Source organism: Zea mays, chromosome 10 (assembly GCF_902167145.1).
Source record: "Zea mays cultivar B73 chromosome 10, Zm-B73-REFERENCE-NAM-5.0, whole genome shotgun sequence".
Lineage (NCBI taxonomy): Eukaryota > Viridiplantae > Streptophyta > Magnoliopsida > Poales > Poaceae > Zea > Zea mays.
This window is the reverse complement of record NC_050105.1, coordinates 79,786,846-79,858,617: the sequence shown is the minus strand read 5'-3', so window position 1 is coordinate 79,858,617 and position 71,772 is coordinate 79,786,846. Positions and strand designations below refer to the sequence as shown.

Below are 71,772 nucleotides of genomic sequence, written 5' to 3'. Positions count from 1 at the left end.
TCGATAGACTGTAACCTTGCTGACGGAGAGTACATCCTCGTGCCGGAGCAAGGAGCTGCTCAGGAGGTAGCCCCGGATCCAGCCCCAGAGTCTGCACCAGAGGACCTGCCTGCCACTGCTTTGGAAGGCAAGCCCCGGTTTTATGCATAACCTGTTAATTATGTTATTTTACTTCACTTAATGATTGTAGGATTGATTGTGCACATAGGTGTAGGAATTGTTTGGAACCTTAGTTGCATGATCTCAGGAACCCTGTTGAGATGAATACTAGTATGCTAGGTCGAGTAGCTGCTTTATTAAGTAGGATCTCGGTAGAAGACGAGTGATTTTTCTAACACTCGCGCGAGGTCAGGACATTGATTGTACCCACTTTCATATCGTACTGATGTTGGGTGTGGGCAACCATCCATGGGGATTGGTTGTTCACGGGATAAAAATTTGAATAAGGATTAAGGTGTGGTACCGTGAGTCAAGCGTTTGAACGTACTAAACACATACCGAGAAATATGGTAAATCGGTAAGCCTAGTACCTGAGTGAACCTGCCCGCAGACATATCCCCTCACGCGACCTGAGACGAGGTCTCCCATTCCGGTTATGGTGGGTACAAGTGCGGTCACTGCACGACGGCCAGTCGGGGTTAGTGAGGCATTGTACGCCAAGGCGGTGAGCCTTGATCTGTTGCCAGGGAATCGATGGGGACGGTTGATGTGTGTGTGGGGACAGAGTGCCCCTACATGTCGTGTGTTTAGGTTTACCTTGCAAGGATAAAAACTCGATTCGAATCGTCTGCTTCTCGCAGCTAATGAGACTGCTTGATCCATGCTGCTACATTGAATAACAAGTGGAATTGTGCTGAGATGATACAAGATGTTGATTGCTAAAAATGTTTGCTACTATGTATGAATAGATAGTACATCTTTAGCCTTAAGAGAGTCACACTTAATTTTGACAAAGTTAAAAACTTGATTTAGAAACTCAGCTAGTGCTTTTGGCAACCAAACCCCATAGCCAAACAGCTGCATGTCTAGAGGTAGAGGAGTAGACTCCTCACACCGGGTAAGTCTAGCTGAGTATTAGTATACTCAGCCTCGCTTGTGGCATAATTTTTACAGGTTCTCTGGAGGAAATGGTTGCTGGAGTGACTTGGCCATCCATCTTGCCACCGGGTTGGACTGTCGAGTGGGACCCTGCCTCGGCTGAGGAGGAGCATGAGGAGTGATGGGACAGGCTTCCCCATCTCTCTATTTATTTACCGTTAGTTTATTTCCGCTGCACTTCGAACAATGATGGTTACTTTTGCAAAAACTCCGATGATGATGATGGTGATGTAATAATTTAATACTCTGACATGTATGGTTTTATGCTTTATTGTATTTGCTCTGTGACTCACCTTCGAGTGAGATTGTGGTACTTGATCCTGTCAGTGGCCGTGTCGGACTAGATCCGAGGGATTGACGGGTTATTCCCATTTAAGTGTGGTCTAGCCTCTAAGGCGGGGCTTAGGCACTTAAGTTGGAATAATTCGGGCAGTTCCGCCACAGCTGGTATCGGAGCTTGTACCACCACAGAGGAATCAATAAAATGTAAATACCATCATTTTTCCAAGTAAAACTTGATAGAAACAATGTTGGATAGATAGTAGGACGAGCAGGATAGACCTAGGACGTGAAGCCTTAGGGTAATAGAAGGGTAGCTAGGTGGCTAAGTAACTAGGCCCTACAGGCCGCTTTTACAGGATGGGAGTCCTTCCCGATTCCTTTTATCTTGTTGTTTGGTCGTTCAGGACGAGCATGCATGCATTCTTAATTAAGCAAATGGATAACTGAGTAAAGGACTTAAAAACAAGATAACAACCAACTAGGTCCCCAGTGCCCTTTTCATTTAACTAGAGAAAGGCTGAGTTTTATTTTTCCTTGTTCTTTTATAATTCTTTTTCTTTTACTTACGCTTAACCGTACACAGATGACTCCCACGGATCATCCGATGACGGAAATGCACTGACCCACACTGACGGGCTTGCACGAGAGGGCTTTCCCCGCATTTTATGGGAGGTACTTCAGGGGGCCGGATACGCGACACCCCCTCAGTACGCGGTGCAGCAGTTCGAGAAGCACCGAGTGCCCCGCTGTAGGGTGAGGATGACCTTGGAGCCTCATCCCCTGCAGCCAGGCTGGCGCTCTTTGGACTCCGAGTCTTTCGGATACCGAGCGGAGGACACGATCGAGGCGATCGCTCCGCATGGATTGACTACTTTCTGCGGATTCCATCCTTTGGAGCTGGCTACCCACCCCATTGGCTTGTTCCCCGCTGAGAGGGAGGACGACCCAATGTGGAAGGATCGGGTGGAGCATGCCAAGGATATCTGGGCCATTTACCCCGGACAGACCGCGCACTTGACCGTGCGGTGCATGAATGCGCTGTACCGTCTGCAAGTAATGCGCGGTGAGGCGATGTCCCATCTGATGGCACTGCTGGAGGCAACAAAGATTACGTTGGACAACAGAGAGGAATTCGTGGTTGATTTGTCTCAAGAAATGGTGGAGAAGGACTTGCAGGTGGAGTAGCTATCCACGGATATCCAAGAGTTGGAGGAGCTAGTGGGCACCAGGGAGAACACCATCGAGGTTCTAGAGGATCAGCTCATTAACACTCAGCAGCAGCTTGCTGAGGCTAACGAGCACCTGGATATGCATCACCAGGAGATCCAGGACCTGGAGGCCAACGAGGACGTAGACATCGAGGGAGGGGATGAGCCTGCCTCCAGTGTGGACACTGCTGGCTCGGGAAGACCACCTTCCCCCGAGTCGAGTGTTGCTTCGTTCGCTCACTAGGTGTTCAGGATAGGATTAGAAGTTGGATGGTCGGACTCCTCGTAGCTAGCTTAGCTTTTGCACCCTTGGGGTACTAGGCTAGATAGAGTTGAGTCATTTTGGGACAATTGATGTAATCGTGCTAAACTCTCTTGAAAGTTTGTTTGATGGATGCTGTCATCAGTTTAAATTTGGAAGGAAGAATTTGTGCCTTTTAAAATCCTTTTGTTGAAGTTGGAGTCTATCATGTTGTTTTAACTTTTTCCTTCGCGATAAACTTCTTGAACTTGGGAATAAGGTGTTAAGTATGTGGTTTTTCAGATGGCTGGGAGGCAGCGTCGTGGCAAGAATGAGCACGTTCCTCCACCGCCACCGCCTCCCACTCTGCAGGAGCTCATGGCTCAGCAGAATGAGATCTTGAGACAGATGGCTCAGCGTCAGCCACCACCTCAGCACTATGGTGGTGGAGACCATCAACGTCACCCCGCGGTGGCTACCTATCAGGAGTTCCTCAGCACCCAGCCTCCATTGTTCACAAGGGCAGAGGACCCGCTTAATGCAGATGTGTGGCTGCGAGTGGTGGAATCCAAATTCCCACTGCTCCATGGAGCTTGCTCAGAGGTCACCAAAGTCAGGTTCACCACCCAGCAGCTTCGCGGACCCGCAAGGACTTGGTGGGATCATTTTCTTGCTATGCAGCCAGAGGACCGAGAGGTGGAGTGGAGGGAGTTCAAGGCAGCTTTCAGAGGACACCATATACCAGCCGGGATCATGGACCGGAAGCTCAATGAGTTTTTGGCACTCACTCAGGGCAACAGGACAGTATTGCAGTATGCCCAGGCCTTTAATGACTTGTGCCAGTATGCTGGGTATCACGCAGATACGGATGAGAAAAAGAGAGACAGGTTCAAGAGGGGGCTCAGCACTAAGCTCCGTGACCGTCTCAACACCGTCAGGGCCAACAGTTACAATGAGTTGGTCAACATGGCTATCTCCCAAGAGGACTGCATTACAGCTAGACAGACAGAGAAGAAGAGAAGACCCCTGTGGCAGGACCCTCAGCTCAGCCACAGCGCTTCAGGATTGTGTCCGACACCCAGGGCAGGGGACCCCAGCAGCAGCAAGGGCGATGGGTGATCCGACCACAGCAGCAGCAGCAGGCACCCAACCGCACCCAGTTTCCAGCTCAGAGGAACAATCAGCAGCAGCAGCAGTACCGCCAGGCAAATGACAATAGGTGCTTCACATGTGGCAACACTGGGCATTACGTCAAGAATTGCCCCAGGAATCAGCAGAGGCAGGGGCAGAATGCTAATCAGAACCAAGGCAAGAGGCTAAAGGTGCAAGTGAGGTAGGGCAGGCTAAACTTCACCACCATGGCTGATATTCCAGAGGGAGCACCCGTCATGACTGGTATCTTTACAGTTTTGAATTATCCTGCTATTATTCTTTTTGATTCTGGTGCATCGCATAGTTTTATCAGTGCCAAATTTAGTGCCAAGTGCCAATTACCTTTTCACCACACCAATGGAGGTATCACAATTTCAACCCCAGGAGGCAGGGTTGCCACCTACCAAATTAACAAGAATGTGCCTATAAAGTTTGGTAGTCTGATAATTAAAACCAACCTCCTCATTTTGGGGTTGGATAGTGTGGATATCATATTGGGAACTGACTGGTTGACCAAACATCAGGCTGTGATTGATATTGCAGCTAGGGCCATTGAGGTGCACTCACCAATTTGTGGTGAAACTACACTATATCTGCCTGACCAGGGTTGTACCCGTTCTTGTGCCTTCGTCATGATAAATTCCCCAGTGGAAAGGATCCCAGTGGTCCGTGACTACCCGGATGTTTTTCCAGAGGAATTGCCAGGGATGCCACCTGACCGAGATATTGAGTTCGCCATCGAATTGCAACCCGGGACCACTCCTATCTCCAAGAGGCCTTATAGGATGCCTCCCGCGGAATTGGCAGAATTGAAGAAGCAATTGCAAGAATTGTTGGACAAGGGGTTTATTCGCCCGAGTACTTCACCATGGGGATGTCCAGCATTATTTGTGAAGAAAAAGGATGAGAGTTTGAGGATGTGTGTTGACTACCGCCCTCTCAATGCGGTGACTATCAAGAACAAATACCCACTGCCCCGCATTGATGTTCTGTTCGATCAATTGGTAGGAGCCAAAGTGTTCTCCAAGATAGATCTTCGCTCAGGATACCATCAAATCAAGATCCGTGCCAGCGATATTCCCAAGACGGCCTTCTCAACCAGATATGGACTGTATGAGTTTCTGGTGATGTCTTTTGGGCTGACCAATGCCCCGACCTATTTTATGTACCTGATGAACTCAGTGTTCATGCCAGAGTTGGATAAGTTCGTGGTCGTTTTCATTGATGATATTCTAGTTTATTCCAAGAATGAAGCCGAGCACACCAAACATTTGCATACTGTACTTCAGAGACTGCGTGACCATCAGTTGTATGCTAAGTTGTCTAAGTGTGAGTTCTGGCTGAAGGAGATTAAATTCTTGGGTCACACAATTTCTCAGGATGGGATATCAGTTGATCCTGAGAAGGTACAAGAGGTAATGGATTGGAAACCCCCGACTACAGTGAAGCAAATTCGGAGTTTTCTGCGATTGGCAGGGTATTATCGACGATTTATTCCGGATTTCTCCAGAATTGCCAAACCAATGACTGAACTGTTGAAGAAGGGAGTCAAATTTGAGTGGAGCCAAAAGTGTGAAGATGCCTTTCATACCTTGAGGCAGCATTTGACAACAGCCCCAGTGCTGGCCCAACCTGACAACACCAAGCCATTTGAAGTTTATTGTGATGCTTCTGGTACTGGATTGGGATGTGTCTTGATGCAAGAAAACAGAGTCATTGCTTATGCTTCCCGAGCACTCAGGCCCCATGAGCAGAACTACCCTACACATGATCTAGAATTGGCAGCTGTAGTTCATGCTCTTAAGATATGGAGACACTACTTGATGGGAGCCCACTGTAACATCTACACTGATCACAAGAGTCTCAAATACATCTTCACTCAGGCAGATCTGAACATGAGGCAAAGGAGATGGTTGGAGTTAATCAAGGACTACGATTTGGAGGTGCATTACCACCCTGGTAAGGCCAATGTTATGGCAGATGCTTTGAGCAGAAAGGCCCAGTGCAATTGTATGAGCATGGATGCAAGAGTCACCACCCTGTGTGATGAGTTGTGCAGATTGAACCTGGAAGTTGTTTCTTCGGGTGACCTAAGCTATATCTCGGTAGAGCCCACATTGCAAGAACAGATAGTCAGGGCACAGGTTGAGGATAAGGGTGTTCAGGTTATCAAAGATATGATCAAGCAAAAAGGCAGAAAAATACAAGTGTTTCCGACAGGACAGAGAAATATGCAGAGATCTACATTGATCAAATAATTCGTCTGCATGGGATACCTAAGACTATAGTCTCGGACATAGGAGCACCATTCGTGGCACGATTTTGGGAACAATTGCAAGAATCACTTGGGACCCATATCATCCGAAGCTCAGCATACCACCCCCAAACAGATGGCCAGACAGAAAGGATAAATCAGATTTTGGAAGACATGTTGCGAGCATGTGCACTACACTATGGAAAGGAATGGGACAAGTGTCTATCTTTGGTAGAGTTTTCTTACAATAACAGCTATCAGTCCAGTCTGAAGATGGCACCTTTTGAGGCATTATATGGGATAAGGTGTAGGACCCCACTAAATTGGTCTCAAGCAGGAGAAAGGGAAATTTTTGGGCCAGACTTGGTACTCGAGGCAGAGGCAAAGGTCAGGGTTATTACCAAGAACTTGGAAGCTGCTCAGGCCAGGCAAAGGAGCTATCATGATAAGAGGCGGAAGCCTCTACAGTTTGAGGTGGGAGATCATGTCTATCTTAAGGTATCACCCACCAAGGGTGTCCAGAGATTCGGGATCAAGGGCAAGTTAGCTCCTCGCTACATTGGACCCTATGAGATCAAGGCAAGTTGTGGACCCGTAGCCTACCAATTGGAATTACCACCTCACATGTCAGCAGTTCATAATGTGTTCCATGTATCTCAGCTGCGGAAATGTGTTCGTCTACCCACTGAAGTGCTACCGGAACCAGACCTTGTGATAGAACTAGATTTGTCCTACCAAGAGTACCCCGTCAAAGTATTAGATCAAAAGGAAAGATCAACTCGGGCAAGGTCGGTCATAATGTATAAAGTTCAGTGGAGTCACCATTCAGCAGAAGAAGCTACATGGGAGACTGAGGATTTTCTACGCTCTCGCTTCCCCGACTTTCTGCCCAAAGGAGTCGGTACGTAACCCCAAAACCCCACCCCCACCTGCCCTTTGAATTCAATTATAAGAAAAACTTAGATAACAAGGATAGTCTAAGTTGTGGATTTAACTTAAGAAGGGCTTCCTTCTGAATTGCAAAGAGGATGACATTCGAAGAGCAGTTAATAAGAGAAACTTAAGTATAAAGGAAAAATAACACCAGCACACCTTCAAGCACCCTCCAAGGGACTCTACCTAAAATCTCGGGACGAGATTCCTTTAAGGGGAGAGGGCTGTAACACCCCAGGTGTTACCATGGCTAGAGCACATCTTGGCACTAAGGACTGTGAATTATATGGGATAAAGGCTTAGGGCAACACATAAGAACTTTGGAGATCATGTGCTAATCAAGTTGCCAATGACCTAAGAAGCATTACTCTAATCCTTGCTCACTTACTACCTTGGATAAGAGGGGAGAAGAACCCTAGACCTCTCTTAAACCCTATCTCCCAAAACCCTAGGTAAGAGGGGAAAGAGAGTGAAAAAGTGTGCAAAGCATGAGTAATTTTTACCCAAACCTTAACTAACCTTATAACCATCAATTAGGGGAGGGAAATATTGCAAAAAGACCCCTGGAGAAACCCCAATTCAAATCTCCAAGTGGAGAGAGAGCTAGAGCTCTCTATTTCCCTCTAAGTCAAATTCTAACCCTAATCCAAAGACCAACCGTGTTCACCTTGAAGATGGCACCAAAACCACTTAGGTTCTATACCAAAAATGTGGTATACCACCTAAGGCACCCACTGGAAAAAGTGGAAACCGAGACTTTGACGTTTGACAGGGTTTGGCATCAGTTTTGTCGCGGTGTGGGCAGTGAGACAAGCCAGATTTGGCGCCCGTCTATCTCCTGATCTAGGGCGTATCCTCCATTGGAACTCACACATGTGAGATAGCCCTAGGTGCCAGGAAGAGGTCTGCGCCGGATTCATGGCAAGATTCGCACGTTTGCGATCTCTGGAGACGTTTGAACAATGGAAGAAACACACCTCCACGTGTTCGACGCTTCCTGCCCGCGCCAGAGCACGCTCGCGCGCGCCCCCGCATGCCCAGCGCCGCGCCCGAGCCAAGCCAGCGCCATGGCCCGCGCTCGCGCCTATAAAGCCCTCCCAGGCTTCGACTGTACTTTTCCGCGCACCCTCAAACCTCACCGGAGTCTAGCTCGCCGCCGTTTGCCCGTGCGCAGCGTGTCCGCGGCCGCCCAATCCCTCTGTCACCGTAGACCGGCCAATAGAGCCATTCCCAACCCCGTCCAGCCCTCGGAGAAGACTGTGCACCCCTCCGTGAAGCTCCCCGAGCGAGGAATCGGAGTTTGCTTCGCCGGAGAGGCCAGTCCACGCTCGCCGGAGCTCTCAACCCCACCGGAGTACGTGGACCGGGTAATCCACTCAACCATCCTTCGATTCCTTATGCACACGGTCACTACGTTACCCTGTGAAGCTCACCGTGCCCTTGGATTGAACCAGTTCGCCGTGGTTTGGCTGGTACACTCGCCGCCGACGAGGACACCGCCTGCGCGCGTGGACCGGGCGATTCCGGCCATCACCGACGTCAAGCCGTACCTCGACGTGACCGCCACAGTCTCCCCGAGCCAACCCCACCCTTCGCCGGACCTCCCTCGCCGCCGGTAAGCCACGCCACCCTTTTCTTTCCCGCGGTTACTGTTTGCATAAGGGGAAGGACTGCGGGTGAGAGGGAGAGAAGGTCAGGGGGTTTTGTGAAATGTCAGAGACACAGGGGAATAGTGGCGCGAGGGTAGATTTGCGAAGGTTGATTTAGTTTAAACCCAGGGACCTCGGTGTAAACTGTTTTTCCAGAAAACCTTTATTAAATCTGTTTTTAATTTGAACAGAAAATTTGAAAATCCATAACTTCTGTTTAGTTCATCCAAATTTGGTCAAACCAATTTTGTCAGACTCTAAATAATGTAACCTACTTAAGAAAAATATAAAACCCCCTATGTACTATAGAAAACTTTAAAGCTCTGATTTAATTATAGTTTTGACCAAAAGCTCAATAATAGGGCCAAAATTAGTTGCACTATTTGACTGGGGTTAGAAAAATTTTGAGAAGTTTGTATCTACCTACTAACCCAAATAAAAATGTTAAACCTCTCTGTCCACTCCATTAAGTTAGTTTTTACCCCTTATTCTATAATATGCTTAAGGATAAGAAAAATAGAAAATGTAATTTAAACAATGAACCAGAGAGCACCTCTATTTTTGTTAGGATACTTATTTAATGTAGTCCACTGGAAAAATATATCATACCCTGGTTTAGTATAAAATAAGTAGGATACCTTTTATTTTAATAAAACAAGTGAAACTTAGAAAAACTCTACAAAAATAACCCCAAGGTAAAAACACCCCCACCCTTGGGATAACTAATATTTTATTAATGAGAACTTAGGAAAAATATGAAACCTGCTGTTTGACATTTTTCAAATAATAATGTAGTAGAAAGTGCCTTTTTGACATTAAACTTAAGAAAATCATAACTAAATAACCACCCCTTAGTTTTCTGTGATTTTTAGCACAGAAGCCTATCATTACTATTGGATGCCAGCAAAAATAACCTCTAGGGCAGAACCCACACCTAACTAAGAGATGTAGTGTAAAGTGGCCCATTTTGCATAACTATTTTTATTTTTGTTTAAAGCCTAGCCTTTGTACTTTAAGCCTCAAATTCTTAAAACCAGCTAGAACAGCAAATGGCAACCCACTGTACTTTTTACAGAATTTTTGGAAAATATTAAACCCCTGTCATAGTTCAAACCTACCCTAGAAACCCTAAGTAGAAATTAAGAAAAGGGAAATGAATAGTGGTAATTAATGTCATCTTAAAACCCTTGTAAATTTGTCCACTGAAATCTATAAAGACAATACAAATCCACTACGTTATCCTAAAAGAAAACCTAAGCCTAAAAGGTAATAAGTATATGTATATATACCACTAGAAGCCCCACATAACCAAGAAACCCTAAGTTACTTCTTGACTTAATTTCTTTTAGCTTAACGTTATTAAATCTTGCATAATCATGACATACATGTTCATTGCATCTCGATAGACTGTAACCTTGCTGACGGAGAGTACATCCTCGTGCCGGAGCAAGGAGCTGCTCAGGAGGTAGCCCCGGATCCAGCCCCAGAGTCTGCACCAGAGGACCTGCCTGCCACTGCTTTGGAAGGCAAGCCTCGGTTTTATGCATAACCTGTTAATTATGTTATTTTACTTCACTTAATGATTGTAGGATTGATTGTGCACATAGGTGTAGGAATTGTTTGGAACCTTAGTTGCATGATCTCAGGAACCCTGTTGAGATGAATACTAGTATGCTAGGTCGAGTAGCTGCTTTATTAAGTAGGATCTCGGTAGAAGACAAGTGATTTTTCTAACACTCGCGCGAGGTCAGGACATTGATTGTACCCACTTTCATATCGTACTGATGTTGGGTGTGGGCAACCATCCATGGGGATTGGTTGTTCACGGGATAAAAATTTGAATAAGGATTAAGGTGTGGTACCGTGAGTCAAGCGTTTGAACGTACTAAACACATACCGAGAAATATGGTAAATCGGTAAGCCTAGTACCTGAGTGAACCTGCCCGCAGACATATCCGCTCACGCGACCTGAGACTGCTTGATCCATGCTGCTACATTGAGTAACAAGTGGAATTGTGCTGAGATGATACAAGATGTTGATTGCTAAAAATGTTTGCTACTATGTATGAATAGATAGTACATCTTTAGCCTTAAGAGAGTCACACTTAATTTTGACAAAGTTAAAAACTTGATTTAGAAACTCAGCTAGTGCTTTTGGCAACCAAACCCCACAGCGAAACAGCTGCATGTCTAGAGGTAGAGGAGTAGACTCCTCACAACGGGTAAGTCTAGCTGAGTATTAGTATACTCAGCCTTGCTTGTGGCATAATTTTTACAGGTTCTCTGGAGGAAATGGTTGCTGGAGTGACTTGGCCGTCCATCTTGCCACCGGGTTGGACTGTCGAGTGGGACCCTGCCTCGGCTGAGGAGGAGCATGAGGAGTGATGGGACAGGCTTCCCCATCTCTCTATTTATTTACCGTTAGTTTATTTCCGCTGCACTTCGAACAATGATGGTTACTTTTGCAAAAACTCTGATGATGATGATGGTGATGTAATAATTTAATACTCTGACATGTATGGTTTTATGCTTTATTGTATTTGCTCTGTGACTCACCTTCGAGTGAGATTGTGGTACTTGATCCTATCAGTGGCCGTGTCGAACTAGATCTGAGGGATTGACGGGTTATTCCCATTTAAGTGTGGTCTAGCCTCTAAGACGGGGCTTAGGCACATAAGTTGGAATAATTCGGGCAGTTCCGCCACATTTAAGGGCCAAAATTGATCCTGTTTTGGTGCTTGATGCCAAAGGGGGAGAAAATAAGGCAAAAGCAAGAAATGGATCAGCTACCACTTGAGAATTTTGAAAATAGTAGAATAGAGCTTTCGATTTTTCAAAAATCTCTTATTGTCTCTTTCGTCAAAAGTTGGCCACTTGTGGGGAGAATGGTTGATTATGGGAAAAGGGGGAGTTTTTGAAATCTTTGATCAATTTCTATTGGAACTACTCTATTTATGTCTCAACAAGTGTGTTTGACTTAGAGATAGCAAATTGAGTTTGATTTGCAAAAACAAACCAAGTGGTGGCAAAGAATGATCCATATATGCCAAATTTGATTCAAAACAAATTCGTGTTCTCATTTGAATTGATGTTGCACTTCTTTAGTTGCTTTATGTTGTGTTGGCATAAATCACCAAAAAGGGGGAGATTGAAAGGGAAATGTGCCCTTGGGCCATTTCTAAGTATTTTGATGATTGAGTGCCAACACAAGTGCTTAAGTGTAAATCTATGCCAATTGATGGACAAGGTGCAAATCAATACAAAGGTATGATTCTAAACTTAGTACAATGGTTTTTGTGTACTAACATGTTTGTCTAAGTGTTAGAATCAGAGAAAATGCAATTGAAAAAGAGTGGCTCGAAGCAGCCAAGAGTCTGCTCTGTCTGGGTGCACCAGACTGTCCGGTGGTGCACCGGACAGTGTCCGGTGCGCCAGGCTGGCTCAAGCGAACTTGCTGCTCTCGGGAAGTGATTAACGGCGTACGGCTAAAATTCACCGGACTGTCCAGTGGTGCACCGGACTGTCCGGTGAGCCAACAGTCGACCGGGCCAACGGTCGGCCGCGGAATCCACGCGCGACGCGTGGCAAGTGCCAACGGTCGGTTGGGGCACCGGACTGTCCGGTGTGCACCGGACAGTGTCCGGTGCGCCAACGGCTCCAAGACTGCAACGGTCGGCTTCGCCAAATAAGGAAAGAGATCCGCACCGGACAGTGTCCGGTGGTGCACCGGACTGTCCGGTGCGCCAGGCGACAGAAGGCAAGAATTGCCTTCCTGGAATGCTCTCAACGGCTCCTAGCTGCCTTAGGGCTATAAAAGGGACCCCTAGGCGCATGGAGGATAACACCAAGCATTCTCAAAGCATTCCTAAGCACCAAGACCTCGATTCCGCGCATTTGATTCTTTGTGATAGCAATTAGAGCTCTATTTGAGTTGTGAACTCGTCGAGTTGTGTTGTGAGCTCTTGTTGCGACTTGTGTGCGTGTTGTCGCTCTGATTTTGTGTCTTGTGTGTGTTGCTCATTCCTCCCTTACTCCGTGCTTCTTTGTGAACATCAAAGTGTAAGGGCGAGAGGCTCCAAATTGTGGAGATTCCTCGCAAGTGGGATATAGTAAAGTGAAAGCAAAACACCGTGGTATTCAAGTGGGTCTTTGCACCGCTTGAAAGGGGTTGATTGCAACCCTCGTCCGTTGGGACGCCACAACGTGGAGTAGGCAAGTGTTGGACTTGGCCGAACCACGGGATAAACCACTGTGCCATCTCTGTGTTGATCTCTTTGTGGTTATTGTGTTGTGCAAGCTCTCCTCTCTAGCCACTTGGCTTAATTGTGCTAACTCCTAATCAAGTTTTGTGGATTAAGTTTCAAGTTTTTACAGGATCACCTATTCACCCCTCCTCTAGGTGCTCTCACCCCGCCCCCGTCCACGCCCCTAACCGCAACCCCACCCTCGGTGACGCTAGCCCCGCCAGTCCTAGATCCCCGTGAGATGCAGGTTCTCTTCCACCTAAACCCTAACACAGCTTCACCACCGCGCTGTCATCCTCACCGCAGTGGAGTTCCTCCGCCTCCTCCTCAACACCTGACCCCTGCCCCCGCTATGCCGCTGCCGCTTGGTATGTTTCATCTACGGTGAGGCAGCTAGACGCCTGTTGTTGTGCCCAACACTGGAGCGCCGCCCGCGCCATCGACCGTCGGGGGCACCGTCCCGCGCCTAGATCCCGCGAACGCCGCGCCCAGGCACGGAGATTGAGGAGCGAGGAGAACTCGCGAGTACGAGCACAAAGGCAGCATCGACAAAAGGGAGCACGACGCGGGGCCGCGGGAGCGTTAAAAGAGGGAAGGATCGCGAGCGGGCAGCGGCGGTGGCGGCAAGCGGGGGATAGACGCAAGGGGGGATGGGGTGGTGACTGGTGAGGGCCTCAGCACCGGCGCGATTAAGCCATTTTTATTCAGATTTGAACCAATTTCAAGTGTACTAGGTCCGATTGGAGGAGAAGATAAGCCTCTCGCTCGCGGCACCTCCACCCGTGCCCGACTCTCGCCGTCGTAAGCTTGCCAATGGACCCTGCGGGGATGTGCCATCTCGGGCGAGAGGCTTCAGCCCAGTGAGTCTACCACCAAGCTTGAGTCGATGGAGCGTGCGGAGCGCACCTCGCTGGCGCCTGTTGTTGTGCCCAAGACCGGGTTCTACATCCTGGTGTGGTACACGTTCAGCACCTACCTCATGCCGTGAGTGGCCTGAATCCCCCTATTGCTTCTCCAGCCGTGGAGATGACGTCTTGACTGCTTCATTGCTATGTGGTGGTGGTTCGCAGATACTCGCAACTGCTCTCATCTGTTCCCGCTCAGGTAACACCAAAGCTCATGGATCCAGTCCCATGTCTGATTCTGCATCTGTCTGTTACCTCCTTGGTTTAGAGAACAGGGATCTGATCTAACTTTGTTGCCAAGGATCTATAATTGTTTAGACTTCCATATATGATTGTAACCACTTTGTTGTAAATTTGCGATTTTTCAAAATTTGTTGTAGCAGCAAAGCATCGTCTGGTATTCATTTGTGTTTAGAACATTGTGGGATTCCAAATCTGGTTAGGTTCTCATTACCAGACATGTCTTGATTTTAGATACCCACCTGTCTTGATTTTCTTGGATCTCTTTGCTCCTATGAACTACAAAAGAAAATATATTATTTTGCAAGGCTAAATCAGCAAGAATGTTTATCTTAAAGCACAAAATATGTCTATGACCTATCCATTCTATACTGCCAACATATGCTCCAGTCCAATGTCGCATTTTAACTATATAGCATTTCCATGGCACCATATTGTATACCCATCTCTTCAAGTTGATTAGGAAAATTAACAAGGCTATATAGTTATTACCATATTTGATGCCTTATATTAGAGATATTGTATGGTACTGGTAAAAACTTGTGAGGTATATAAGGCTGCAGCAATGTGGGAAGCTCATTTACTGGTATAAATTTGTGAGGAAAATAATCTAACTAAGAACTAGGTTAATTTTAATTGTTGGTTGTTTTTGCACGTTTTGTGGAAAAAATGCAGTCTGGTTGTCAAGTCGTATAGAGTTTGCTGTTTTTGCTGCTTGCAGTTTTTGCTGTCAAGTGGAAAAAATTGCAGGATGTTCTTTTGTTTCCTGTTTGTTGTGTTTTGCATCTTTTGTCAAGTGGAGTTGACACTTGATAATGGGCTTTTCATCTATGGTTGCCTGCACCCATCCTCGGAGGGTCGCAACATTCTTAGTCTTTAGGCATGTGGCAGAAGAGATGGATGTTACTCTTGGGGAAGAAGTGGGTTACAACATTCAATTTGAGGATTGCAACAACCACAAACTGTTCTCAGATAATCCTTTTTATTTTTTATCTTTCATTTACGAATATCATTAGTGGCAATAGCCTTTTGGTAGATTGATATGGAGTTTATGTTTCTTTTCTTTTTAGGTGTTCTGATCTAATCATGTTCTGTTGAACACTACTGCTTCCTATCACACATCAGACAGATGGTATGCTTCTAAGAGAAGCAATGGTAGACCCACTTTTAGAGAAGTACAAGGTGATTGTTCTTGATGAGACTCATGAGAGGACTTTCAATTGTGTGGTGATCTCTCCGCTATGCTGGCAACCACCATGTTGGCGAATTTAACCATTATTTTTAAGCGAGCTGCACTCGAACAGGATGCGACTTACTATGTAATCTAATTTCTGTCAGTGAATTTCTTGAGTGCTCTATCATCTATCAATGAGTTATTGATATGGTCATACTATCACTGCATTTTCTATGAAAAATATTGTCACTGCATTCATGGACTTAGTATTACTTCTGCTTATCAAATGCATCTCTCTCTTTTTGGAATACATTTCAGTAGGATAAGACAAGGAGCATTGCAGTAATTTAACAAGGGTGATATTACAACCATTTTAGGAAATCCATTCTTGCAATTTTAACATATTAGATAACATACATGAAGTTCTTTCATGGCCAAATGTTCAATCCTGACTCGAAACAAAACCTTTAGTGTCGTGTTGTATTTTTACTCACTTTTGATACTATACAGTACTTACTAACCACTGATGATGCTAGCAGAAATATGCTAAGTGTGGGTTATCTTTTTGCAGCAATTCAGAGGCCCAGGGAGCAAATAGTTGATGAGAACGCTGTTGGACCTTACCACTTGTTTGGTACCATCAGTAAGGTCTCAATCGTTTCTGGGAATCACCCCTTTCTGATTTTTTTGTTGGGCTGCTCAAGAAATTTGGAAACAAAGGAGGTCCCAATGATGAGAATGTTTCGTTGGACTGGAGTCGTCTTGGGCTTGCAAACTCATATCGTTTTATGTCTGCATCTAGATGTGCCGACATTTTTTTTCTTAAATTAGCTTTGGTTGTTTTAATTTCAATGATTTGAAAATAAATTGGTTACTTTTGGAAGTCTGAATGAGAAAAGGTATATACCACCGTCCAGTGGAATTGGGTAGCATTGATCGCGTTTATTTACAGCTATAAATTCACCCCAGGTAGATGGCACTTGTACTAATGGGACGGAGTGCATTTCTGCAGGGCCTGGCTGCTCTTCGTTTGGAATCGGAGCCTTCCGGGAGATAGGCCCGTTCCGCGTGGACACGGACGGCAAGACCCTCTGCAATTTCAAATACGCCTAGAACACAGGTAAGTGTCTACCTGCAGAATGATAAATGAAAAGGATACTTTTGTTTGCCTACATTTTCGAATCAATAGAATATACGAGGTTTGTGATTATTCATAAATTTTGATTGTTGACAGTTGCATCTGATTTTTTGTTATAGTTGAATGAATTGTTTCATGTTTGGGCTCTATGTAGGGCTCTATGATAGGCTCTGAATTTCAGTGCTTTTGTTTAGACTGAAATGGTTCAGTTCATGGGTCATACCCAAGTTTATTACTCCTGGGCCTTGCTGCCATAATGGCTGAAGAACCTTTCAAGCTTCTGGTAGGACTGAAAGTGTAAAGTGCATTCATTTCTATAAATCTGAGTTGTGCTCAACTGCTCATGTGGTATTTCTGTTGTCCAGGAAACAGATTGTGGATTCTGTGATTGCACTGTTGCGTGTTGATTTCAGTGGCAGGGGTGAACTAGCAGAGCGCCAGGTATTCTCTTCAATTCATTTCAATGGCAGTAGGCAGCTCATAAAAATGACGCTTGCTTATGTGTGTATATATCTGCTGTGATATTGCAGCAAAAGCTAGCACAGATGTTGTCCCGCCTTACCAAGATTGCCGAGGAATTCAATGTTGCAGTGTACATCACCAACCAAGGTGGGCTTTGTTGTTATTTAGCATTGTATCAATTCCAAGAGTTTATAGGTCAATGAATTCCAAATTCTTAGCTGTCTCCCTTTTGTGTTGCAGTGATTGCTGATCCAGGTGGCGGCATGTTCATAACCGATCCAGGTGGCGGCATCTTCCTTTTTCTTTTTGGACGATAACACTGCGCTTTGGACTGAAAACCTAGGAATAGGGTTGTTGGGAGCCAAGAGCATGATACGGTCAACAGTCTTCACACAGACATATTTTTAGGACTTGGTACTCGTATCTTGGAACAAATGACTGTGGTATATGCTATGCTGGTCAAAGTCAGTGTTCACTATTTCCATGGAAGTAAGACCACCTTCACCCTTTTAGAATTATCTATTACAAGTTATGTTTGTTTTAGCGTCTATAGATTAATCCTTTCAGTGTGCAGCGTCTATAGATTAACCCTTTCAGTGTGCATTATTTCCATATAAGTAAGACACCTTCACTCTTTCTTTAGTCATTGTATTGGGATTGACAGAAGAATTATAAGACAAGGACCATATGAGAAGTTTCTAAACCAATTATATATGTTAGTAAGGCACATATGGGGTAGACACCATTTACGATTTATGAAAAACCTTCTCTGTTGACTCCATTAATATGTGTGTATTATGATATTGATTTCTTCATGTAGATTTCAAGGAAGAGGAAGACAGGCAGCTGCTACTGCTGCTGACATTTGTGACGCCAACGTCAAGGACTGAGGTAAGATGTTCCAACCCGATCTCACCTTTGCTTTGATTTACCCTGCGTCTTGCTTGTTAGGTTATTAGATCTCAACTTTCCTCTCTGTTTCAAGGAGGAGATCCATATGTTTATTTTGCTATATATGTTTGACTTATGTGGTCATCATTCCCAACGCCTTCTCTTGTTTCCATCTGCTGCACCCTTAGGTTGTTTCCGACGAGAGAAGAGGAGAACATCGGAGTGCGCTCTCCATCGGAGATGTTGCTACATCCTAGCGAACAAGAGTTACGACGAAGGAACTTCAAGGTGTCAGTAACTGCAGCCGATGGGCTGCAACGACGCGTAAGCGTCATGTACAACTCCGCAATGCGAGCCGTGGGAGTGCCTTCTGGAAGAAGCGCTCCTCCAAGGTGGTGTCGCATGCGCAATCACACCAGTCAGCACTTGAGAAGACAGTGGGTTCCCATTGGTGTTTTTTCTTTTTCTTTTCTTTTAATTGTACAGAGATTTGTTTGTTCCGTTCTATTTCATTCCTTGTTTGACGCAGTTGACGATGACTGGCTGGTTAAGTTTGGCAGATGGGAAATTGAAGGTGTATATGTGCCCACTGCATGTATAGCTTAATAGCTAGCTTTTCATTCTCATGATGAACTGATTTCTGATAGAGTTCCAATAGTTGTCTCTTCTGATTTTTTCATAACTTGTTTGCTTCAATCTTCAGTGGTTGCTACTCCTTCTGTTGAATATATGAAGGTAGATTATGTCGATCCTCCTATTCTTATTCAAACCCTCTACAATCTTTCATTTGTTTGTGTTCATCTAATAAAAAAGATCACATAGCTTGTTGTTGCTAATCCCTGATGTACAGTACATTACAATTAGCATTCAGTACTGAGACTCGCGAACATTCTTGACTTCCAACGATTAATGACAGAGGAGGTATCAGGATTGGCTTACATGCAACGGATGTGCATATTTGTTGCTTGTCTCCATACTATATACAGGTCCAATAGAGACATTTTATGATCTTACTTGGTTTTTTAAGCTGGATGATAGAACTTGGCAATGTAGTTTTTCATCTTAACGTCTTCTTACCTGCTGTAGTTCTCCTAAAAATGCCTTCAATATTCTTGTTACTATGGTGTAACTTGCGTGTTAAACCCAACCCAACTGCATTTCCCTCCTAACCCAATTTATTTGAGTTGGATTGTAACCGACTAACCGGATTATTTGTTGTTTCATCTCTGTAGGCTACGAGAAGTGCAAATTTGACCTTCTGTGAGGAGGGATGGTATGTAGATATGCAGGAGAATAGACTGCATATATGAAAATTTTGCCCCAACTTCATTTGGGGGTTAACGTTCCTTTTGCTTCTAGGCCACACCGTTGCAGATTTTGTAACTAGCTCTTCTTCACTGGTATGGTTTTAAATTTTGTAAGACCAATACTGGACAAATGTGAAACTAAAGGTGATTCCTTGACATATTTGATATGCAAGCTCTTGCTCAGACTGTAGCTTGTCATCTTTCCACTTTCGTCCAATTATTTTGAGACAAATATGCTAACTTGATGCTCATGCCTACATGACATTGTTCAAGCCGGTACATTTACATGATTGGGGCTTCAGATGTTAAACTGGACATAAGGTTAGTGTCGGGTACCGTAATTAGGGGTACCCCCAACACTCCTAAACACAGCTGGTAAACACCCTCAGAACAGACCATAAAAACTGATGGGCGCGGTTTAAGTCAAGGCTTCGTCTACCCAAGGGACATGATCTCGCCCGAGCCCAGCCTCGGGCGGGAACCGTAGTCCCAGATGAATTCATGCCTCGCCCGAGGGCCTCCTCAGGCAGTGGGCGCACCCTCGGCTCGCCCGAAGCCCAGCTCGGGCAGGCTTCATTGTGAAGCAACCTTGGCCAAATCGCCTCACCAACCGACTGTATCGCATGCACATTTAATGCGGGGATCGCCTGACACCTTATCCTGACACGCGCGCCTCAGTCGGCAAGGTCGAAGTGACCACAGTCACTTCGCCCTTTCACTGACCGATTTGACAGGAAAACAACGCCGCTCACCCCACTCCGACTGCTGTGTCAACCACCGGGGTAAGACTGACAACAGCCGAGTTTAGCCTCGAGCGCAACAGGGAGCTTCGCCTTGCCCGACCCCCGGCCTCGGGAGGAGTCACGTCCTTGCCCGACCCCGGCCTCGGCCTCAGGAAGAACCTCTGCCTCGCCCGACCTTGGGCTCGGACCAACCGTGCCGCAGGGGATACATCATTACCCTACTCCTAGCTAGCTCAGGCTATGAAGGAACAAGACCGGCGTCCTATCTAGCTTACCCCGGTGACAGGTAATGATGGTTCCCCGCGTGCGTCCATGATGTCGGTGGTTCTCAGCCCCCCTACGGAAGCAAGGAAACGTCAGCAGGATCCGTGCCACGCCGACAGCTGTGCTTCTACAAGGCTCAAGCGCCTCTCCGACGACCATGTTACCATGTACACAGGGCTCAAGCACCTCTCCGCTAGCCACGTAGCACATAGCTACACCCCCATTGTGCACCTGGACGCTCTCCTTACATCTATAAAAGGGGAGGTCCAGGGCCTTCCGGCGGGGGCGCGAGGCGGGAGAAGACGACTGCCGCGAGACTCACTCTCTCTCGCGCGACGCTTGTAACCCCTACTACAAGCACCCCCGGTGCGAGATAATACAAGCCACATTCCCCTTTGTGTTCCATCTTGCGCCAACCCATCTGGGCAGGGGCACGCAGCGATAAATTCACTGGTCGGCTCGGTTGAGGGTCCCCCGGGTCCGAAACGCTGACAGTTGGCGCGCCAGGTAGGGGCATGCTGCGTGTTAACGAATATCTTCCCGTTGAGTTCTAGATGGGTAGTCTTCAGCAACCTCTTCATCCCGGGACGGTGCTCCGCTTCGGGAGTCTCGAGTTAATGTCCTGCGACGGCAGCTACGACATGGTACTCCTCCCCTTGCAGCACGACAACAACGACAGTCGTCAGCTCGCCCGGTGGCGACGAACTCGACGATGTCTTCCCCCCGTGGTGGAAGAGCAGCATCCGGGTTTGCCCTGCCACCCTCCTCGCCGCAGGAGGAGGAGACGGGGCAACCGTGGCTAGGCAGGAGGCGGCACCTCGTCGGCTATCGGTCCAGAGCGAGTCGACGACGCCGGCACCCCAGCGGGGGACATGTTGGGCGTTGTCCTCGCACCTGAAATAACGACGAGTGTCGTTTCCCCGCAACGTGCCAACCCCAAGCGGACTGATGACGCCAGCACCCTCGCGAAGGACTTGCTGGGCGTTAGCCTCGTACCTGAGATGACGGTGCATTCCGTCCCTGACGCGACTTCACCATCGTCTATCGATCAAAATGGTCCCGTCAAGCACACCCTTGAAGAATGTGTCATGCTCCGGTGCTACTTCCATAAGGTCGGGCCCCCGGCGGAAGGTGGCAACGACCAAGGCAACAACAAGAAGGAGGGCGACAAGGAAGAGGAGTTCCTGGAGGTCCACGGCTGCTTCATGATTTACGGTGGGCAAGTGGCGAACGACTCGGCTCGGCACCACAAGCAGGAGCGCCGGGAAGTCTGCTCGGTCAAGGTGGCGGCGCCAGTCTACCTAGACTGGTCCGACAAGCCCATCACCTTCGACCAAGGCGACCACCCTGACTGCGTACCGAGCCTAGGAAGGTACCCGCTCGTTGTCGACCCTGTCATCGGCAACGCTAGGCTCACCAAGGTCCTCATGGACGGAGGCAGCAGCCTCAACATCATCTACGCCGAGACCCTGGGGCTCTTGGGGATAGATCTATCCACGATCCGGGCCGGTGCAGCACCCTTCCACGAGATCGTCCCTGATAAGCGCGTCCTGCCCCTTGGGCAACTTGATTTGCCTGTCTGCTTCGGAACTCCCTCCAACTTCCGCAGGGAAACCCTCACGTTCGAGGTGATCGGGTTCCGTGGGACCTAACACGCGGTGCTGGGGAGACCGTGCTACGCCAAGTTCATGGCCGTCCCCAACTACACATACCTCAAGCTCAAGATGCCAGGCCCCAACTGGGTCATCACCGTCGGATCCACGTACCGACACGCGTACGAATGCGACGTGGAATGCGTGGAGTACGCTGAGGCCCTCGCCAAGTCCAAGGCCCTCATCGCCGACCTAGAGTGCCTCTCCAAGGAGGTGCCTGATGCGAAGCGCCACGCCGGCAACTTCAAACCGGCCGAGGCGGTTAAGTCCGTCCCTCTCGACCCTAGCAATGACGCCGACAAGAAAGTTCGGATCGGCTCCGAGCTCAACCCCAAATAGGAAGCAGTGCTCGTCCATTTTCTCCGTGCAAACGGCGAAATTTTTGCGTGGAGTCCCTCGGACATGTCCGGCATACTGAGGGATGTCGCCGAGCACTCACTAGACATCCGAGCCGGTGCCCGACCAGTGAAGCAGCATCTGCGCCGTTTTGATGAAGAAAAGCGCAGGGCCATAGGCGAGGAGGTCAACAAGCTGATGGTTGCAGGGTTCATCAAAGAGGTATTCCATCCCGAATGGTTAGCTAACCCTGTGCTTGTAAAGAAAAAAAGGTGGGAAGTGGAGGATGTGCGTAGACTACACTGGTCTAAACAAAGCATGTCCAAAGGTGGACTCCACTGCTGGGTGTGAAACCCTGTCATTCCTCGACGCCTATTCAGGTTATCACCAAATCAAGATGAAAGAGTCCGACCAGCTCGCGACTTCTTTCATCACACCTTTTGGCATGTATTGTTATATTACTATGTCATTTGGCTTGAGGAATGCAGGTGCAACATACCACAGGTGCATGGACCACGTGTTCGGGGAGCACATCGGTAGAACGGTCGAGGCTTACGTCGATGACATCGTTGTCAAGACCAGGAAAGCCTCCGACCTCCTCTCTGACCTTGAGACAACATTCAAGTGTCTGAGAGCGAAAGGCGTGAAACTCAATCCCGAGAAGTGTGTCTTCAGAGTCCCCTGAGGCATGCTCCTGGGGTTCATCGTCTCCGAGCGGGGCATAGAGGCCAACCCGGAGAAAATCGCGGCCATCACCAACATGGGGCCTATCAAAGATTTGAAAGGAGTACAAAGGGTCATGGGATGCCTTGCGGCTCTAAGCCGCTTCATCTCGCGCCTCGGCGAGAAAGGATTACCCTTGTACCGCCTCTTAAGGAAGGTCGAGCGCTTCACTTGGACCCCCGAGGCCGAGGAAGCCCTCGGAAACTTAAAGGCACTCCTTACTAATGCACCCATCTTGGTGCCCCCCGATGTGGGAGAAGCCCTCTTGATCTACATAGCCGCAACCACTCAGGTGGTCAGCGCCGCGATCGTAGTCGAGAGACGAGAAGAAGGACATGCACTGCTCGCCCAGAGGCCGGTCTATTTCATCAGCGAGGTGCTATCCGAGACCAAGATCCGCTACCCACAAATCCAGAAGCTACTGTACGCAGTAATTCTGACACGACAAAAATTGCGACACTACTTCGAGTCTCATCCGGTGACTGTGGCATCATCCTTCCCGCTGGGAGAGATCATCCAGTGCCGAGAGGCCTCGGGTAGGATAGCAAAGTGGGCAGTAGAAATCATGGGCGAAACAATTTCATTCGCTCCTCGGAAGGCCATAAAATCTCAAGCCTTGGCGGACTTCCTGGCTGAATGGGTCGACACCCAATTGCCGACAGCTCCAATCCAAGCCGAACTTTGGACCATGTACTTCGATGGGTCGTTGATGAAAACCGGAGTAGGTGCTGGCTTGCTCTTCATCTCACCCCTCGGGAAACATGTGTGCTACGCGATTCGCCTCCATTTTTCGGCGTCAAACAACGTGGCCGAGTACGAGGCTTTGGTTAACGGGCTACGCATCGCCGTTGAGCTAGGGGTTCAGCGCCTCGACTCTCGGGGTGACTCGCAGCTCGTCATCGACCAAGTCATGAAGAACTCCCACTACCGCGATCGAAAAATGGAGGCCTATTGCGATGAAGTTCGGCGCTTGGAGGATAAGTTCCACGGGCTGGAACTCAACCATGTTGCTCGATGGTACAACGAGACTGCGGATGAGCTGGCTAAAATAGCCTCGGGGCGGACGACGGTTCCCCCGAACGTCTTCTCCAGAGACATATATCAACCATCCGTCAAACTCGACGACGCGCCCGAGCCCGACGAGACCTCGGCCCAGCCCGAGGTACCCTCGGCCGCCGAGGGTGAAGCCCTATGCGTCGAGGGGGATCAGAATGGGGTCACGCCAAACCCGAACTGGCAGACCCCGTACCTGGAATATCTCCTCCGAGGAGAGCTACCCCTCGACAAGGTCGAAGCTCGGCGACTAGCTCGGCGCGCCAAGTCGTTCGTTTTACTGGGTGATGAAAAGGAGCTCTACCACCACAGCCCCTCAGGCATTCTCCAACGATGCATATCCGTCGCCGAAGGACAAGAGCTGTTGCAAGAGATACACTCGGGGGCTTGCCGTCACCATTCAGCACCTCGAGCCCTCGTGGGGAACGCCTTCCGACAAGGTTTCTAGTGGCCGACCGCGGTGGCCGACGCCACTAGGATTGTACGCTCCTGCCAAGGGTGTCAATTCTACGCGAGACAGACGCACCTGCCCGCTCAGGCCCTGCAGACAATACCCATCACCTGGCCGTTTGCCGTGTGGCATCTGGACCTCGTCAGTCCCTTGCAGAAGGCACCCGGGGGCTTCTCGCACCTGCTGGTCGCCATCGACAAATTCTCCAAGTGGATCGAGGTCCGACCCTTAACCAGCATCAGGTCCGAGCAGGCAGTGGCGTTCTTCACAAACATCATCCATCGCTTTGGGTCCCAAACTCCATCATCACCGACAATGGCACGCGTTCACTGGGAAGAAGTTCCTAGACTTCTACGAGGACTACCACATCCGTGTGGACTGGGCCACCGTAGCTCACCCCATGACGAATGGGCAGGTGGAGCGTGCCAACGGTATGATTTTGCAGGGACTAAAACCGAGGATCTACAACGACCTCAACAAGTTTGGCAAGTGGTGGATGAAAGAGCTACCCTCGGTGGTCTGGAGTCTGAGGACGATGTCGAGCCGGTCCATGGGTTTCTCGTTGTTCTTTCTAGTCTATGGGGCCGAGGCCGTCCTACCCACAGACTTAGAATACAGTTCCCCGAGGACAAAGGCGTACGACGACCGAAGCAACCAGACCAGCCGAAAAGACTCATTGGACCAGCTAGAAGAGGCTCGGGACGTGGCCTTACTACACTCGGCACGGTATCAGCAGTTTCTGCGACGCTACCACGCCCGAAGGGTTCGGCCTCGAGGCTTCCAGGTGGGAGACTTGGTACTTCAGCTGCGACAAGACGCCCGAGGGCGCCACAAGCTTACTCCTCCCTGGGAAGGGCCGTTCATCATCGCCAAGATTTTGAAGCCCGGAACATACAAGCTGGCCAACGATCAAGGCGAGGTCTACAGCAACGCTTGGAACATCCAACATCTACGTCGCTTCTACCCTTAAAATGTTTCAAGTTGTTCATATACCTCGTTTTCTTTACATACATAAATAAAGTCTAACCGTCAAGGAAGGATCAACCTTGCCTCGGCAAAGCCCGACCCTCCCTCGGGGGCTAGAAGGGGGAACCCCCTCTGCGTCAAAATTTTCCTCGGAAAAGTTTTCTACCAAAGGAAAAGTTTTCTACCAAAACGACTTTCGACTATATCGATAACGGAACCCTAAAAACGAGCGAGAGAGCACGTAAGCGGCAAGGCCGACCGAGCCGAGGGACTCCTACGCCTCTAGGATACGGATACCTCACTCATCACCTTCCGCGAAAAGTGACTCATGCTTGGATAAGCGGTTCTGCTATCGAACAAGTCCTAAACGCTCGGGTAGAAAACGACTTTCGTGCTTTCGACTATATCGATAGCAGAGCCCTAAAAACGACGAGAGTACACGTAAGCGGCAAGGCCGACCGAGACGAGGGACTCCTACGCCTCCGGGATACGGATACCTCACTCATCACCTTCCGCGAAAAGTAACTCACGCTCGGATAAGCGATTCTGCTACCGAACAAGTCCTAATGCTCGGGTAAAAATGACTTTTGTGCCTTCTCGACTATATCGATAACAGAATCCTACAACCGAATGAGAGAGCACGTAAGCGGCAAGGCCGACTGAGCCGAGGGACTCCTAGCCTCCGGGATATGGATACCTCACTCATCACCTTCCGCGAAAAGTAACTCTTGCTCGGATAAGCGATTCTGTTACCGACGAACAAGTCCTAATGCTCGAAACGAGAGGAAAGAAAACACAGCTTTATAATACGACAATAAAAATGTTTAGGCCTCAGCGGCCGCAAAAAACATACGCATGCTTCAGACAAACTGTTCCTACAGGTTCAGACATCGGCAGGGGCAGGAGCAGCACCCTCGGCGTCATTTCCACCCTCGGCGGAATCTGGCCCGGCCTCAGACGGCGACACGGGCGGAAGGATCTCCACCTCGAAGGAGGACGCTAGCACCGCGCTTGGGCCCTCACGGCCAGGCTCTCCGCAAGGGTTCCGGCCCGAGCGGACGCCTCAGCTGGCCGCTCCGTAGCCTCAGCCAGCTGTCCTCCGAGGACCTCAGCCCGGCTCACGGCCTCGACAGCGTGACTCCGGGGTTGGTCCGGCTCGCGGACGACCTGGCCAAGCTCCAGCCACCGCTGCTGCACCTCCTCGGCCTGGGAAGCCACCTGCTCCTGGGCCAACGAAGCCTCTGTTCGAGCCGACACCGCCTCCGTCCACGTCGACACCGCTACCTCCGGCTTCAGCTCATCGCAGAGCGGCCGAAGGTCCTAAAACTGAGAGAGAGAGGCCTTGAGCGGCAAGGCCGATCGAGCCGAGGGACTCCTACGCCTCCGGGATACGGATACCTCACTCGTCACCTTCCGCGCAAGGCAACTCACGCTCGGTTAAGTGGTTCCGCTAACCGACAGGCAAGTCCTAGTGCTCGAAATGAGGAAGAAACACGGCTTCACGCTCAAATGCCCAAATGTTCAGGCCTCAGCAGCCACAAAGAACAAACACCCATACTTGGGGTAACAATGGTACCTAGACTTAGACGTCGGCAGTGCCCTCGGCGGTTGTCTCGACCTACGGCAGATGTCTTGGTACTTAAAGCTATTACATCTTGCCCTCAAGAGGGTACCATTACAAACAGGACTCCGGGTCCATTCCCGCAGGAATGAATGACCTCCACAACGGAAGGCCTACGGGATAACAAATTCCGGGTGGCTCGCCGGCGACCGTTGCACCAGCAGCGCGACAACGACCTCCGTCTCAGGCGGCTAGACAGCAGCAGCGATGGCCTCAGGGCAAACGCTACTGCTGAAAGGCCCTCGTTCATGTCCCCTCCTAAAGCGGCAGGAGAGCCCTCTCCCATGGCATAAAGACGACGCACCTGTGTTCCGTTCCTCGAATGACACGCGCACGCACAACAGACGCCCCGCGAACCGCCCGTCCCGTCGCATTAACTCCTTGGCAGGGCAAGAGACGCCTCCGGCAGGAGAAGCGGGCGCCGTTTCACCTCCATCACGATGACCGCGTCAAAAAAGGTGTGCCGCCTTATTTAAATTCGTATCCTTTTCCTTTTCCCCTCTCTCTCTTGCCAGACGAACCGAGAAAGGGGATATTTCGAAAAGGATCCTTCTCAGCGAAGGAAACAGGCCCCCGAGCCCTCCTACTGATCAGGGGTTCGAAGGCTGGCCCCTCGGAAGGGTTCGACAGCCGCCCCAGACCACTCGGGCTCCGAGCCCATTACTGATCAGAGGTTCGAAGGCTGGCCCCTCGGAAGGGTTCGACAGCCGCCCCAGAGCACTCGGGCTTCGAGCCCACTACTGATCAGGGGACTGAAGGCTGGCCCCTCGGAAGGGTTCGACAGCCGCCCCAGAGCACGCAGAGTGAGGGATGACCCTGGGTACGTCTGTTACATGACCGAGGCTCAGGCTATGCTCCCGAGGTACCCTAGGACATTTCCGAGACCAGCGGGAACGATTTGTAATGGAATCCCACAGGAGGGAGGCACCGAGCCCTCGGACCCTATCGAACGGGTCTGGGTCCAGCAAATCACCTGCAGGTACTTTTGGAGTGCGCCTCTGGGCCACTAGCCGACCCTTAACGAACGGGGCTCGGGCGTCCACTCGGATCACCCGTTAGCAACTCACTGGAAACACCATGTTCGGCACCCTTCGAGGGAAACATGGCGCTTCCCCCCTTCCTCCTTGCGGAAAGGCGACGAAGGGGCGTATAACAAAAGTCGAGATGGTCCTTGATCGTCCTCTCGCTCCGTGCAGAGGCTCGGGGGCTGCTCTCGTACCAGGCTACGGCCAAACTATTGACAGCGTCAACAAACCAGCTTAAAAACTCGGCGCCTGACCATGCACCCGGGCTGCGGCCAGGCCGCATGAGGGAACAACAAGGCCGGCTGAGGCATCACGAAAAGCATTAAGACCTCAGAGAAGTCAACCCACTCCTCCGAGGCCTCGGGGGCTACACCCGATGGGTGCGCTCGTGTGCACCCATCGGAACAAAGTATAACCGAGAAAGGCCGGTCCCCTCAAAAAATGCGGCAAAGCCTCCAAGCGAGTACCAACACTCCCTTCGAGGCTCGAGGGCTACTGTCGGGTACCGTAATTAGGGGTACCCCCAACACTCCTAAACACAGCTGGTAAACACCCTCAGAACAGACCATAAAAACTGATGGGCGTGGTTTAAGTCAAGGCTTCGTCTACCCAAGGGACGCGATCTCGCCCGAGCCTAGCATCGGGCAGGAACCGTAGTCCCAGATGAATTCATGCCTCGCCCGAGGGCCTCCTCAGGCAGTGGGCGCACCCTCGGCTCGCCCGAAGCCAAGCTCGGGTAGGCTTCGTTGTGAAGCAACCTTGGCCAAATCGCCTCACCAACCGACCGTATCGCATGCACATTTAATGCGGGGATCGCCTGACACCTTATCCTGACACGCGTGCCTCAGTCGGCAAGGTCGAAGTGACTGCAGTCACTTCGCCCTTTCACTGACCGGTCTGACAGGAAAACAGAGCCGCTCACCCCACTCCGACTGCTGTGCCAACCACCGGGGTAAGACTGACAACAGCCGAGTTCAGCCTCGGGCGCAACAGGGAGCTCCACCTCGCCCGACCCCCGGCCTCGGTCTCAGCCTCGGCCTCGGGAGGAGTCACGTCCTCACTCGACCCCGGCCTTGGCCTCAGGAAGAACCTCCACCTCGCCCGACCTTGGGCTCGGACCGACCGTGCCGCAGGGGATACATCATTACCCTACTCCTAGCTAGCTCAGGCTACAAAGGAACAAGACCGGCGTCCTATCTAGCTTACCTCGGTGATAGGTAATGATGGTTCCCCGCGTACGTCCATGACGTCAGTGGTTCTCAGCCCCCTACGGAAGCAAGGAAATGTCAGCAGGATCCGTGCCACGCCGACACATGGGCTTCTACAAGGCTCAAGCGCCTCTCCGACGGCCACGTTACCATGTACACAGGGCTCAGGCACCTCTCCGCTAGCCACGTAGCACATAGCTACACCCCCATTGTACACCTGGACGCTCTCCTTACATCTATAAAAGGGGAGGTCCAGGGCCTTCCGGCGGGGGCGTGAGGCGGGAGAAGACGACTGTCGCGAGACTCTCTCTCTCTCTCTCGCGACGCTTGTAACCCCTACAACGAGCACCCCCGGTGCGAGATAATACAAGATGCATTCCCCCTTGTGTTCCATCTTGTGCCAACCCATCTGGGCAGGGGCACACAGCGTTAAATTCACTGGTCGGCTCGGTTGAGGGTCCCTCGGGTCCGAAACGCCGACAGTTAGTTACAAAAGATATTGGATATAAATTATTTTGGCATAATGTTTTGATGTCTAGGTTGCTTTTCTGCACTATAATTGTGGGGGTCATGGGTAGCTGCATATAATTTTTAGTCCACACTTGAGAAATATATGTGTATTTAGAAGTTTTCAGACATTAAATGTCACAACATTCTTAATGTTTTAGTATTAGTTAATAGTTATCAATTTTCTAGCTACAAGCTACATATCCATGTAATTAAAAATAAGGTTCACTAATTTTGCAGAAGTTGCTCAGTCACTTTGTGCGCTAAACTTTATATCCTGCAGAGTGTAGGCCATATTGGCATTCTTCTCTTTTTCTATACAGGATGCATGTATACATATGCGATTAGCATTTTTTATTTTTTTACAACTGTAAGTTGAATATAAAGACTTTATTACCATTTGTACCGTACGAAGTGATGTTGTAGATTATCAGCCTTATAATTATACTTGTCACTTGACTGTCAGTAAAACCATTATATTGAATTCAGATTGTGAACCCTGTTAGATTAATAACAGTTCACCTAACTCGGTTTCATAAAACGCTTTTTGTTGCACTCGACAAATGTTTCTTATGTCCTTCAGATGGATGAAACTAGCAATGTACTCAAGTTCTGACATTTTCAAATGACTTTAGAATAATTAGTGATCAATTATAATATTTGGGTGGTTTGTTTTCATGTAATCAGGTAATCGTTGTGCACTAGCATTTTATCAAATAATTTGTGCGCTGTCGCAACGCAGGGGCACAATACTATAAACAAATTAATTCTGAAAAAAGACCTTTTAAGCAAAACACGAGAGAGCCGAGTACTTGAGTGCCTACATGGGCAGCGCACTCGCTGTACTCAGGTACTACGAGATATAAAATTAACTGAAGGCAGGTAGAACACATGATCCATCCTGTGTGTGCTTCCTGCAGGAACGGAGCCAACGTGAAGGGGTACTTCGTCTGGTCGTTCCTGGACGTGTTTGAGCTGCTGGCGGGCTACTACTCGCGATACAGCCTCTACCATGTCGATTTCTAGGACCCGGAGCTACCGAGGATGCCAAAACTCTCTGCGCTGTGTTTTCATGCGCTGCTACGAGCATAGTACAATTCACGTTTTTTCCCTGCGCCGCGTTCGCGGGGGCACCACGGTCATGCACGCATGAGCACGGGAGAGACAAATGTTTTCTTGTATAGATGCTCGATCGAATTTTCCTCCGTTCTGTATATCGCTAAAAGGATTAGATTAGTGTATGGTTGTCGACACATTTGTCTATCATTACAAAATTCTAAATTGACTCTTTAAAATAATGTCTCGTATTGATAATGTTTAACACACGGATTTACATATCATAGTGATATTTGTCGTTCCGTTTATATATTTCATAAAATATTAAACCTCTGTCGCAACGCATGGGCACTCACCTAGTAGTTAATTAATTGACATCAGTGATTATAATCAAACGGTTTAATATCGAGCGCGGACAGCGCGCGGCACGCGAAACAGCACGTGCGACATACACGAACTCCGCGTGAACAGCGCGACGCCGCGCACAACACGCGTGAACAACGTGCGCGACACACGTGAAGGAGCACACGGACAGCGCGCACGACAACACGTGACCATGTGCAACTGACGCGTGACAACGCGCGCGAACAGCATGCGACAAAACGCGAACCATACGCGTGGCACGAACGAATGACGACGTACACGCAGCACGCGAATGACACGCGAAACAGCATTGTCACCGCATGCTGAACAGCCCAAGCGACAGGCAGGCAAAAACTAATCAGATGTCGTGTTCAAACTAAACAAGCAAGTATCAAATAAATAAAAAAATATTTAAGTTAATATTAACCATGTTAATGTTTACTTATAAAGGCGTAAGTTAACAAATATATATTTAATACTAATCTAATAAGCATTAGTCGAGCAACCATTAAATAAATTAATTAGAATATGTGACCGGATAAATTAATGTTATTAACATGAATGATTATAAGCAAAAACAATTTATTATCATGAGCAGACATCGCGCGACCCACGCGATCGACATGCGAGACAGCACGCGCGACACGCGCGAACGATACGCGAAATAGCACGCGCGATACGCGCGAACGATACGCGAAACAGCACGCGTGACACGCGCGAAACAGACGTGACGACGATGAGAGCAACACGTGCGAACGGCGCGCGTGAACAACGCGCGACTCACGCGAATGACGCACGACGACACGCGATACTGTGCGAAACAGCGCGCGGACGACATGCGAACCAACACGCGTGATAGCGCACGATACGCGCGAGCCAACGCGACTACACGCGCGAACAGCACGATGACGCGCAAATCACGCGAACAACAAACAAATAATTAATGAAAAGTATTTAAGCTAGTAATAATCAAGCTAATTAACATTTATATTTATAAAAGCACAAGTTAAAATTATAGACTCGTTCTAATCAAATTGTTATTTTAATAACCCTCGAACAAACCAACAATTAATTAATCAACTAAAAGTTGTGGGCAACGTCGTTACAATTCTAACGCAACCGGAACAAAACAAAACATATTTATAACGCAAGAGCTAACATGTAATTAGCGATTCACGGATTTAAAGTGATGTGGCGGATTCCTATTGGTTGCAAACAAGTCACACACTAGGCCACACAAAACTTAGCCACGGAGAATTGGAAAGAGGTGGGATCGAGCGTGGCATTTATTCCTCCTCTCTGCATATGCCCACGAACACAGGAACATAGGTTGCCATGGGGACTGCCGGGGCTAGTTCGGCCTGATCTTCACGCTCGGAGGGACGGGGGCTTGCTACGCCCGCCGGCTGGCAGGAGCACCACGCGCTGGAGGGGACGGTCAGCAAGGGCTGCTTGGGCTATGCGCGGGCGCCCTGCTGCCTGTGGCCAGGGGCGAGCTCGTAGGCCGTGAGGAGCGACCATGGGGCTGGGGCGGGGGCGAGGCTGGGGCCAAGCGCGTGGGGCCTGCACGCCAGGGCGCCGGGCACGCTGTGCGCTGCGGGCCGCGACGACAGCAGGCCACCGGCCGCGCACAGGGACAGGGAGCAGGGGTGAACTGGCTACTGCCGAGCCGACCCAGGCGGGCTCGCCGGAGCAGAAACGCAGGGGCTCGGCACCGCCGGCTATCCACGCGGTGTGCAGGGGCCTGCAGCTGCGCTGCAGGGGAGGGCATCCATGGCCATGAGGGATGGGGAGGCACACGCGAGGGGCTTCGCCGGGAGGAGAGGAACTGTTCGGCAGGGGCAGAGAAGGCTGCTCGCCGAGGAAGAAGACCGACGTCCAGCGATGGTTGGCTCACGGAAGGGAACGAGCGGTCGCGCCGTTGGAGAAGGTAGCCAGGGGCGCGCCTGGGCTAGGGGATTTCATCGAGGCATGGGGGTGAGCAGGGGGGTGAGCCGTAGGACCAAGATCGGCGAGGGGGGGCTGGTCGACCACGCCAGGCCGCCGTGCAGGCACCATGGCCGCTGGTCGGCCGAGCATAGAGGGGAGGGGATGGGAACGCGTGGGGAGGGAGGGAGGAGAGGACTCACCTAAAAACCGCCATGTGCAGGGACGTCTGCTTCTGCGCGATCTAGATCTGGAGAGGGAGGCGAGGAGTTATGCGATGGTGGGGTGGGTATATAGAAGAAAACGCAGGAGGTGGTTGCCAAATTCGTCATCAATTGTGTCGCGACCGAGTGAGAGAGGCGGTTGCGAGCATGACGAGGGTAGACGCGAGCAGCACAACGTTTGCGAGAAGAGACGTTCTAACGATCCCACGGAAAGGACATGGGATCTAGAACGGGCTCGACGAGAGAAAAATATATATATATATACATATATTATCGAGTTTTTTCCAGAATTTTATAGTTTTCGCAAATACTAAATTTTAGGTATTTAATTAATATTAGAAAAACTAAAATTCATATTTAATACTCGAAGAAACGTTCCAAATATTCCAAAAACTCTTGGGAACATCATCGAGATATTTTAATCTGTTACGATAACATTTTGCACTCATAAACATTATGCATCGGCATGAATGCAACAATCAATGTTCCTCTAAGATTTTATCTTACTACGCTAACAACTTATATATATACCCATTATATAATAAATTAACTCTCCATTATTTTAGAAAAGAAAAAAGGAAGAAAAGTGGTAAAGGAGAGAGTAACACCTGAATTTGGTGAATATTAGAAAAGAAAAATTATACCCCCAAATTCAGGGTGTTACACTGCTTCAGCCGGGATTTAGGCTGGTTCAGTCGGGATTCAAATCCTAGTTCAGCCGGGATCTAGGCTGACTTGACCAGGATCCTTTCTAGTGGATATCGGCTTAGTCGGTTTTTGACCCGGCTCAGTCAGTTTTTGTCCTGGTCCACCTTATTGCTAAGCCGGGACTTCAGCGGGGTTCCTCTCAGGTGGATGTCGGTTCAGCCGATTTTTGACCCGACTCAACCGATTTTGTGCAGATTTGTTTCTAGATTATGTCCCTAATTTCTCTCTAGTGATTGGAGCTATATAAAGGAGGCGCCCTTGGCCTTGGGACGCATGAAACTCAGATCTAAACATCCCCAAGAGCCGCCGCAACATTTCTACGCATCTGTGAGACATCTTGATGCAATCCAAGCGCCAAATCTACGAGTTTTTGTGTCGATTCTTCGAAGCGCGTTTGTGTTGTGTTCTTGTGTGGTGTTCTTGAGCGTTTGTGTTGTGTTTCTCTCCTCTCCCTCTTAGTGCTAATTTGGAGTTGATACTCCCATTCATTTGTACGGGTGCAAAAGACTCCAACTGTGGAGGTCTTTGCGAGGAGATTGAACTTCATATAAGGAAGACCGTGGCACTCAAGTTTGATCTTTGGATCACTTGAGAGGGGTTGAGTGCAACCCTTGTCCGTTGAGACACCACAACGTGGAGGTAGGCAAGCATTTCAGGCTTAGCTGAACCACGGGATAAATCCTTGTGTCTCCTGTGTGCTCTGCTCTGTGTTGTTCGCTGTCTCTCTATTTTGGTTGATTTGATTTGCACTTCTATACTTATCTTGGGCATAAGTTGTTCTTGAAGTGTAGATTTATTTTAGAGACAAAGACTGGTATTTCGCTGCGTTCTGATCTACATGACTACACTAGTAGAGATCTTATCATCGATGACGTTCGTATTGCGTCACGGAATCTGTATATATCGTCACAGATAAAGATTTGTGACGAATTTGTGACGAGTTCGATTTGGTCATAGGGGTCGCGTCACATTTGTTGTGTTGTGACGGACTAACCATTTTCGTCATCGATGTGTATACATTCTGTGACGAAATACGCGTTGTCATGGAAGTGAATTCATTCTATGACGATCAGGTTTGGCCATATAGGAAGGCACGTTTCCGTCATAATTTGCCGTCTGCCCGAGCAACCTGACGGCGTTGTTAACGTCGTTTGGTTTCTGTGGCGGTACGATATTGTCATAGATAGAGTCGTGGTTTGGTCATTAACAGCCATTTGGAAGGTCCCGATGGCGTATGACGTCAGCGCTGACGTGGCTAGTGACGTGGCAGCTGACGTCAGCGCTGACGTGGCAGCTGACGTCAACGCTGACGTGGCTAGTACCGTGGCAGCTGATGTCAGCGCCGACGTGGCATATGTTTTATTATATACCACCAGTTTGGTCACAGATGTGCAGAGAATAATTTTATTGGAAATTGCAAAAGATACTAAAACAGAGGAATGAGCACACAATTCCATATTCCGTAGATGAATACAACTAGTATTCCAGTGAGCATACAAACTAAGTGGACAACACAAAACTCAGTTCACAGCATCACCACTTGACTTCATATTTCAGTTGAGTTTGCACAAACATAACAGCATATAATAAAAAGTTGACACCCACGAGCAACTAGAGTTTTTGGGTACCCTCATGTCAAAGAATAGGCCAAAAACAGCAGCTCTGACTAGCAGCCCTCATGTCGAAGAAGAGTTACCATGCAAGGACAAGAGCTTCTAGATGAGCACATTGGTCTCCTCCATCTCCTTGTTGTTCTTCTCTGTTATCTTCTTGTACTCCTCCAACTCCCTTTATGTCATCGCCTGCTGTTCCTCAGCTTCTTCACATTTCTTCCTGAGCTGGTCGAGTTCACCTTGAACAGCAGCCGTCGCTTCAGCTGCAAGTTGTTCCCGAAGCTCACTTTGATTTGATGATGATGCCTTGGAGGATGCCGATGTTTTGATGCCGACGCTCTTCAGGAATTGGTGTGAGCTGCTCTGAGACAGCACCTTGGACACAAGGTGCACACTGGATGCTGGCATCTCACCTTCAGCAACAGGTTCAGCCCTCAAAGCCTCCATATGAGACTGAAATATCATGGACAGAAACAGTTACATGTTAATGCTAATGAGCAACAGCAAGATGCCAATTGTTAGTTATTGCAATAATTTGAGGCATGTAGAGATGACAAATTATAGCAGATTTGTCGCTGACAATAATGTGAAAACAGTTACTGAAATATATAGTTTCTGAAAATTAAAAACTGATAAGATGTGACATCTAGTGATGACAAATTATAGCAGACAAGACAAAGATAGCGCCCTATCGGGCGCTGTCCCAATCTCCTCAGCGCTTTCTTTAGACTCTGAGAATGGCAATGTAACCACACCATAAGCACCTGGTTTGTCGTATAAACAATAAGAAGGTTCGAGGACAAAAAGTAAGAAACCAAGACTATTTATTATATTTCAGGAATCAACAGTGAAAAATAGAACCAAATGATTTCTATTGAAAAGTGCAGATACATTAATGCTGGGCGATCTACAAACATGCCTCCATTAGATTAGAAACAGTACTCCCTTGAACAACAGCACAGATTGTTTTGAGTAAAATGGAAGCATAAGGGAAAATGGGAGAAGAAGGGCTTTAATTAGTTATCTGTTTTAGTGATTAGCAAACCAACATTTTTACTCCAAGCTACGAAGAATATTTATGTGCTTATACTAGAAGGGAATGGCTAAGTAGTGGGTTGCTTTTTGATGACTGACTTTTATTCTCTTGAGTCTTCACAAAAGTTGGCATACTCTGCATTTACAAAGAAGCAATAACAGGGTCACTGATAGCTTTGTCTATCAAACAACCTTCATAAAAACTCTGTATGCTAAAGACTGTTCCAGAGAACCATAGGTTTTGTAAGAAGATTTGCTTAACAAAGACTCTAAAAGCTATACATTGATGGCAGACAAATGGAGGTAATAATTTGATGGCCAAAGCCAAGGACAACTTTATCTAGCAGACAAATGGAGGTAATAATTTGATGGCAGATCGATTCACTACTGGATGAAATTGCATTTTCACAAATTGTAGCCTCCCTAAGCTCTTGGCATGAACAAATTATACGAAGTCAAAAAATCTGAACTCCCCTGGGATGGGACAGGCGATCTCACTCCCCTTCGTTCCATCGACCCACAGCCAGCCTCCCTCATATGATCTCATAAAAATTACACTAAATAAAGCAAACAAATGAACTTACAAGTGCTTCTCTTGCCGGTTCACTCAGGCCACGTTTGGAGCTGGTATGGCAGGTCTTGAAGGCGTCCACCGCATCTAGTTCTTCAGTCTGATCTAAGCTGGGTTCTTCTCGGTTTCTCTTCTGCTTCTGTTTCGTGGAAAAACAATCACAGCGAAGTTTGCTCAGATCAAATGCAATAGAAGTTGTTGAGTGCAAAAGTGCAGGTAGTAGTACAAGGTAATATTTACTTACATATGCATGTAAGTGTGCCACATAGCAGCGAGAACTCGTAGCCTGATGAAACTTGACTTGACTGCGGTTCTTCTTGTTCTTTTCACTTGTTTCCTACAAGAGAATGAACATGTCAGATTAGATCATAGGTTCAATATGTGAAGATCCTTTGCAAACTTATAGTGAAAGAACAATATATGACAAGATACCCATACCATGTTCTTTGGATCAGACCACTTTGCAACTAATGCCCTCCACTGTTCATCAGTCATGTAAGATACAGGAGAAGTTGTCCTAATCTCATTTGCAGGTACACCATTGAAGTATTTCTGCTTGAGCCGATAACACTGGTTTTTTACCGCAGAGCGTAGCATATTGGTGCAAGCTTCCTTTGTTGCCTTGTCCTTAGTGTTAACGAACAAGCGCCCCTATGCATATGACAATTCCATAGTTAGTCAATTCAGGTTAAGTAGTATACAAGTGAACCATAGAATCAGTAATTCACTTACATTTAGCTGTGACACAAAGCTGTTGTAGTATTTCTGGTTGTCCTTGTAATCTTTCCAACGAGTTAGGATAGGCATGGTTTCCCGAATAATGATGCCAGCCTCTGATGCAAACTTGGCAGCTTGAACATGTTCATGTGGCCTTTTTTGCCTTCCTCAACAGCTATGGGCAGTCTCCTTTGCATAACTTTAGTCATCCTGTCCAGTTGTTTTCCCTTAGTTGCTGCCCTGGGTCTCCTTGGTGCTCGCTGTGTAGGAGCTACAAAATATAATTCGCATTTATTGAATAATGAAATTGTTTTGTTTCATGCAAATCAGCAAAAGAGATGCCATATTTGACTGAAAATACTAGAACTTGCCTTCCGTTTCTTCATCTCTAGCTACATTGCCTTGAGCATCACCTGTACTGTCATGAGTAGCAGATGCCATGTCTTCCTCTTCAGCTCTGCTGAAATGATCAGCAAGTCCAGGTGTAGTACGGCTGTTGCCTTCAGCATCACCTGTACTGTCATGAGCAGCAGATGCCATGGCTTCCTCTGCAGCTCTGCTGAAATGATCAGCAAGTCCAGGTGTAGTAAGGTTGTTTGGTATGTCATCATTACCATCTGTTGGTTCCTGTACATTGTGGCCATCTGTCTCTGTAGAGTGAAGCCTTTTTGAAGATTGCTCCTCTGGTTGTGGACCTGCCCTCACTCTCTTGTTGAACCTAATTCCTAGAGCCATGTTGGGGTCTATCTTCTTCTTTGAAGCAAGGGTTGTGTTTCTACCTCTTCTAGGATACTGTCCACAAAAAAATAGTCATGTGCATTTAAAAGCAAGACCATATATTAATTAAGAGGTATGAAATAAAGAAGATGAATCTAAAAGCATGAGCATATATTAAACACCAGATTAAAAACATTGAAATGCAATGCAACTATTTGGCATCCACTACTTTGAAGATAGAAGGAGCACCTTCATTGCCAGGGGTTTTGGCTGCTCATAAGATTCAGTGTCATCATCAGTATCTCCTTGATCATCATCGTCAAGGAGATAGAAAGAGACATATGAATCCGAATCTGAACTATTATTTATCTTATTTGCTGCATTTTTCCCCTTTGTTGATGCAGATGGTGATACAGAATTATTTAGAACAGAAGTATATTTGTTCAGACCCAAATCTTGCATCTTCTTTATATTCTCCTCCACTTGTTTATCCAGTCTTCTCTCATAAGAAGTTCGCTCATGTTGAACTACTTGCAAGATAGATAAGAACAAGCATACTGTGCGTATTAGATAATGTAAAGGATTTTACTAAAAGCTAAGAGGTACTACTATTTGCAGGGAAGGATTTTACTAAAAGCAAATAGATAAGATGTGTAGATTCAGTCATAATGAAGCTTGCTTATGATTGTGCAATTTCATAATTGTGGTTACACTATAACTGTTGTTTTTTCCCTGATCTACGTAATTGTTGGCTTCTAAGTAAAGGAAAAAGGCATTATGGGACTCTTTGGTGGCTTGCATTAGCCTGTATCTAGGCTTCTACAGTGTACTTCGCCTGTTTGGTTGTGGAAATCTTTATGCAGGCTTAAACAATGTTCAAAGTACTAGCTAGTACATTGATTAGGCGATGTAGATTTACACAAGCTGATGAACAAAAAAAGTGGAGAAATTCTCATCTCTTTCTACCAGTACTAGAAACATAAGTTCTCTACTAAAACATGGATGTGACTGCATATAACACAATGTAAGGAACCAAACACAACTGTATCAGTGCACAATGATTACATAAATCAATTTACAATATCTCTGAGAACAACAAATGAATAATTAAACTAAATCTAGCGATGGTTAGGGTTTAGGGGTTGGACCTTTCTGACTTCTGTGCCTCCTTTTGTTCACCATCAAGGTCGTCTGCGATGACCCAAATCCAGCGATGGTTAGGGTTTAGGGGATTGCGAGAGCAATGTGGATGGGGCGTGTTAGGTGGAAGGGGCGAGAGAAATGCGGATGGCAATGAGATAGAGCGGGATGCGGCGAGTGAAGTCGGCGACAACGCAGCTCATCGACGCAATGAGAGGTAAGGGGGCGGCGGTGAGGTACCTGGTCGAGGGGGTAGGTCGTCGATGGTGGATGTGTCCCAGCGGCGGCGGTGAGGTACCTGGTCGAGGGGGCAGGTCGTCGACAGCGGTCGTGTCCCGGCGGCGGTGATTAGGTTTGGAAAAAATAGTGGGGGAGAAAGAAGAGGAGTGGGGGAGATAGAGGATGAGAGCGGCGTCTGTTTTAGTGACAACGACGAAACATGTTTTTTGGCGCCCAATGTGTTTGGCAATGCGGAGGCTAATGCGTTTAAGTATACTAGCGCTGGGTATATATCAAAAACACGTGCATAGCTCAATGGTTTGACCTACTAACTATGAGACCGAGCTCCCAGGTTCAAGCGCTTACAAGGAGACATTTTTTGTGTTTTGCCTACCATTTTATATTAATTCTTTGTTTTTTATTTCTCTCTATGTTTTTTTTGCAATTATCTATTCATGGATACATTAGTTTGGTTTATGATCATTGTCGGCGTTTCGACCCGGGGGGTCCCTGGACCGACGAGTAAAATTGTCGTTGCGTGCCCCAGCCCAGATGGGTTGGCGCGAGACAGGACACGAAGGGGGGTAAACCTCGGCTCATGTTATCCTGCGCCAAAGTGGGTGCGCTTGCAGTAGGGGTTACAAGCGTTCGCGAGGGAGAGAGGGAGTCCCGCGCGACCACCCTTCCCGTATGAGGGCCCTGGCCCTTCCTTTTATAGATGCAAGGAGAGGGTTCATGTGTACAATGGGGGTGTAGCAATACACTAACGTGTCTAGCAGAGAGGAGCCAGAGCCCTATGTACATGCCAACGTGGCTGTCGGAGAGGTGCTAGAGCCCTGTGTACGCGGTGTCGTGGCCGTTGGAGGAGCATTTGAGCCCTGTAGAAGCACAGCTATCGGGGCTGTTGGGACCTTGCTGACGTCTCCTTGCTTCCGTAAGGGGCTGAGAGCCACTGTCGTCATGGACGCACGCGGGGAGCCATCATTACTTGTTACCGGGGCGAGCCTGGATGGGACGCCGGTCTTGTTCCCCCGAAACCTGAGCTAGCTAGGGGTAGGGTAATGATGTACCCCCTGCGGCGCGGTCAGTCCGAGCCCAAGATCGGGCGAGGCGGAGACTCCTCCTGAGGCCGAGGCTGGGGTCGGGCGAGGACGCGATTCCGCCCGAGGTCGAGGTTGAGGCCGGGCCCTGGGGTCGGGCGAGGCGGAGACCACCTTCCGAGGTCGAGGTCGAGGCCGAGCCCTAGGGTCGGGCGAGGCGGAGTCCACCTTCCGAGGCCGAGGCGAGGGCCGAGCCCTGGGGTCGGGCGAGGCGGAGACTTTTCCTGAAGCCGAGGCCCAAGGTCGGGCGAGGCGGAGCTTCCTGTGGCGCCTGAGGCTGGACTCAGTTGCTGTCAGCCTCACCCTAGCGGGTGGCACAGCAGTCGGAGAGGGGCGAGCGGCGTTGTTTTCCTGTCAGGTCAGTCAGTGGGAGGGCAAAGTGACTGCGGTCACTTCAACCTTGCTGACTGAGGCACGCGTGTCAGGATAAGGCGCCAGGCGATCCTTGCATTGAATGCGCCTGCGATACGGTCGGGTGGTGAGGCGATTTGGCCAAGGTTGCTTCACTACGAAGCTTACCCGAGCTAGGCTTCGAGCGAGTCGAGGGTGCGCTCGTTGCTTGAGGAGGCCCTCGGGCGAGGCATGAATTCGCCTGGGACTATAGTTCCTGCCTGAGGCTGGGCTCGGGCAAGGCGAGACCGCGTCCCTTGAAGCCTTGACTTGAATTGCGCCCATCAGTTTCTGCAGTTTGCTCTGATGGTGATTACCAGCCGAGTTTAGGAGTGTTGGGGGTACCCCTAATTATGGTACCCGACAGTAGCCTCCGAGCCTCAAAGGGAGTGTTGGTACTCGCTTGGAGGCTTTGTCGCACTTCTTTGCAAGGGGACCGGCCTTTCTCGGTTATATCTTGTTCCGGTGGGTGCGCGCGAGCGCACCCGCCGGGTGTAGCCCCCGAGGCCTCGGAGGAGTGGTTTGACTTCTCCGAGGTCTTAATGCCTTTCGTGATGCCTTGGTCGGTCTGGTTGTTCCCTCATGCGATCTGATCGTGGTCCGGGTGCATGGTCAGGTTCTGAGTTTTCAGGCTGGTTTGTTGACGCTGTCAACGGTTTGGCCGGAGCCAGGTTTGCGAGAGCAGCCTCCGAGCCTCCGCACAGAGCGAGAGGACGATCAAGGACTGACTCAGCTTTTATCATATGCCCCCTTCGTCGCCTTTCCGCAAGGAGGAGGGGGGAAAGCGCCATGTTGCCCTCGGAGGGCGCCGAACATGGTGTTTCCAGTGAGTTGCTAACGGGTGATCCGAGTGGACGCCCGTGCCCCGTTTGATAAGGGTCGGCTAGTGGCCCATAGGCGCGCTCCAAAAGTACCTGCTGGTGATTTGCCGGACCCGGTACTGTTCGATAGGGTCCGAGGGCTCGATGCCTCCCTCTGATGGGACTCCGTTACAAAATCGCTCCTGCTGGTCTCGGAAATGTCCTAGGGTACCTCGGGAGCGTATCTCGAGCCTCGGCCATGTATCGGACGTACCAGAGTCATCCCTCGCTCTGCGTGCTCTGGGGCGGCTGTCGAACCCTTCGAGGGGCCAGCCTTCGAACCCATCATCAGTAGTGGGCGCGGAGCCCGAGTGCTCTGAGGCGGCTGTCGAACCCTTTCGAGGGGCCAGCCTTCGAACCTCTGATCAGTAATGAGCCTGAAGCCCAAGTGCTTTGGGGCGGCTATCGAACCCTTCCGAGGGGCCAGCCTTCGAACCCCTGATCAGTAGGAGGGCTCGGGGCCCGCTTCCTTCGCGGAGAAGGATCCCTTTCGAAATATCCCCTTTCCCGGTCCCTGTAGCAAGAGAGAGAAAGGGGAAGAAGAAAAGGATACGTATTTAAACGATGTGGCACGCCTTTTTTTGACGCGGGCATCATGGCGGAGGTGAAACGTCACCCGCTTCGCCTGCCAAAGGTGTCGCTTGCCCTACCGCGAAGTTAATGCGACGGGACGGGTGGTTCGCGGGGCAGCAGTTGCGCGAGCGCGAGTCGTTCGAGGAACGGGCGTTTCGCCTTCGAGTTTGAATTTTGCAGCGGGTTCGGGTGAAGTGTTGAACGGGTCTTGCCCGGGCCTTTATATACCCGAAAGAGGGACCGGTGGTGGTTCTTTACTCTGCTGCTCCCCTCCTGCTTTGGTTTCCGCAACCTAAGGGAATAGCCAGAGAAAGAAAATCGCGCACCTTGTCCGCTCCGCCACCACCCCCTTCGTTTGGCGATGGCCGACCGGGTGACCGTCGTTCCACCTCGCGACCCGTGGCCTTTCTCCATCGTCATGGTGGACGATCTGGAGGCCCTTGTCGCTGATGGTTTGCTCCGTCCCCTCTCCGGTGACTCGCAGCCCGAGTGGATGGTCCCTCCGAGCGGGGCCGACCCCGCCACCGAGGTATGTGCTGAGTTTCGTCTCCTTCCATGAGCGGGGGTTCGGAGTGCCAGCAAGCCGTTTCATGCGGGCGCTCCTGCATTACTACGGGGTGGAGCTGCACAACTTCAACCCTAACTCCATTGCGCAAGCGGCCATCTTCGCGGTGGTTTGCGAAGGCTTTTTGGGGATTGACCCCCACTGGGATCTGTGGACCCATCTCTTCTCCGCGGAGCTTTTTGCCTTGACGACGGGGGAAAAGAAGGTCCACATGGCGGTGCAGGCTGGTGGCTGCACCCTCCAGTTGAGGCAGGCACGCGCGCAGCAGTACATCCCCGCCATCCTTGTGTCTACGAACAAGGGGTGGCAGCGCCGGTGGTTTTACCTCCGGAATGACGATGGAAGGCTCCCGTCGTTTTCTCAACGAGTGGTGACTGTCGCCGGTAGCAACTGGCGCTATGGGGCCACGCGCGAGAAACAGGAGAAACTCCAGCCCCTTCTGGAGGCCTTGCAGGAGTTACGAGATGGGGGCTCACCGCCGCGGGGGTGGTTGCCGCCATCCATCGCCAGAGGGTGCTTCCCTTGGCAGAGCGGCGGTTGCCGCTTTTGGAGATGATGCCGGGGGTCGACTTGGAGGGTTCGCAGATGTCCTCGGTCTCCCTCTCTGTCGATGACCTCCGGAGGCGAGTAGCGTGCACGGTAGGGAGGCTGGACGCCGGTGCCCTTACCCAGCCCCTTGATGCGTCCCGAGCGTGGGTGCGTGTCTCTGGTGAGTGTCCGCTCCTTCTCCTATCTTGTGTTAGGTTGCCTTTGATTCTCACAGTCGGGATTTCTGTTCGTCTCCAGGAGTTGGGGTTTTACAAGCCTTCCCTACCACCGGTCCCGGAGGACGCGGTGGACCGAGCCGCGTGGAGGGTCGCTGTGGAGAAGAAGAAGGAGAAGAAGGACGCGGAAAAGGCTCGGGCTCGTGAGCGGATGCGGGCTCAGGACGCCTTGGAGACGTCGTCGGAGGCAGAAGAGGGACGGGCTCCCGAGGGAGCCATCGCCGGAGACGCCTGATGACGACGATGATGACGAGGACGACGACATGGCGGCCCACCTTGGCCTCATCCCGGATCTGAGGCTGGGCCAGGGGTCGTCGAGCCAACCCCCGAGTGGGCTAGCGCCGTCGGTATCTGGGGCCGGGACATCAGGGTCCCGGTCCGAAGAGCAGGGGCAGGCTGAGGGGGTACTTGACCCCTTGGCCGAGGTAGTTGAGGTGACTCCGGGGAGTCGGGCCGACCTGCCTGTCTCCCAAGAGCGGTCGCTCGTGCCGGCTGTACAGGAGGTTGATCCTCGGGCCATCGTGACGGCGCATGGGCTGGTCGTCCCTTCGGCGCCCCGGGCGCCCGAAGTGGGAACGGCGCCGAAGCCGACAGCAGGGCGAACCTCGGCAGCGCCTGCGGGGACCGAGGCCCGAGGGGCCTCCCCGCAGGCACGATTGGCCTTGGTCTGGAGCGGGTAAGTTTCTGAGGATACCTCTATTTTGGCTCCTTCTTCGTGTGTCCTGATCCTGCTTTACCTTTTCCTCTTAGCAAATGGAGGCACGGTTCGGCCGGTCTTGCTCCCAGGAAGGCCCTTAAGACGGTGTCGGCTTCTGCAGCCAGTGCCACACCACGTCGCGCCGGTTGGCTGGCCTCCGCACAAGACGCCTTCAAGCGAGGGGCCCAGGCGGCGCGAATTACCATGGGGCATGCCCCCCGGGCCGACCCCTCCGTCGGGGCGGCCATCGTGCCGGGGGAGGCTGCTGGCGTGGTCGCGGCCCTGAGCCCACCTGATGCGTTGCCGGTGCTGGCCCCAGCTTCTGCCGAGGCCGTTGCTGTTTTGCCCGTGGAGCCACCCGTCGCCGCTGATGCTAGGATGGCTGAGGTGCAGCTGCTCGAGGTCGTCTCCGACCTTCCTAGTCTCGGCCATAAGGAGGGGGCGGCCGTCGTTGCCGAGGTCGGTGATCGGAAGCCCACCTCCTTAGACGAGGTGGTATCCGATGCGTCGACTACAGGGGGTCCCGACGCCTTGGAGGAGGGGTGCGCAGAACCGCAGCCCGTCTTAGGGAGCGGCGACCTCATCCCCGCATGGCGCGATCCCAACGAGTGGCATGGGCAGGCGCTCCGGTTCTGGACCCGTGGCGCCTCGAAACCCCTCTTCGTCCTTGACGACGAGCGGGAGGAGCAGTCTCGGGATGAGCTCCGTGAGTATGTTGAGGCAGCGATGGGGTCGCTTCGGTCGACCATGGAGATCCTTTCCAGGGACGTTCCCAGGGTCCTCCAGGTGAGGATTTCAGGCATACCTTTCGTGTGACCAGGGCATTCTTTGTGACACCCTGCTTCCCTTCTTCAGGATCTGGCGGATCTGAGCACCACCAAGTCGCTGTTCATCCGCCACAAGACCGGTGTCTGGGGTTCGCTGCGGTTCCTGGGGGCCGCGCTTACCGAGGCTACCGAACGCCTTGCCCAACGAAGCACTGAGGCGGCGGACCATTGGTTGCTCTATGGTGAGCTGGAGGTGGAGGCAGCGATGGCGCGGGCAGAGGCGGCGTTGGCACGGGCGGAGGCGCAGCAGCGGCAGCTGGAGCATGGCCAGGTCATTGGCGAGCGGGACCAATCTCGGAACCAGGCTGCCGAGGCTGTAAGCCGAGCCAAGGTCCTTGGGGGCCAGCTAGCCGAGGTGTCTGCTCGGGCCGGAGCCCTTACGGAGGACCTGGCCGTGGTGGTCGGGTCTGCCCAGTCCGCCCAAGCCGCAGCCTCGGAGCAGCGTGCCCGAGCTGAAGGTATGTTTCGGCCGCTTTGTGACTTCGATTCATCTTCATTCTTCAACTCGCGTCTGAAGAATTATGTTTGGCTGTTTGTAGAGTTCGAGACAGCTCTCAGCGAGTCCGTCAAGGCTCTTGCCCAGGCGGCTGAGCAGAAGGAGGCCGACCGCGTGGCCATGTCCGAAGCTATCTCGGCCTTCTGCCAAGTCTTTGGCCTCGATGACGTCCCCTCGGGTAGCTCCCCCCAGAGCCGTCTGCGGGCCTTGGGCGGCCATGTGCGCGGCAGACTCCGCGAGGCGCTGCATCACGGCGTTAGGCGGGCCTTCGCCGTGCTCGCTTCCCACTACGACGTGGATCTGGAGCGGGTCAGCGAGGGGTACTGTCTACCCGACGAAGATGAGGCTGCCCTAGCCGAGGTCCAGAGGCTTGACGCGGCCGTCGCGGGCCCAAGCGCGGTGCTGGCGTCGTCCTTCGAGGTGGAGATCCTTTCGCCCGTGTCGCCGTCCGAGGTCGGGCCAGATCTCGCCGAGGGTGGAGACGGCGCCGAGGGTGGAGATGAAGCCGAGGGTGCCGCTCCTCCCCCGGGTGATGCCTGATTCTGCCGGAGCATTCTGTTTGGAGTATGCATGTGTCTTTCGTGGCTGTCGAGGCCTAAACACTTTGTTGTCGTGTTATAAAGCTGCGTTTCTTTTCCTCTCGTTTCGAGTATCCGGACTTGTTCGTCAATAGCAAAATCGTTTATTCGAGTAAGAGTTACTTTTCACGGAAGGTGACGAGTGAGGTATCTGTATCCCGGAGGCGTACGAGTCCCTCGGCTCGGTCGGCCTTGCCGCTTTCGTGCGCTCTTACTCGTTCTGCTATTGATATAGTCGGAAAGCACGAAAGTCGTTTTGGTAGAAAACTTTTCCGAGGAAAATTCTGACGCAGAGGGGGTCCCCCCCTTCTAGCCCCTGAGGGAGGGTCGGGCTTTGCTGAGGCAAGGCTGACCCTTCCTTGACGGTTAGACTTTATTTGTGTATGTATAGAAAACGAGGTATATGAACGACTTGAAAACATCTTAAGTGTAAAAGCGACGTAGCTGTCGTATGTTCCAAGCATTGTTGTAGACCTCGCCTTGATCGTTGGCCAGCTTGTATGTTCCGGGCTTCAAAATCTTGGCGATGATGAATGGCCCCTCCCAGGGAGGAGTAAGCTTGTGGCACCCTCAGGCGTCTTGCCACAGCCGAAGCACCAAGTCTCCCACTTGGAGGTCTCAGGGCCGAACCCCTCGGGCGTGGTAGCGTCGCAGAGACTACTGATATCGCGCCGAGTGTAGCAAGGCCACATCCCGGGCCTCTTCCAGTTGGTCCAGCGAGTCTTCTCGGCTGGTCTGGTTGCTTTGGTCGTCGTACGCCCTTGTCCTCGGGGAACCGTATTCTAAGTCTGTGGGCAAGATAGCCTTGGCCCCATAGACTAGAAAAAACGGTGAGAAACCCGTGGCCCAGCTTGGCGTCGTCCTCAGACTCCAGACCACTGATGGTAGTTCCTTCATCCACCGCTTGCCGAACTTGTTGAGGTCGTTGTAGATCCTCGGCTTAAGTCCCTGCAGAATCATGCCGTTGGCACGCTCCACCTGCCCATTTGTCATGGGGTGATCCACGGTGGCCCAGTCCACTCGGATGTGGTGGTCCTCGCAGAAGTCCAGGAACTTCTTTCCAGTGAACTGGGTGCCATTGTCGGTGATGATGGAGTTCGGGACCTCAAAGCGATGGATGATGTTGGTGAAGAACGCCACCGCCTCCTCGGACCTGATGCTGGTTAGAGGTCGGACCTCGATCCACTTGGAGAATTTGTCGATGGCGACCAACAGGTGCAAGAAGCCCCCGGGTGCCTTCTGTAAGGGACCGACGAGATCCAGACCTCACACAGCAAACGGCCAAGTGATGTGTATTGTCTGCAGGGCCTGAGCGGGCAGGTGCTTCTGTCTCGCGTATAATTGACACCCCTGGCAGGAGCGTACAATCCTAGTGGCGTCGGGCACCACGGTGGGCCAGTAGAAGCCTTGTCGGAAGGCGTTCCCAACGAGGGCTCGAGGTGCTGCTTGGTGACCGCAAGCCCCCGAGTGTATCTCTTGCAATAGCTCCTGCCCTTCGGCGATGGATAGGCATCGTTGGAGAATGCCTGAGGGGCTGTGGTGGTAGAGCTCCTTTTTATCGCCCAGTAAGACGAACGACTTGGCGCGCCGCGCCAGTCGCCAAGCTTCGGCTTTGTCGAGGGGGAGCTCTCCTCCGTGGAGGTATTGCAAGTATGGGGTCTTCCAGTTTCGATTAGGCGTGACCCCATTCCGCTCTCCCTCGACACGCAGTGCCTCACCCTCGGCGGCCAAGGGTGCCTCGGGCTGGGCCGAGGCCTCCTTGGGCTGGCCCGAGGCCTCCTCGGGCTCGGGCGTGTCGTCAGTCTTGACGGAGGGTTGATGTATGTCTCTGGAGAAGACATCCGGGGGAACCGTTGTCCGCCTCGAGGCTATCTTAGCCAGCTCGTTCGCAGTCTTGTTGTGCCGTCGGGCGACGTGGTTGAGCTCGAGTCCGTAGAACTTGTCTTCCAGGCGCCGAACCTCGTCGCAGTAGGCCTCCATCTTCCGGTCGCGGCAGTGGGAGTTCTTCATGACTTGGTCGATGACAAGCTGCGAGTCGCTATGAGCGTCGAGGCGCCGAACCCCTAGCTCGATGGTGATGCTCAACCCGTTAACCAGAGCCTCGTACTCGGCCATGTTGTTTGACGCCGGGAAATGGAGGCGCAGCACATAGCAGAGGTGCTTCCCGAGGGGCAAGATGAAGAGCAGGCCCGCACCTGCTCCTGTTTTCATCAGCGACCCATCGAAGTACATGGTCCAGAGTTCCGGTTGGATCGGAGCTGTTGGTAGCTGGGTGTCGACCCATTCAGCCACGAAGTCTGCCAAGACTTGGGACTTGATGGCCTTCCGAGGAGCGAACGAGATTGTCTCGCCCATGATCTCCACCGCCCATTTTGCTATCCTACCCGAGGCCTCTCGGCACTGGATGATCTCCCCCAGGGGGAAGGATGACACCATAGTCACCGGATGAGACTCGAAGTAGTGTCGCAACTTTCGTCGTGTCAAAATTACTGCGTACAGTAGCTTCTGAATTTGCGGGTAGCGGATCTTGGTCTCGGATAGCACTTCGCTGATGAAGTAGACCGGCCTCTAGACGAGCAGTGCATGCCCTTCTTCTCGTCTCTCGACTACGATCGCGGCGCTAACCACCTGAGTGGTTGCGGTTACGTAGATCAAGAGGGCTTCTCCTGCAGCGGGGGGCACCAAGATGGGCGCACTCGCAAGGAGTGCCTTTAAGTTTCCGAGGGCTTCCTCGGCCTCGGGGGTCCAAGAGAAGCGCTCGGTCTTCCTTAAGAGGCGATACAAGGGTAGGCCTCTTTCGCCGAGGCGCGAGATGAAGCGGCTCAGAGCCGCAAGGCATCCCATGACCCTTTGTACTCCTTTCAAGTCTTTGATAGGCCCCATGTTGGTGATGGCTGCGATTTTCTCCGGGTTGGCCTCGATGCCCCGCTCGGAGATGATGAACCCCAGGAGCATGCCTCAGGGGACTCCGAAGACACATTTCTCGGGGTTGAGTTTCACGCCCTTGGCCCTCAGACACTTGAATGTCGTTTCAAGGTCAGAGAGGAGGTCAGAGGCTTTTCTCGTCTTGACTACGATATCATCGACGTAGGCCTCGACCGTTCGGCCGATGTGCTCTCCGAACACGTGGTTCATGCACCTTTGGTATGTCGCACCTGCATTCCTCAAACCAAATGGCATAGTAATATAGCAGTACATGCCAAAAGTTGTGATGAAAGAAGTCGCGAGCTGGTCGGACTTTTCCATCTTGATTTGGTGATACCCTGAGTAGGCGTCGAGGAATGACAGGGTTTCGCACCCAGCAGTGGAATCCACGATTTGATCGATGCGAGGCAGAGGGTAGGGAACCTTCGGACATGCTTTGTTTAGACTAGTGTAGTCTACACACATCCTCCATTTCCCACCTTTCTTTTTCACAAGCACAGGGTTGGCTAACCATTCAGGATGGAATACCTCTTTGATGAACCCCGCAGCTATCAGATTGTGGATCTCCTTGCCTATGGCTCTGCGGTTTTCTTCATCGAAACGGCGCAGAGCCTGCTTCACGGGTCGGGCTCCAGCTCAGATATCCAGCGAGTGCTCGGCGACATCCCTCGGTATGCCAGGCATGTCCGAGGGACTCCACGCAAAAACCTCGGCGTTCGTGCGGAGAAAGTCGACGAGCACTGCTTCCTATTTGGGGTCGAGCTCGGAGCCGATCCAAACTTGCTTGGAGGTGTCGTTGCTGGGGTCGAGAGGGACGAACTTAACCACCTCTGCTGTCTCGAAGTTGCCGGCGTGGCGCTTCGCATCTGGCACCTCCTTGGAGAGGCACTCCAGGTCGGCGATGAGGGCCTCAGACTCGGCGAGGGCCTCAGCGTACTCCACACACTCCATGTCGCATTCGTACGCGTGTCGGTATGTGGATCCGACGGTGATGACCCCGTTGGGGCCCAGCATCTTGAGCTTGAGGTAGGTGTAGTTGGGGACGACCATGAACTTGGCGTAGCACGGTCTCCCGAGCACCACGTGGTAGGTTCCTCGGAATCCGACCACCTCGAACGTGAGGGTTTCCTTTCGGAAGTTGGAGGGAGTCCCGAAGCTGACAGGCAGATCGAGTTGTCCAAGGGGCTGGGCACGCTTCCTGGGGATGATCCCATGAAAGGGCGCCGCACCGGCCCGGATCGTGGACAGATCGATCTGCAAAAGCCCGAGGGTCTCGGCATAGATGATGTTGACGCTGCTGCCTCTGTCCATGAGGACCTTGGTGAGCCTGACGTTGCCGATGACGGGGTCGACAATGAGCTGGTACTTTACTAGGCTCGGCACGCGGTCGAGGTGGTCGCCTTGGTCGAAGGTGATGGGCTTGTCGGACCAGTCTAGGTAGACTGGCGCCGCCACCTTCACCGAGCAGACCTCCCGGCGCTCCTGCTTGCGGTGCCGAGCCGAGGCGTGCGCCACTTGCCCACCGTAGATCATGAAACAGTCATGGACCTCGGGGAACTCCTCTGCCTTGTTGCCCTCTTTCTTGTCGTTGTCATGGCCTTTGCCACCTTCCGTCGGGGGCCCGGCCATATGGAAGTAGCGCCGAAGCATGACGCATTCCTCAAGGGTGTGCTTCACAGGACCCTGATGATAGGGGCACGACTCCTTGAGCATCTTGTTGAACAGGTTGGCCCCTCCGGGAGGCTTCCGAAGGTTCCTGTGCTCGGCGGCAGCGACAAGATCTGTGTCGGCGGCGTCGCGTTTCGCTTGTGACTTCTTCTTGCCTTTCTTCTTCGTGCCGCGCTGGGCGGACGCCTCGGGGACGTCTTCCTGCTGGCGTCCCTGAGGCTGTTTGTCCTTCCGGAAGATGGCCTCGACCGCCTCCTGACCAGAGGCGAACTTGGTGGCGATGTCCATCAACTCGCTCGCCCTGGTGGGAGTCTTGCAACCCAGGTCGCGGCAAGTGGTGTCGGCGAGGAACGCGCCGATAACATCCGAGTCGGTGATGGTTGGCAGCTCGGTGCGCTGCTTCGAAAACCGCCGAATGTAGTCCCACAGGGATTCTCCTGGCCGCTGGCGGCAGCTTCGGAGATCCCAGGAGTTCCCAGGGCGCACGTATGTGCCCTGGAAGTTTCCAGCGAAGGCTTTGACCAGATCGTCCCAGTTGGAAATCTGCGCAGGAGGCAGATGCTCCAGCCAGGCTCGGGCGGCGTCGGAGAGGAACAGGGGGAGGTTGCAGATGATGAGGTTGTCATCATCCATTCCACCTAGCTGGCAGGCCAGCCGATAGTCCGCAAGCAATAGTTCCAGCCTTGTTTCCCCCGAGTACTTGGTGATGGTAGTCGGGGCTCAGAACCGGCCGGTCGGGAACGGCGCCCGTCGTATGGTCCGGCTGAAGGCTTGCGGACCAGGTGGTTCGGGCGAGGGGCTCCAATCCTCCCCACTGTCGTAGCGTCCCCCACGCCTGGGGTGGTAGCCTCGGCGTACCTTTTCGTCGAGGCGGGCTCGACGGTCGTGGCGGCGGTGCTTGTTGTCGAGGCGACCCGGGGCCACAGGCGTCGTGTCCCGCGTGCGCCCGGTGTGAACCAAGGCTTCCCGCATGAATCGAGAAGTCGCGGCGCGATGCTTCGGGGGGTACCCTTGCCTTCGGGAGGCAGAGCTCTCGGCCTGTCGGACCGCGGCATCCTCCAGGAGATTCTTGAGTTCTCCCTGGATACGCCACCCCTCGGTGATGGATGGCTCTGGCATCGCTCGGAGTAGTATTGCCGCTGCAACCAGGTTCTGGCCGACACCACTGGAAGCCGGGGGCAGCCTTGCCCTGGTATCGCCAGTGATACGGCGCTGGACGTCCTGGGCCTGATGACGCGCTTCTCCGGCTAGTGCTCGGTCTTCCCACTCCTGCTCGATGTTTTGCTGGAGCTGCACAAGTTGTCCTACTTCCTCGTCGAGCTTGGCCTGCATCTCGCGGATTTGCTCGAGCTGTGTGTCCTGACCCCCCGCAGGGACTGGGACCACAACTAGCTCTCGCAAGATGTCAACGCGAGGCGCAGGCCCAGGGGGATCATCGTCCTCCGGCATACCAAGGTGGTGCCTTCGTCGTGACTGAGAGCACCTAGAGGGGGGGTGAATAGGTGATCCTGTAAAAACTTGAAACTTAATGCCACAAAACTTGATTAGGAGTTAGCACAATAAAGCCAAGTGGCTAGAGAGGAGTTCTTGCAAGACACGATAACCACAAGAAGATCAACACAGATAGGCACAGTGGTTTATCCCGTGGTTCGGCCAAGTCCAACACTTGCCTACTCCACGTTGTGGCGTCCCAACGGACGAGGGTTGCAATCAACCCCTCTCAAGTGGTCCAAAGACCCACTTGAATACCACGGTGTTTTGCTTTGTTTACTATATCCCGCTTGCGAGGAATCTCCACAACTTGGAGCCTCTCACCCTTACAATTTGATGTTCACAAATAAGCACGGAAGTAAGGCTGGGATGAGCAACGCACACAAGACACAAAATCAGAGCACAAACATGCACACAAGTCACAACTCGAGCTCACAACACAACCCGGAGAGTTCTCTACTCAAATGGAGCTCTAGTTGCTATCACAAAGAATCAAATGCGCGGAATTGGAGTCTTGGTGCTTAGGAATGCTTAGAGAATGCTTGGTGTACTCCTCCATGCGCCTAGGGGTCCCTTTTATAGCCCCAAGGCAGCTAGGAGCCGTTGAGAGCATTCTAGGAAGGCAATTCTTGCCTTCTGTCGACTGGCGCACCGGACAGTCCGGTGCACCACCGGACACTGTCCGGTGCGGATTTCTTTCCTATTTTGGCGTAGCCAACCGTTGAAGATCCAGAGCCGTTGGCGCACCGAACAGTCCGGTGCCCCCTTCTGACCGTTGGCTCTGCCACGCGTCGCGCGCGGATTACGCGGCCGACTGTTGGCCGGGCCGACTATTGGCTCACCGGACAGTCCGGTGCACCACCGGACAGTCCGATGATTTATAGCCGTACGCCGCCGATGAAACCCGAGAGCAGCTAGTTCGCCAGAGCCAGCCTGCACCACTGGACACTGTCCGGTGTACCACCGGACAGTCCGGTGCACCCAGACTGCGCAGAGTCTTGGCTGCTCAACCAAGTCTTTTCCAAATTGGTCTTTTCCTGTTTCTAGCACTTAGACACAATACATTAGTCTCCAAAACAATGTACTAAGTCTTAGAAACATACCTTTACTCTTGATTTGCACTTCTTAAGTCTTTGGCACAAATATTACTCAAAGAATTTGTGTGGAGCACTTAATCACCAAAATCTTATAGAAATGTCCCAAGGGTACATTTCCCTTTCAGTGACCCCCTAGATCGACGTGGAAACATTCGCGACTTGGGCCACAACCTTCGTCGTCAAGGTTGTGGCCATCATCGGAGCAATCGGAGAGGCAGTAGTCACATGCGGTCATGAAGTCTCGCATGGCACTAGGATTACCGAGCCCAGAGAAATCCCAACCAGAGTCGGGCTCGTCGTCTTCCTCGGAGCCCGGGGGCCCATAGGTCGAGACGGCCGTCAGTCGATCCCATGTTGACCACATATGGTACCCCGGAAGGTTAGGATATGCCTTTATGAAAGCGCTCACCGAAGCGAGATCGATTGGTGGATCGAAGCTGAATCTAAAAGGCATAGGGTGGAAAACGGACGGTACCTCTCGATCGATGGACTGTGACGAAGTCGCGTCAGGGACGGACTGCACCGTTATCTCAGGTACAAGGCTAACGCCCAGCAGGCCCTTCGTGAGCATGCTGGCGTTATACTTGTACATGTGGGCCGACCTGGGCCGGCACGGCACGAGCCCACAAAAGCACGGCCTACAAAGGCACGGCACACAAAAGCACATATCTAATTATGGGTCGTGCCTTGCCAGCACATGTGCCCTGTCATCGGCCCACGGCACGACCCACAATTAGTTATGTGTGCTAGGCCGGCCCAAATAGACTAAAATGCCTTAATGTGCCAGACCACTCTATATACATACAACAGTAATACAAAAACAAAAGTATAGAATATATATGACCAAAATAAAACTAAAATGTTTTGTGGATGCATATTAAAAACCTTTGGTCAGAAAGAAAAAAAATATTACAACTAGCTTAGAAATAATATTCAGTTCTCCATTCAGTGTTTAAATATGTACTAGGTATGTGCCCATGCTTTGCAACGACACACAAAATATTCTGCAAAATATTAGTGCACAACGATTACATAGAAACGAAGAACTCCACATCTCTGTAGTAGTTCAGCGAGCATAGGATGTGTATCAACGGTAATAGTAAGCCTCAGATCCTACATGCAGAGGTATCGTATCTGCCAAATTAGGATTCGAAACAGGAACTCCACAACACTTTTAGAAGAGTATTTTACTTCCCCACCAAGCACCGAAAAAATACAAATGAGTTACAACTCAACATTCGCCTTCTATTTGGAACCTTTTCCTTTCAACAAATTAAAGTGGTATGATAACAGCAAGATGTGCTATTGTTCTTTTTTTGACAAACCACAGTAACTTGTGTGTTAAACTACGATACCTTTTGAACATCGGCAATTGCTGCTTGAAGAGGTGTGCTTGAAGACGATACCACCGTAACTTGCATTTGAAATAAGCCGCACTTATAGACAAATTACCATATTGCTGGACGACCTTCACTCCTAATGCAATGAACCCACACCTAGGAGCATCAGGATAACCCTTCATATAGATGACGACAGGGTGCTCCTTGACATCCTACCAAGGTCTTTATCGTGAGAAACTAAGCTTCATATTTTGGCTGATTATGTAGTTGTGCCAAAGTTAAATGCTTTAATCTGAATTGTTTTGAAAGATCATTAATAAAGCAGAATGTATACCAGAGCAATAATGTGACTGAAAGACATGTCTGAACTTTTACTTGTTGGTTGAAAAATCTTGATGCATATGGTGATCAACAGCTACTCGTGTTGTCATTGAATCCCCATTTGCATTAGGAACACCACCAAGACTTGATGAGTATAGTTCATAAACTGTTGGATGGTCGTGACACAACATACAATTCCCAGTTATCATGCAAAAAAATAAAAATATATAGGACAAAAATTAGGAGGTAAACACAAACATAAATACACACATACACCTCAGTATGCTCAATCTTAAAGTGGGCAAATCCATTTCACCATCTTACCAAAAAGATTGGATGTGTAGGGGAAAAGACCTTGCAATCACTGGATGCACATTGAGGTCCCCATTAAGTGATAGACCTTTAGCATCCTCTAGCACAAACCCCTACAAGGACCACAAGAAAAATAAATTAATTGGCAAGTAGGCCAAATATCGAGAACCTCAACTGTCCCGAATCACTAATTTCTAGGGTGATTGTTGGGTCATGCAGATTAAAATTCTTAGAATAGAGCAAACAACCCTATTACATAATCCCCTAGAAACCAACATCAGAAGTCCTAAACTACTAAATAAAGTAACACGCAAGTCTGCAGCCCATTCCTGGATTCTGGTCTCGTGTGTATTGAGACGATGGAGTGATGAACAGTACAGTACAGCTTCATGTTTTGCCCCAAAACTACGATTTCATAAGACATAGGATAGACTTGTTCAAACCCACTACCAGATATATGCACCTGTTTGATTTCCAAATAGCTGACTAAGATGATCCAAGAGGATTACTATTTTCTAGTGGGCATCTGTGATTGTCAACAGAAGGAGGCAATGTGAGAACAGGTGAAGTGCCAAGATTTGCACAGTGCTCTCTTAGCATCAACAAGCCATGATGAACGAAATCATGAGAGCTCTCTTACTCTTGAAGAGTCTGTGAATAGAATGAGTATCCAATTACTGTTATACAGAAATGGACTAAGAGCCGAGTTCGTAGTCCTAGTAAAATCTAGTATCTACATTTCCACTAAAAATATCATTTAACTAATTGGGTTTTGCACTGTTTCGGAAAAAGATATCCCTGAGCTCACGTTGTATGGCTAACAGAAGCATTCATGATAGAGCAAGAGGAACAGCTGAGGCGTTCCAAGAGCAGAGTGGAGCAAACAACAACATACCTGAAACAATCGATTTATAATTATGTGTATCCAATCCTACATTCGATTGAAAAGGATACAGGATAACCTACCATATGTCTATGTCCGTTTTCACAGCTTGGCTAGCTTCTTCGCCGCCCGTCACCTCTACGCAGGCTTCAGTGTCGTTGCAGCATCCGCAAATTGTGTAACGACACACCGAGACGAACATGCAAAATTCTCTGAAATTAGTAGATGTTCCATACCAGGTGACTGGTCTCTCTAGAGCAAATAAACTCCGACCAAAACAAAACAAAAAGATACAGACGGCTTCGATGGCGGAGCAGCGAGACTGGATTCACTCTTACACGCCTTTGTAATATTGGTGGCCACAAGCAGGTCCTCTTGGCCTGATCCGCTTGTTGTAGCGCCGACGCTAGTAATTGTCCTTGTCCCAGGGTTCTCGCCGCTGGCTGGGTTGCGACCGCCGTGGGGCCTGTCGGAATCGCTGATGCCGGAGCGCACGGCAAACACATCAATCTCTATATCGGTTCTGTGATAGCCATCTTGCGCCTGACTCTGTCGGCTGTGGTATGAATCTTCCCTTCCGTGCGGTCGAGAGGAAGGCGTGTCCTTTCCCCTGCACTAAGAATGAGGCCAGCCACCTCCCGCATCCGCTCGACTGAAGCGAGCGACGAGCCATCGAACTTCATGACGATGGTGAACCCCGCCTGGGCATTCCTTGCCCCCGACGCGGCCGCGGGGGCCTCCTCCGTCCTGAGGAAGGGCGCTGCGGTGGACCCCGTCTGGCAGCGCATCGCCAGGCCCCTCCACCTCCAGCATTGTGGCCCCGAGTTCGCGCTCGCGAGGGCCGAGCGCCGCTCCCTCCCGAGCTTGGGGGCGGCGACGGGCGCGTCCAGAGACAGAGACTCCCTCGCAACCCCCATGAAGCACAGCGTCGCCGCCATCTCGGGACGAGGCCGACGTGCGGTGGGTTCTCCGGTGCGGGAGCAGGTGCGCGCGACCTGGGGAACGGGGAGCGCAGAGGAGGAGGTGGCGTGGGACATCTCACTATCACCGTTCGACGTCGTGGCGGTGTTGCATCTGCATCTGATGCATGTCACGCGGGATTAAACAGAGGGGCGGGGTGGACCTCTGTTGCGATATCGGGTGGGAGGGCCCGGGCTTTGCGCGAGCGGGGCAAGGAGGAGACGACGGTCGTCTCAGCGATCTAGAGGACGAACACGATCTGTCGGGGCGGGAATGGGGGCGGGCATCGCGCAGCTGTGGGGCACCGTGAGCGAGGCATTTGCAACGTTTGTTGGGGTGCGGCTAGGGGGCATCACGAGTATAGGTGTACATTTGGCCCGGGCCTGATGGGCCGGTCCGAAGCACGAAAAAAAAACACGGCCCAGACACGGCACAACCCGAAATAATTTAGTGTCAGGCCGGCACGGCCCGTTATATCGGGCCGGGTTTAGACCGAGGTCACGGCCCATGGGCGGGCACGAGCACGGCCCGTTTAAGGCAGACACGAAAAGGCCCATATATTTATTAAAACCACACTTCATTCCACACTTTCATATACTTGATAAAGAACACAAAGATAGAGATAATGCTAGTTAGATATTTTTTTAGCTTTGAATTAGAGTGTGTGATGTAATTTTACTTTTGTTATGAATATTAGACAATAAATTGAACTTACGAACTTTGTATAGAGCTGATTATACTCTTTTTCCTTCTAGCAAAATGATTTATAAACGAGGTAGTCATTGCATAGCTGTGGTAACTTTAATACAAATATTAAGTTTGATTTTGTTCAAATTTATGCGTCTTATCTTTTATTTGTTTTATTATTTTTTTGAATTTAGGGCTCTAATGTGAATTTTGGGCCAAAAACTGAATTTCGGGCCCTAATGTGAATTTCGGGCCAAAAATTGAATTTCGGGCTTTTATAATTTCGGGCCGCCCGAAATGAGCCCGACACGTTTAAGCAATTACGGGCCGGGCCGTGGGCCGAGGGCGAGGCCCATGGGCCGGCCCGGCACGGCCCGAAATTCAAACGGGCCGGGCCGGCCCGAAATTCAAACAATACGGGCCTTTTCAGGCTTGGGCCGGGCCGGGCCGGGCCGGGCGGCCCGAATGTACACCTATAATCACGAGTAGGACGGGCGTGGGGTCGATGCCTTTCGGACAGGGCGCGTAGGAGGGGGCTTCGTGGCGCGGGGGCGGAGGCGGGGGCAAGCGGAGCCATGGTGAAGCAAGTGGTGGACGCCTACACTGTACCCTTATAGAGTAGTAGAGACTATACAGTCATACATAATACATATACAATGATCATCATCACTATTTACTATCCCCATCTAGGTATTGATTCTCCGAAGGTCTATTGAAGCTCTAGATTCTCCAAATTGTGCTGCTCATGTAGGCTTTAACGAGCCAGAGTTAAATACTAAGTCTATATTTAGTGGGTCTCGATGGGCCCTAGTTAAATGGGCCGTGCCAGGCCGGCCCATGGGCTTGACTTGAGGCCCAGGCATGGCCCACATATTGGGTCGTGCCAGCCCAGGCCCACAATTAGGTTGGACCGTGCCAGATCTGTGTCGTGCCAAAAATTGTGTGCTTTGGGCCAGCCTATTAGGCACAGCACAAATGTACACCTATAGCTGGCGTCATCTGTCCGCTTGGGGTTGGCGTGTTGCGGGGAAACGACGCTCGTCGTTGTCTCGAGCGTGAGGTCAACGCCCGACACGTTCTCCGCTGGGGTGTCGGCGTCGTCGACTCGCTCGACAGCCGACGAGGTGCCGCCTCCTGCTTGGCCACGGTTGCCCCGCCTCCTTCTCCTGCGGCGAGGAAGGCGACGGGACAAACCCGGATGCTACTCTTCCACCATGGGGGGAAGACGTCGCCGAGTCCGCCGCCGCCAGGCGGGTTGACGGCCGTCGTTGTCGCTGTCGCGCTGCGGGGGAAGGAGTACCATGTCATAGCTATCGTCGAGGGACATGAACTCGAGACTCCCGAAACGGAGCAGCGTCCCGGGCTGAAGAGGTTGCTGGAGACTACCCATCTGGAACTCGACAGGAAGTTGTTCGTCAACATGCAGCAGGCCCCTACCTGGCGCGCCAACTGTCGGTGTTTCGACCCCGGGGGGTCCCTGGACCGACGAGTAAAATTGTCGCTGCGTGCCCTAGCCCAGATGGGTTGGCGCGAGACGAGACACGAAGGGGGGTAAACCTCGGCTCGTGTTATCCTGCGCCAGAGTGGGTGCGCTTGCAGTAGGGGTTACAAGCGTTCGCGAGGGAGAGAGGGAGTCCAGCGCGACCACCCTTCCCGTATGAGTGCCCTTGCCCTTCCTTTTATAGATGCAAGGAGAGGGTCCAGGTGTACAATGGGATGTAGCAATACTGTCGGCGTTTCGAGACCGGGGGGTCCCTCGGGCCGACGAGTGAGTGTCGCCGCGTGCCCCAGCCCAGATGGGTCAAGCGCGAGGGCGAGCGCGAAGGGCGGAAGAAGCGAGGCGGCCGGAGGCCGGCGTGAGAGAGGTGGGAATCCCGCGGCCTTCGTGTTCGTCCCGCGCCCAGGTCGGGTGCGCTTGCAGTAGGGGGTTACAAGCGTCCACGCGGGAGAGGGAAGCGAGCGGCCCCAAGAGAGCGCCTGTCTCGTCCTCGTCCCCGCGCGGCCAACCCTCCCTAAGAGGGCCCTGGTCCTTCCTTTTATAGGCGCAAGGAGAGGATCCAAGTGTACAATGGGGGTGTAGCAGAGTGCTATGTGTCTAGCGGGGGAGAGCTAGCGCCCTAAGTACATGCCGATGTGGCAGCCGGAGAGATTTTGGCACCCAGCTGGTGTGATGTCGTGGCCATCGGAGGAGCGACGGAGCCTGGCGGAGGGACAGCTGTCGGAGCGGTTGGGTCCTTGCTGACGTCCTCTTGCTTCCGTAAGGGGGCTGAGAGCCGCCGTCGTCACAGAGTATGTGGGGCGCCATCATTGCCTATCTGGCGGAGCTAGCCAGATGGGACACCGGTCTTGTTCCCTGCGGCCCGAGTCAGCTCGGGGTAGGGTGATGATGGCGCCTCCTGTTGACGTGGCTGGCCTGCGCCCTAGGTTGGGCGATGCGGAGGCTCCTCCGAAGCCGAGGTCGAGTCTGTCTTCCATGGCCGAGGCCGAGTCCGAGCCCCTGGGTCGGGCGAGGCGGAGGTCGTCGGCAGAGGCCAGGGCGGAGTCCGAGCCCTGGGGTCGAGCGAATAGAAGTTCGTCGTCTTCTGGGGCTGAGCCCGAGTCCGAGCCCTGGGTCGGGCGGAGCAGAGTTCTTCGTCTTCTGGGGCTGAGCCCGAGTCCAAGCCCTGGGTCGGGCGGAGCGGAGTTCGCCGTCTTCTGGGGCTAAGCCCGAGTCCGAGCCCTGGGTCGGGCGGAGCGGAGTTCACCGTCTTCCGGGACTGAGCCCGAGTCCGAGCCCTGGGTCGGACGGAGCGGAGTTCGTCGTCTTCTGGGGCTGAGCCCGAGTCCGAGCCCTGGGTCGGGCGGAGCGGAGTTCGCCGTCTTCCGGGACTGAGCCCGAGTCCGAGCCCTGGGTCGGGCGGAGCGGAGCTTCCTATGGTGCCTTTGGCAGAGCCTGACTGCCTGTCAGTCTCACTCTGCCAAGTGACACTGCAGTCGGAGTGGCGCAGGCGGCGCTGTCCTTCTGTCAGGCCGGTTAGTGGAGCGGCGAAGTGATGGCGGTCACTTCGGCTCTGCCGGGGGGCGCGCGTCAGGATAAAGGTGTCAGGCCACCTTTGCGTTAAATGCTCCTGCGATTTGGTCGGTCGGTGCGGCGATTTAGTCAGGGTTGCTTCTTAGCGAAGGCAGGACCTCGGGCGAGCCGGAAATATGTTTGCCGTCGGAGGGGGGCCTCGGGCGAGACGGAAATCCTCCGGGGCCGGCTGCCCTTGTCCGAGGCTAGGCTCGGGCGAGGCGTGATCGAGTCGCTCGAATGGACTGATCCCTGGCTTAATCGCACCCATCAGGGCTTAGCAGCTTTATGCTGATGGGGGTTACCAGCTGAGAATTAGGAGTCTTGAAGATACCCCTAATTATGGTCCCCGACAGTAGCCCCCGAGCCTCGAAGGGAGTGTTAGCACTCGCTTGGAGGCTTTCGTCGCACTTTTTTGCAAGGGGACCAGCCTTTCTCGGTTGCATTTTGTTCCGGTGGGTGCGCGCGAGCGCACCCACCGGGTGTAGCCCCCGAGGCCTCGGAGGAGTGGTTTCACTCCTTCGAGGTCTTAATGCCTCGCGTAATGCTTCGGCTGGTCTGGTTGTTCCCTCATGCGAGCTGGCCGTAGCCCGGGCGTACGGTCGGATCCCAAGTTCTCGGGCTGGTATGTTGACGCTGTCAACGGTTCGGCCGGAGCCGGGTTTGCGAGAGCTGCCCCCGAGCCTCCGCACAGGGCGAGAGGGCGATCAGGGACAGACTCGGCTTTTTTACATACGCCCCTGCGTCGCCTTTCCGCAAGGAGGAGGGGGGGAAAGCGCCATGTTGCCCTCGATGGGCGCCGAACATGGTGTCTCCGGTGAGCTGCAAGTGGGTAATCCGAGTGGACGTCCGTGCCCCGTTCGTTAGGGGTCGGCTAGGGGCCCAGAGGCACGCCCAAAAGTACCTGCGGGTGATCTGCCGGACCCGATCCCCTGGCGACGGGGTCCGAGGGCTCGATGCCTCTCTCTGATGGGATTCCGTTACAAGATCGCTCCCGCTGGTCTCGGAAATGTCCTAGGGTACCTCGGGAGCGCAGCCCGAGCCTTGGTTATGTATCGAACGTACCCATGGTCATCCCTCGCTCGGCGTCTGAGGCGGCTGTGAACCCTTCGGGGGCCAGCCTTCGAACCCCTGATCAGTAATGGGCGCGGAGCCCGAGTAGCCTGAGGCGGCTGTGGAACCCTTCGGGGGGGCCGGCCTTCGAACCTCTGACCAGTAGTGGGTGTAGGGCCCACGCGATCTGAGGCGGCTGTCGAACCCTTCGGGGGGCCAGCCTTCGAACCTCTGATCAGTAGGGAGGCTCGGAGCCTGGTTCCTTCACGGGGAAGGATCCTTTTCGGGGTATCCCCCTTTCCCGGTCCCTGTTGCAAGAGAGAGAGAAAGAGAAAAAAGGAAAAGGATACGAAATCGAACGACGCGGCGTACCTTTTTTGGCGCGGTTATTACGGCGAAGGCGAAGCGTCGCCCGCTTCTCCTGCCAGAGGCACCGCCTGTCCCGCCGCGGAGTTAATGCGACAGGGCGAGTGGTTGGCGGGGCGGCCATCGCGCGTGCGCGAGCCGTTCAGGAATGGATCACGGGTGCGTTGTCTTCACGCCGTGAGAGGGGGTTCTCTTGCTGCCCCCGGATGGGACGTGAGCTTGGCTAACGACGTGACCGCTGCTCCCGCCCGCCTGCCACCGTCATTACTGCCGGCCCACTTTTGGCCGCATTGACCGCCGCGCCAGGCTGGCGCTGCTGTGTCGTGCGCTGGGTCGCCTCGAGTCGCGGTATTGGTTCCGCAATCGAGGAGGCGCGGTGGTGGCGCAAGTGGCGGTGCAGTTGCTTGCATGAAGCATCCGGCGCGCCGGTTGCGTGACGCGTGGGCCTGGGCCTCCATGCTGGGCGTGTCGGGAGTCGGAGAAGCGCGTCCACTTGGCGCGGTTGCATGCCGCCTGCATGGCTGCCCGCCTCTTTCGCCCGTTGGTCTGGGCAAAAGTGGAGGGTCACTTGTAACCGCTGGGCGGTCGTGTGCACCGCGCGCGGCGGTTTCGCTTCTTCTGCTCTGAGCCGGCTTGCATGACATGCGGGACCCAGCCCCCGCGCCGCAGGGGAGGGCCTTGGAGCGTGTTGGAGAAGACTCAGCCCGTGACGGTTGGGGGCGCAAGTAGGGAGAGTTGCCTTTAAAAGGAGGGTGACCCCCTTCGGAAGGCGACCATGTCTTCGCGCTCCAACTGTCGGCGTTTCTTTCCACCTTCCAAGCCCCCGGATGGGGGATACCCGCCGTCTTTTCGCCTCATCGTTGGAGGAACGCAACTCCGTGGGAGTTGGTACCTTTCAACCATCGTTCGGCTTCAAGGATTTTCATCACACAGCCCGGTTGCTCCCCTCCGCTGGTGGTCACCCAAGACGGTGACCTCCAGCTCCTGGATGGGGAGAGGCAAGCCGAGCTGTGATCCCGATCCCGCCCTCAGCGTCGAGGGTGTTCGTCATCCTCGCTGGGGCGGGGAGCGAGGCGAGCCGGGGCTCTACCTCCTGCGCGGGTCAGCGGGCCACCTCTTCTTCCAGCTTCTGGTGGTGGCAATCGCCCTCCAGCCCTGCGGCGGAGACGTCCTCCAGCCATGCCGGGGAAGGCGAACTGTTGCTGCCCAGCTAGGATGCAACATTCCGCCCTCTCCCTCGCATTCTCGGCGAGGACGGCAGCGAGGACCTGCCGGTGCACTTGGGAGCGGCCCGCTCTTTGGCTTTAATAGCTGGTTCGCGTCCCTTGAGCGGGAACGCGAACGAGAGCCCTCCGGTGGCCGCGTCCACCCGGGACCATGGCTGCTGCTGCAGAGGTCGCTGGCAGGTCTCCCGACGTTCGTCGCCCCGCAGGCTCGAGGTTGCTCATACCCGCGGGGACGGAACCAGAGTTCCGTTTGTAATGGCATTTTGAATGCCAGTGTTTTTGTTCATCGTGGCTGTCGAGGCCTGAACATGTATGTAATTTTGGCGTGGAGCCGTGTTTTTTCCTCATTTTCGAGCACTAAGACTCGCCTGTTGATTGCCTGAACCGCTTCACCAAGCATGAGTCGCCCCGTGTCAAGGTGACGAGTGAGGTATCCGTATCCCGGAGGCGTAGGAGTCCCTCGGCTCGGTCGGCCTTGTTGTCTGAGGCTCCTCTAGCTTAGTTAAAGGGACCCCTTGGCCGCTCTTCGACGAGCCGAGGCCAGGGGTAGCGATATCAGCATGAACAGAGGCGGAGTTGGCTCGAAAATTAAACCTGGTTGGCCGGAGCCTAGCCGGGTTGTCCGTTAGCGGGACCGACGCCGGAGTTGACCAGCCGAGGCCTCGGGTCGGGCTGGCACCCTTGGAAGATGCTTGGTCGAGGCCCCAGGGTTAACCGGCCGAGCCGCCTGCTCGGGCCGGATTCCCGGAGAAGTCCCTGGCAGCGATTGCCCGGGCGTGGCGATGACGTCGTCCTCCAGAGTGGAGATCCTCGGACCGCGTCGCCGTCCGAGGCTAGGTCGGACCTCGCTGAAGGTGTCGTCGATGCCGAGGGTGCTACTGCCCCCTTCCAGCGTCAAGACCCGAGCCTGCAGGATCAGAGTGTCTTGTAGCGTGTGCCTTCTGCGGCCGCCGAGGCCAGAACACACACCCTCGCTATGTTGTAAAGCTGCGTCTCCTTTCCTCTTGTTTTGAGTATCTGGACTTTTTTGTCGGTAACAGGGATGTTTGTGCGAGCGAGAGTTGCTTCTCGCGGAAGGTGATGAGTGAGGTATCCGTATCCCGGAGGCGTGGGAGTCCCTCGGCTCGGTCGGCCTTGCCGCTTACGCGCACTTTCACCCGTCCATGAGGCCCTGTCACCGACTCAGTCGAGAAGGCTCGAAGGATCGCTTCAGCAGAAGAGCTTCCGAACATGAAGACTTGTTCGGTCCGCGGAATCACTTTATCCGAACGCGAGTTACTTATCGCAGAAGGTGATGAGTGAGGTATCCGTATCCCGGAGGCGTAGGAGTCCCTCGGCTCGGTCAGCCTTGGCTGCTTACGTGTACTCCGTCGTTTTCAGGATCCACTTTTCGAAGTAGTCAGAAAGCACGAAAGATATTCTAGCAGAAGAGATCTTTTTTCGAGGAAAATTTCAACGCAGAGGGGGTTCCCCCCCCTTTTAGCCCCCGAGGGAGGGTCGGGCTTTGCCGAGGCGAGGCCGACCCTTCCTTGATGACTAAACTTTGCGTGGGTGCGAGGTGTATGAACAACTTGAAAACATCTTAAGGGTAGAAGCGACGTATCTGTTGGATGTTCCAAGCGTTGCCGTAGACCTCGCCTTGACTGTTGGCCAGCTTGTACGTTCCGGGCTTCAGAACTTTGGCGATGACGAATGGCCCCTCCCAGGGGGCATGAGCTTGTGCCTCCCTCGGGCGTCTTGTCGCAGTCGAAGCACCAGGTCGCCCACCTGGAGGTCTCGGGGCCGGACCCCTCGGGCGTGGTAGCGTCGCAGGGACTGCTGGTACCGCGCCGAGTGTAGTAAGGCCTTGTCCCGAGCCTCTTTCAGCTGGTCCAGCGAGTCTTCTCGGCTAGCTTGGTTGCTTTGATCGCTGTAGGCCCTCGTCCTCGGGGAGCCGTATTCCAGGTCAGTGGGCAAGACGGCCTCGGTCCCGTAGACTAGGAAGAACGGCGTGAAACCCATGGCTTGGCTCGGCGTTGTCCTTAGGCTCCAGACCACCGAGGGGAGTTCCTTCATCCATCGCTTGCCGAACTTGTTGAGGTCGTTGTAAATCCGAGGCTTGAGCCCTTGTAGAATCATGCCGTTGGCACGCTCTACTTGCCCATTCGACATGGGATGAGCCACGGCGGCCCAGTCCACCCGGATGTGGTGATCCTCGCAGAAGTCCAAGAACTTTCTGCCGGTGAACTGGGTGCCGTTGTCGGTGATGATGGAGTTCGGGACCCCGAAGCGATGGATGATGTTGGTGAAGAACGCCACCGCCTGCTCGGACCTGATGCTGTTCAGAGGTCGGACCTCGATCCACTTGGAGAACTTGTCGATGGCGACCAGCAGGTGCGTGTAGCCCCCCCGGGCGCCTTCTGCAAGGGGCCGACGAGGTCCAGACCCCACACAGCAAAGGGCCAGGTGATGGGTATCGTCTGCAGATCCTGAGCGGGCAGGTGGGTCTGCTTCGCATAGAATTGACACCCTTCGCAGGTGCGGACAATTCTAGTGGCGTCAGGCACCGCCGTTGGCCAGTAGAAGCCTTGTCGGAAAGCATTCCCGACAAGGGCTCGAGGCGCTGCGTGATGGCCGCAAGCCCCCGAGTGTATCTCTCGCAGGAGTTCCTAACCTTCGGCGACGGAGATGCATCGCTGGAGGATGCCTGAGGGGCTGCGGTGGTAGAGCTCCTTCTCATCGCCCAGCAAGATGAACGACTTGGCGCGTCGCGCCACCCGCCGAGCCTCGGCTCGGTCGAGGGGTAGCTCTCCTTGGCGGAGATATTGCAGGTACGGGGTCTGCCAATTTTGATCAGGCGTGGCCCCGCTTCGCTCCTCCTCGATGCGCAGTGCCTCACCCTCGGAGGCCGAGGGTACCTCGGGCTGAATCGAGGGCGCCTCGGGCCGAGCTGAGGGTGCCTCGGGCTGTGCCGAGGGTACCTCGGGCTGGACCGAGGGCGCCTCAGGCTCGGGCGTGTCGTCGATCTTGACGGAGGGTTGATGCAGATCCCGGGAGAAGACGTCCAGGGGAACCGTTGTTCGCCCCGAGGCTATTTTTGCCAGCTCGTCCGCAGTCTCGTTGTAGCGCCGAGCGATGTGGTTAAGCTCGAGCCCGTAGAACTTGTCTTCCAGGCGCCGAACCTCATCGCAGTAGGCCTCCATCTTCGGGTCGCGGCAGTGGGAGTTCTTCATGACTTGGTCGATGACGAGCTGCGAGTCACCGCGGGCGTCGAGGCGCCTGACCCCTAGCTCGATGGCGATCCGCAACCCTTTGACCAGAGCCTCGTACTCAGCCACATTGTTGGACGCTGGGAAATGGAGGCGTAGCACATAGCGTAGGTGTTTCCCGAGGGGCGAGATGAAGAGTAGGCCCGCGCCGGCTCCCGTCTTCATCAGCGACCCGTCGAAAAACATGGTCCAGAGCTCCGGTTGGATCGGAGCCGTCGGTAGCTGGGTGTCGACCCATTCGGCTACGAAGTTCGCCAAGACCTGGGACTTGATGGCCTTCCGAGGGGCGAACGAGATTGTCTCGCCCATAATTTCCACCGCCCACTTTGCAATCCTGCCCGAGGCCTCTCGGCACTGGATGATCTCCCCCAGGGGGAAGGATGACACCATAGTTACCGGATGAGACTCGAAGTTGTGTCGCAACTTCCGCCGCGTCAGGATCACTGCATACAGCAGCTTCTGAACTTGTGGGTAGCGGATCTTGGTTTCGGACAGTACCTCGCTGACGAAGTAAACTGGCCTCTGAACGGGCAATGCATGCCCCTCTTCCTGCCTCTCGACCACAATCGCGGCACTAACCACCTGAGTGGTCGCGGCGACGTATACCAAGAGGGCTTCTCCGGCAGCTGGGGGCACCAAGATAGGCGCCTTTGTGACACCCCAGTGTCACCTAGGGTTTCTCTCAAATGCCAAACCAAGAACCATTATTTTATGTGAACCAAAGTAGGCATGAGCATCAAAATAACTTAAGTAATAAAGAAGTCACCAAGTATATACTTAAAAGTGTCATGATCAAAACAATTGAGTCCTTGAAAAGGGTAGAATGTGCAACCCTAATTAAAAACCCTAAGTAAGCCCCATGAACAAAATTCAAGAAAATAAGAAAAAGGGAATGAAAAGTTTAAAATTATGACTTGAGCCAATTATATAAGTTAAAGTATATTTATTGAGCAACAAGAAAGATTGAGAAGGCTTAGCCAAAATAACTCAAATAAATCCCCAAATCAGCCCTTGATATAGGAACCCTTAGAGAAATTCAGATTTCTGAATTTCTGAATTTCAGACCTCTTCCCAAAGATCATCTGTGTTCTCTGTTTTTCGAAACTCAAAGCCAGGAGATCCAAATATCAAAGTTATGCCCAATTCCCTTGAACACATCCTGGAAAAGTTTGAACTCAAACCAAATTCTTTTGGCACAGTTTTGGCGCAGCTTAACCTCGGGACCAGGCATTCTGACACTGGCACCTTGGTGACGCTACAACTCCCTGTCCCTAGCCTAAAACCACGCGACGTCCATACACAAAAGACAAAGCTTGGTCTGGTGAACAAATCCCTTGCAGCGATCTTGCCCAAATTCGCGAAGATTTGCTCCCAATCGGCGCTTGAACAGGGGCAGAGGCAACGGGAACACGTGTTCGACCGTGGCTGACACCCCTGGTTCACGCCCGTTCGCGCACCGCGCCTCCCAGTGCACGCCCGCGCGCACTCGCCGGTCCACGACCGCCCGTGCACCGCGCCGTGCCTATAAAGCCTTCCCAGGCGCGCCCCACTTCGCCCCGCACTCACCCTCACCGGCCAGCCACTTTCCCTTAGCTCCGGCGAGCTTAATTCCGCCCGCCATTGCCGCCAGAGCTTCGGCCATCGTGGCCAGCCCACTCCAGCCATCCTCTGGGCAAGCCAGTGCTTTGGCTAGCTCCACCAGTAGCCCGTGAAGCTTGCCAAGCCCTCGGACCCGGCCGGACTTCACCGGAGGCCCAAGATCGACCTCACCGGACTTCGGTCTTCCGCCGCCGCGCGTGGACCGAGCTATCCAGTGAGTCTCCGACCAATTCCTTGCGCTCATAGCTTCTCTGGCATCCCGTGGACCTCCCTGACCCATTTGATTGAACTATCTCGCCGTGACCAGACCGGTCTCCTCGCCGCCGACGAGCATCCCCGCCTGCGCGCGTGGACCGACCGACTCCAGCCATCTCCGACGGCGTTCCGCACACCGTTGTGATCCCTGTAACACCCACTTGGTAAGAAAAGTCTAAAAGAGAAATTATATCACTCTACATCTATATGTACTACCACTGTTTATCATTTCATGTGGACACATTACTTACACAAAAAAATAATAATAACAAAAGACACTCAATTAAATCATGCATCATGCTGGATTTTGTTTTGTTTGCATTTTGTGACAAAAAATAATTTGAAGAAGAAATAAATTAAATTCCCAAAATAGAATTTAAAAATCTAAAAGGGAAATTCTAGAATTTTGGAAAGAGAGCACTAGTTATCATGAAATGAATATTAAAAATAGATAAATTTATCCATACCATGTCTAGGATGAATGATTAATGAGAAAACAAATCTACCAGAAAGTTTGAACTTGAATGACATTTAGACTTTATGAATTAAAAAAAATCTAAAAGGAAAAGAGAGATAAGAACATAAAAGGAAAAGGAATAACCCTGCTACTTAGGCCGGTGGCTTGAATTTCGGCCCATCTCGCGAATTCGCCCTCACGTGCGCAGCCCACTTTGGACCTGGCGCCGACAACCGGGACCACCCCGTCAGCCTCAGGCGTCCGTCTTAGGCGCGGAACTCTCCCACTGGTGAACCGGGCCCACCTGCACTGTGTTTCTTCTACCCGCACGATGCAGCCGTCTTCCTCGGAGCCTAGCAACTCGCAGAACTCCCACTCCCAGATTTCTCGCAACAGCTTCACGGTGGGCTCTGGGTTCCTCGGCCATCGCTGAGTTCTATAGGATTATATAAGCGCGCCGCCACCTCTATCCCGATTTCCCCCATGAATCCGCATAAATCTCTGCGCCGTGCACACCCCTGCGTCCATGGCCGCGGATCTCGCTCTCCGGCGAACGGCGCTCACCCTTCGTCCCCCTCCCTCCGGCCCTGTGACCAGCGGACGAGCCCCTGGTTCTTCCCCAAGTCGCAACCACCGCGTCCTTGCCATCCATGCGTGTGAGCAACGCACCCTGGATCCGTCGCTGGATCGGTGGTCCACGGTGGTGATGACGGCTTCCACGGGGTTGGATGCTTGAACACGCTCGCGGCGCCCTTCGTGTCGGTCTCCATCCGCTCGTGGGCACCTCCCAGAGCCTCTGGGCGCGCTCACTAGCGCCGGTTACGTCCGTCGTCGTACTGCCATGGTTGGGGGTCGGCATCACCATCACTACTGATTCCTGTAAGATTTTTTTTCTATTAAGTTATGCATATTCTTCTCCTCTGTTTACACCGGTTAGCGCTCGGGTAAGGGAAGTAGGGGCCGACCGACCGTGTTGCCAGGCGAAGTCACCACCCAGAGCTTCCTGGCGCCGCCCTGGTGTAGACCGGTTGGGGTGGAGGAGAGAAGGTGTCTTGGGAGGAAGAAGACCCCTGGACCATTGATCTTGTGATTAAAGGCCAGGAATAGAAGAGAGAATAGGATGCTTGGTGCCGTCGATCTCTGGATTGAGGGTCCAGATTAGAAGCATTATACCCCTTTGGTTTATAAAATCTGAGCCATCAACTTTTAATCCAGCGGCCAAGATACAACCATACCCCTTCGGCCATCCGTTTTGCATAAGAACCCCTGGAATATCTGTGAATCAACCCGCCGTCCACCCTCACTATGCTCTGTGTCTATAGATTTTTACCGCGAAACCCCTGGACTTTCCAGGAATTGAGGCCCAGTCCAGTACTGGTTTAATCGATTTAAATGAATTAGAAATTGGATTTTAAATATGAAAATAAACCTTAGAACTTGTATAAATCATAGAAAATCCATTTTTAGTCCAAATTGAGCCATTCCAGTTCCTAAAATTTTGTAATTTTATTCTCTAGCACTTAGTGTCTCTGTTATATCATGACAACAGTAATACAATTAATCCCACACTTAATCCTATTTAAAACACATGAAATCTTTGAAAATTCATAACTTAAATTCTATAACTCCAAAAATTATGATTCCTGTTCCTAGAATTTTATTTTAATGTGTAGAATATTTCTGTGTATTTTGTTTATATGTTTGGTGTAATGTTAATTTCTCTATACGCACTGTGCTTGTTTGTATTGTGGCGAGTAGAAGAGCCCGTTGCTGAGGATCCTGGTGAGCAGCAGGTTGAAGTAGCTGAGCAGGAGCTCATTGAAGGCAAGTTGTGCCCTTGACAACATTTTACCCAATAATGTTCTTCAATATCATTTATCCATGCATAGGTTAATTTTTGATGGGACCCAATAGGTCACCCTAGATTGTTTATCTCATTACCTTGTTTACCCCTGAATCACTTGGTTAG

General features: G+C 52.0%; 2 long non-coding RNA genes across 2 annotated transcripts; one reads left to right on the top strand and one right to left on the bottom strand.

Moving 5' to 3' along the window:
• The first annotated feature begins 15,923 nt into the window (after positions 1–15,923).
• LOC111590304 (uncharacterized) lies at positions 15,924–17,261 on the top strand. The gene is made up of 3 exons (XR_002749406.1): positions 15,924–16,028; positions 16,393–17,127; positions 17,221–17,261. It is a non-coding gene; the product is annotated as an uncharacterized lncRNA (long non-coding RNA).
• Positions 17,262–55,258: 37,997 nt separating this feature from the next.
• On the bottom strand, positions 55,259–57,239 carry LOC109943196 (uncharacterized). The gene is made up of 4 exons (XR_002265928.3): positions 56,987–57,239; positions 56,033–56,133; positions 55,722–55,874; positions 55,259–55,599 (listed from the first exon to the last, which is right to left on the bottom strand). It is a non-coding gene; the product is annotated as an uncharacterized lncRNA (long non-coding RNA).
• Between the last annotated feature and the right edge of the window lie 14,533 nt (positions 57,240–71,772).